Below are 57,743 nucleotides of genomic sequence, written 5' to 3' on the forward strand. Positions count from 1 at the left end.
CTAGTTCTACCTACAATCAGTGAGAGTCGGAGAACTCTCTTGTTATGTCATGGCTCATCAATTTTATGCAACCTCATATAGCTCATGGGTATTTACCGTTGGATAGTGCAACTACCATTTGGAGTGTTGTTTCTCAGACTTATTCTCAAGTTGAGAATGATGCATAAGTTTATGAGCTTAGGAACAAGGTTCATAGAATAAAATAAGGTGAGTTGACTGTTGCTCAGTATTATGCAAAATTGAGTGGTCTATGGCAAGAGTTAGATTTTTATCAGGACTTTCAGGCTTCATGTCAGGCTGATGCAGTTAAGTTTCAAAAATTGATTGAGAAAAGCACATATATGATTTTCTTACTGGGCTCAATATGGAGTATGATCAGATTCAGGTCCAAGTACTTGGTAAGGATCCTTTGCCCACCTTAAGGCAGACATATTCTTATGTTCAGCAAGAGGAGAGCAGAAGGAGTGTCATGATCAATTCTACAGCTATTGATAACGCTAGGCTGACTGCTAACTCCTTACGAGAACAGTCACATGGTCCATTAGATAAGGATCACTTGCATTGTAACTACTGTGGGAAATTCCGGAAAAGCAAAGAAAAATGTTGGAAGCAGCATGGCCGCCCAACTAAAGAGCATGGAGAAAAAATGATGGGCTCTGCTAGACCATAAGCAAATGTATGTGAGGCTGTGAGTGTTTCTGAAGATACTGCTATCACTGGGATGTTTTTCAATGAAGAGGTATAGACTTTAAGGCTATTCCTGTCACAGCTTGAATCACAATCCACTACAGTTATCTCTTCTAACTTAGTCAACGCAGGTAATGCTTTTCTTGCCAATCATAATAATTCATTTTGGGTTATAGATTCTGGAGTAAACAAACATATGACAGGCTCTTCAAATAAATTCATATCCTATTCTTCATGTTCAGGCAAAGAAAAAGTCCGCAATACGGATGGATCCTTATCTAACATTTCTAGAACCGGTTCTATTAAATACACTCTGTTAGAGTCCAAATCCAATTGGAATTAGAAAGTATAATTAATTTAGGATGTATAATTAGTTTAGAAAGTTTAGTAGAATTTAAATTATTAAATTTAATAATTAGAGTCCTAAAAGGACTAGGTTTTAATGGCCTATATATATGAATAGTTGGTTGGCCATTATATAGAATGTATTGCAGAGAGCCCATAAAGTGGAGAAATGTGTTGAATTTTGTAAGTTTTGTTTGGGTGATTTTGAGAGTGAGAAAAATAATTAGTGATTGTAATTATTTTTCCTTAATAGTGAATTTATTTAATAGAGTAGGATTACACTGAACTACATTAAATTTTGTATTCTTTATTTTGTGTGGGTGTGGTTTTCACAACAAGTGGTATCAGAGCTCTGGTACGAGATGTCAAATATAGCAAGCACAAAATTTAAGGTGGAGCCATTCGATGGAAAAAATAATTTCAGTTTATGGCAAAGCACCGTGAAAGATGTCCTTGTACAACAAGGATTAATTAAAGCATTGAACGAGAAAAAACCAGTGACCATTAAAGATGATGATTAGGAGGAGCTTCAATAAAGGGTTGTGAGTACGATTAGATTGACGTTAGCCCTAGATGTGAAGTACAATATCTTAGAGGAGACCTCGCTTTTTATTTTGTAGAAGAAATTGGAGAGCCTGTACATATCAAAATCACTCAAATAATTTGTACTTGAAGAAGGAGTTGTACCAACTCATAATGGATGAAGGTATTGATGTGAGGGATCATCTTAATATTTTTAATAAACTAATTATCCAATTGGCTAGTGTTGGTGTGAAGGTTGATGAAGAAGATAAAACCCTCTTACTTTTAACCTCTCTCTCACACTCTTATAAAAGCTTGGTAACAACTCTAACAGTTGGGAAGGAGACTCTGAAGGTGAAGGAGGTTACCACAATTATCTTGGATGATGAGAAGTTTAAGAAGACAGGTAGTAGCAATGAAGGTGGAGCTTTTGTTGCTGGTTCTAATCGTGGTAGAAGCAATTCATGTGGAAATAATTGGAGAAGGAATAGTAGATCGAGTTCGAGACCACAAGTAGACCATGAAGACAAAGAATGCTACTATTGTCATGAGAAGGGCCATATTCAATACCATTGTATGAAGATGAAGGAAGATCTTATAGACTTTAAACAATTCAAAAGGAGTCACTAAAAAGAAAAAGAAGGAATTACTGCAATTACAATAGATGATGGTATTGATAGTGAATGTTTGAATGTGGATGATGATAAGGAAAAGGCAAAAGATCCATTACAAGATGAGTGGTTAATTGATTCTGCTTGCCCATTCCATATTTGCTGAAAGAAGAAGTGGTTTGATGTGATTGAAGAAAAGAAAGAAGAAAAAGTGAAGCTAGCCAATGGAAACAAGATGGAAGTTGAAGGTATTGGAAAAGTGAAGATCAAGCTGTATGGTGATCAAGTAAAAGTGTTTGATGAGGTAAGATATGTTACTAAATTCGAAAGGAACTTAATTTTCTTGGGTAAATTGGATTCTTTGGGTTATGGGTGTTCGATTCATTGTGGAGTCATGAGAGTTAGCCGAGGTGCGATTGTGATCATGAAGGGTGAAAAGATTGGTACAAAGAATCTCTACAAATTGGAAGGAAGCACATTGATTGGAAGAATGCAAGTGGAAGCAAGAAGCAACATCAACAATCAAGAGTGCAAGAAAGTATCCAAGAGAAAATTGACTTTTGCAGAAATTGTGAAGACTAATTCCATTTGACTTGGAGGTGGAGATTGTTAAAGTCTAAGTCCAATTGGAATTAAGAAGTATAATTAATTTAAAAAGTATAATTAATTTAGGAAGTTTAGTAGAATTTAAATTATTAAGTTTAATAATTAAAGTCCTAAAAGGACTAGGTTTTAGTGGCCTATATATATAAATAGTTGGTTGGCCATTATATAGAATGTATTGCAGAGAGCTCATAAAGTGGAGAGGTGTGTTGAATTCCGTGAGTTTTGTTTGAGTGATTTTGAGGGTGAGAAAAATAATTAGTGATTGTAATTATTTTTCCTTGATAGTGAATTTATTTGGTAGAGTAGGCTTACACCGAACCACGTTAAATTTTGTATTTTTTATTTTATGTAGGTGTGGTTTTCATAACCAATTGTTAGAATTATGACTCAAAATCCTAATGAGATTTGGGGAGACTTTTTTCTAATTTGAGTGGGAGAAATATTCTTTAATATGATAGAGGAATATTTCCTATATAAAGTAGAACTCTTATTGTAGTATTATTCTTAAATTGAGTGAGACTCCTAATCAGATTATGATTGAAGGAATTAACACTACAAATAGGAGAATGGTGAAAAGGGTTATTTGGCTTTCAGCTCATGGAGTGAGGCTATCGCCCATTGTAGAGAGGGGCTTTGCCAATTGCTGCAGATTTGGCTCTGCCCATTGATGAGGGGCTTTTACCCATTGCAGTGGAGAGAGGCTTTAGCCTAAGGTGGAGAAAGGACATGGAATTCAAGAGGAAGGGATTATTGTCCATTGGTGAGAGGACTCTTGTCCATATAGTTGATGGCACCCTTTGTGGTGTAGTATTGTAATAGTAAATATATTGAGTTATGTCTAGAGGAGACTGAGAGGGACTAACTAATATATTTACTATGAGCAGTTTGATGTTGTATGGGCTCTCTTGGATGTAATTGAGTTGATGGGTAGTATAGCTATGAGCTTTTAATGATGATTTATTTATTGTTGATAGTAGAAGATGGCATGCCTGTGGATGTAACCCTATGTTGAGAGGGTGAACCACATAAATATTAGTGTTTTGTGTATTTTCTTTGTTTCTTTGTAGTTTACATGTTTCTGCAGTGCACAACACACTCCTACTATAAGTCTTAGTTCTGTCTTACATGTGCCTAGCTTTCCTATTAATCTTCTATCTGTCAGTTTTATCACAAAAGCTCTCAACTGCAAAATTTAATTTTTTTTCCCACTCACTGTGTATTTCAGGAATTGATAACAGGGAGAATGATTGGTAGTGGTAGACTGCAAGATGATATTTATTGAATGATTGTGTTAATGAGGTCATGTTGGGACAGTCTATGGGTGTTGAGGAAGAAATTATCCAGTGGCATAAGAGACTTGGACATCCTTCATTTACTATTTTAGAGAAACTTTATTCTCTTTTGTTTAAGCAATACAAAACTGAATTGTTAGTATGTGATACTTATAAGTTTGCCAAACATACTAGACAATCTTATCCTGCAATAAATAATAAGGCTTCAGTTCTTTTTATGACTATCCATTTTGATGTGTGAGGGCCTACTCAAACTGTGTCTTTATCGAGTTATAGATGATTTGTGACCTTTATTGATTGTTGCAGTAGGTTAACTTGGGTATATCTGATGAAAGGGAAAAATGAAGTATTTTTATAGTTTCAGCAGTTTCACAAAATGATTAGAACCCAGTTTGATACTCATGTTAAAATACTGAGAACTGATAATGATACAGAGTATATGAATAGAGTTTTTCAGGAATATTTGAAGTCACATGGAATTTTGTATCAGACTAATTGTATTAACACTAATGCTCAAAATGGAGTGTCTGAGAGAAAAAATAGACGTTTACTTGAGGTTGCTAGGTTTCTTATGTTTACAATGAATATTCCTAAACCTTATTGGTGGGATGCTATTCTTTCTGCTACATATCTTATTAACAGGATGCCACTTCGAACTTTAGAGTTTAAGAGTCCTTTAGAGGTTTTGCAAGGTAAAAATTCATATACTGTTCCTCCAAAAGTCTTTGGTTGTGTTTACTTTGTTTATCAGCCTAATAGGGGGAAGTTAGAACCTCGAGCCCTCAAGTGTGTCTTTGTTGGTTATTTCAGTACTCAGAAGGGGTATAGGTGTTACCACTCTCCTACACAGAAATATTTTATGAGCATGGATGTTACCTTTAAGGAATCTAAATCTTATTTCCATCCACCTCTTCAGGAGGAGCATAGGAAGGAAGAAGAGGTGTCTTTCCTGCCAAGACCTAACCTATGGGCCGGACCCGCACTAGGACTTGGGCCATCCTAAAACCCCAGAGGCCCATAGTAATCCTAACTATTCCTCAACCCAACTCTAAGGCCCATTTGGGCCCAATTTCAAGAATTCAATTGAACAGAGTCCAGCCATAAAATGGACCTTTTAATGGGGAGTTTTTGACTAACCCGACCTATAAATACAATATATAATCAATTGGGGAGCTCAGCTCACCCTCTACATACTCATAATAACATAAAGTCAGATAGGAGCTCAGCTCCCTCATCCAGTCCAACATATATGCATATAATAAGTTTACAGGTCCAACATGGCAAATTATATTACAAACCCAAATCAAATAAATATTTCTAACACATGCGAAAATTCTAGGAGTTTACAGAATTACACAAACATTAATAAACGACCTGCGAAGAAGAAAAGCAAGTTAACCACAATAATAATTCTCCTGTAGCTTGGAAAAATAATGAAACAGGAGTGAGCGTTCAGGTTTACCTATGCCGATTCCGATCTCAAAAATGTGCTCAGGACGTCTGACAACAGTGAGGTAGCCGAAATTTCGATCCAATTTCGAGACTTTTTCGGTAGCCTGTCTGTTTGGCCGGAAATTCACAGACCGAGGCAACTATCGAATTTCCGCAAATTGAAGGTACCTACACAAAGCCCACAACACGGGGGTTAGTATATAATTTTTACAGAATTTTCTAAGCTCATTTAATGCTCAGAAAAATACTACGAAGTTTTGTGGGACTCACAGAAAAACGGTGTCAGAAAATTTCAAAATTTATATCGCTGTGAAGCTCTCGACGAGTGGAGCGCTCTGGTGCTCTCAGTTTTCTCGTGGGGTTCATGATTTGCGAGAAATCTGGCCCAAAAGTCGAAATGGGCTAAAACTTCCCGGACAAAAATTGAGCAAACCGCTCGATAAATTTTGGTATTCTTGGTGTCTATGAAAAGCTCTCGAGGTGTAAATGGTGTTTGACACAAGACCCGGCATAATCGGTGGCCGGATCTACCGGATTTCGACCTGGAAGGCGAGGCATCGCGTTGCACGTCGCGTGACTTCGCGCTCCCTTTCTCGGCGTTCCAGCCGGCGATCAGCGAGGAGGGAAGGGCGAGGCGGTGCGTCGGCGAGGTAGGGAGGCTGGGGCGGTGGCTGGCCGATTTGGGAAGAAGGGAGGAGAGAGAAAACGGGAGAGAGAGGAAGAAGGGTCAGGATGGGCGAGGAAGAGAAGAAAAGAAGGAGGGAGGCTGGTCCGATTCGATCAGTCCGATCTGGTCGGGTTCGATTCGGCCAGTTCGATTCATGATACAAAATTTTGAATTTTTTACTTTGCCTTGGGATCAAAAACGAGGCCCAAAAATTTCGAAAAAATTCTAGAAAACTCAGAAAAATTCGTAAGGTCCAAATATATTTTTAGTTTTGTCACGTAGTCTTTAAATTAATTTTTAAAAATCATCAAAGTTTCATAATTTCGGAAAATCAAACCCGATTTCTAAAATCTGAAAAATTTCAAATAATTTTCTAAAATTTAAAATAAAATATTAATATTTACCCACAAAATAATAAATTTAAAAATTTGGGGTGTTACATTCTTCCCCCCTTACAGAAAATTCGTCCTCAAATTTTACACAAGACAGAATAAGATACAAAATTACACATTGAATAGATAAGGGTACTTGCTACATATGTCCCGCTCTGACTCCCAGGTGCATTCTTCCACTGACTGGTTCCTCCATAAAACCTTAACCATAGAGATCTGTTTTGATCTTAACTGCCTCACTTGGTAGTCCACTATGGCTACAGGTTGCTCCTTAAATGTTAAGTTTTCTTTCAGCTCTACTACATCCGGCTGTAACACATGAGAAGGATCAGGAATGTATTTCCTGAGTATGGAGATGTGGAATACAGGATGAACGTGAAAAAGGTTGGGTGGTAGCTCCAACCGGTAGTCAATTGCTTCAACTCTATCAGTAACTTCAAAAGGTCCAATATATCGAGGTGCCAAATTGCCCTTCTTTCCAAATCTCATGACTCCCTTCATCGGAGAAACCTTCAGGAATACGTAATCGCCTACTGCAAACTCTACATCCCTCCGTCTGGGATCTGCATAACTTTTCTGCTTACTGAAAGCTGTTTTCAATCGTTCCCTGATTAAAGGAACCATCTCTGAAGTGTACTGCACTAGGCCTACATCATGCACTTTCGCTTCTCCCATTTCCATCCAAACACAAAGGAGACCTACACTTTCTGCCATATAATGCCTCATAGGGTGCCATCCCTATGCTGGAATGATAACTGTTATTGTAGGCAAACTCCACCAAGGGTAGCTGATCATCCCATTGACCTCCAAAATCCAAAACACACATGCAAAGCATGTCTTCCAGTGTTTGGATTGTCCTTTTGGACTACCCGTCTGTCTGAGGGTGGAAAGTAGTACTAAAGTTCAACTGTGTGCCAAGTGCCTCCTGCAACTTTCTCTAAAACTGAGAAGTGAACTGGGGCCCTCTGTCAGATATTATGGAAGTTGAAACTCCATGCAATCTGATTATTTCTCGAATATAGAGTTGGGCGTATTGTGCCACAGAATATGTAGTCTTCACAGGCAAGAAATGAACTGATTTAGTCAGGCGGTCTATAATTACTCATATCAAATCATATTCCTATGTAGTACAAGGCAACCTAGTCATAAAATCCATAGTAATAATTTCCCACTTCTATTCTAGGATGGGGAGCTCTTGCAGCTTTCCTGACGGCCTCTGATGTTCAAACTTTACCTTCTGACAAGTCAAGCACTTAGACACGAAGTCTGCTATGTTTCTCTTCATGCCATTCTACCAATAGCTATCTTCACATCATGGTACATCTTGGTGGAGCCTGGGTGAATATTGTACAGTGTATAGTGTGCCTCTCGCATGATTCATTTATGAGATTGTTCACGTCGGGCACACATATCCTGGAACTTTGCATAAGAGTGCCATCATTGGCAAATCCAAACTCACCACCTTCACCCTGCTGTACTCTTTCTATGATCTTCATCAATTACTGGTCTCTGTGCTGAGAAACTCTAACTTTGTCTCGCAGGTCTGGTCTCACTGAAAAATGAGCCAACAATACTCCCTCATTTGAAAGATCTAAGATCAGACCTTGATCCATCAACTCATGTACTTCCTGAATCAACGGTCTCTTCTCCGCTGATATGTGCGCCAAGCTGCCAAAAGATTTTCTACTCAAAGCATCTGCTACTACATTGGCCTTCCCAGGGTGGTACTAGATGGTACAATCATAGTCCTTCAGAAGCTCCATCCATCTCTTCTGTCTCAAGTTTAAATCTCTCTATTGGAAGATGTACTTCAAACTCTTGTGGTCGGTGTATACCTAGCACACTTCACCGTACAGGTAGTGTCTCTAGATTTTTAGAGCAAAGACTACAACCGCCATTTCCAAATCATAGGTGGGGTAGTTCTGCTCATGCCTCTTCAGCTGCCTTGAAGCATAAGCCACTACTTTTTCATTATACATCAAAACACACCCTAAGTCAACTCTGGAGGCGTCACAGTACACAATATATCCTTCACCACTCGTCGGTAGTGTCAACACAGGGGCAGTGGTTAGACACTCCTTAAGCTTCTGGAAACTCTCCTCACAATCATCTGTCCAAATAAATGGAACATTCTTCCGAGTTAACTTAGTTAGAAGAGCTACTATCCTGGAAAAATCCTACACAAAACGCCTCTAGTAACCAACTAGGCCCAAAAAACTTCGCACCTCAGTAACTGTTGTAGGCCTAAGCCAATCAGTTACAGCCTCAATTTTCTTGGGATCCACTTGAATGCCTTCACTAGAAACCACGTGTCCCAAGAATGAGATGCTTTCTGCCAAAATTTACATTTTAAAAATTCGGCATATAGCTGGTGCTCCTTCAAAGTCTGCAACACCATCCTCAAAATGCCATACATGTTCTTCCTCAGTCCGAGAGTATACTAAAATGTCATCTATGAATACGATGACAAAACAGTCCAGGAATGGCCTGAACACCCTGTTCATCAAGTCCATGAAGGCTAATGGTGCATTAGTGAGTCCAAAAGACATCACCAAGAACTCATAATGACCATATCTTGTCCTGAATGCTATTTTGGACACATCCTCATTCCTGATTCTCAAATGATGGTAGCCTGATCGCAGGTATATCTTGGAAAAGAATCTAGCTCCTTGGAGCTGATCAAACAGATTACCGATTCGAGAAAGTGGATACTTGTTCTTCACAGTTACCCTGTTCAGCTGTCTATAATTAATACACAACCTCAAGGACCCATCTTTCTTTCTCACAAATCGAACAGAAGCTCCCCAGGGTGAAGTGCTTGGACGTATGAAACCCTTGTCCAAAAGCTCCTGTAGTTGCTCATTTAGCTCTTTCAATTCTGCTGGTGCCATCCTATAAGGCGGCATTGATATGGGGTTTGTACCCGAAACAACATCAATGCAGAACTCTATTTCCCTTCCTGGTGGCAATCCTAGAAGCTCCTTAGGGAAGACATCCATGAATTCTTTGACAACAGGAACATTTTCCATGTTGACACCTTCTACAGATATATCTCTCACCAATGCCAAATACCCTTGACATCCACGCCTCAATATTTTTCTAGCACTAATTGCTAATACCAAATTATATGGAGCCACGCTTTTGTCACCATCAAAGCTAAACTCTTCCACACCAGGTATGTGGAAATACACCTTTTTATTCCTGCAGTCTAATGTGGCATAATGGGTTGCCAACCAATCCATTCTCAAAATTACATCGAAATCCATTACTGGTAGAGGAACCAAGTTTGCTGAGAGGATCTTTCCATCCACTACTACTGGGCTACCTGGAAAAACCATGTCTACATCTATGTTGTCACTAAGCGAGGTAGCTACAGACAAAGGACATTCTAAAGTTGTAGGGTTCTTACCCAATCTCATGGCAAACACTGGGGAGACAAATGAGTGCATAGCACTTGGGTCTATTAAAACACGAGCCTCATAGGAATAGACTAGAAGAATACCTGCCACAACTGCATTGCAAGCCTGAGCATCCTGGTGAGTCAGGGTGAAAACCCGAGCTTGACCTCTACCCTGCGTTGCAGAATCATGATATTGACTTCTACCTCCTGATCTGCCTCCAAATCCACGTCCCCCTTGTCCTTAGCCCTGTTGGCCACTGAACTGACTGCCTGCCATGCTGGAAGCACCAGGATATAGCTGACGAGGAATATTTGCAATAGAATCCTGTGACCCCATCTATGGCTCACTGAACACTGGGCATTCCCTAGCAAAGTGACCTGGTTGGTCACACCTGAAGCATACTCCCGAACTCATCAGATAAGGTCCTGAATGTCCTCTTCCACACTATGCCCAAGGTGCCAAGGAGGATCCTGAACCAGACCCAGAACTGCTGTATCTCGAACTATGACTACTATTGGATCCGTACCCTGGTCTAAATCCTCGAGATTTATGTCTAAAACCACTCCTCTTATTTTTGTTTTTTCCTCTGTAATTACCTTGGCCTCCGTTATCCGGAGCACCCATGTGGGGAACACCTGAAGAACCCTCTGCTCTATTTTTCTTTGCTCTTCCACTGTCATCTCCGGTGTAGCTAATCTCAATCTGTCGAGCTCGATTAACTACCACATCAAAAAACTGATAAGACATCATGGCCAGGTTTGCATACCTCCTGTCCAGCCCCTTTAGGAACCTTTTCACCTTTATACTTTCTGTAGCCACTGCTGTAGGGGCATATCTGCTCAGTTCTAGAAATTCTGTAGCATATTCATCTATAGACCTGCCATTCTGCCTTAAGGCCTCAAAGGTCCACTGCTTTTGGTCTCTGAAACTTTCTAGCACAAACCTGTTGATAAACAGCTCCACAAACTCAGTCCATGACAAACCTTCCATCTGAGGTAATATGTAGTCATTCATCCATTATCTAGGCATAGGCCCCATGACATGCTGCACACACTTTATGAGCCTCCTATCAGTCAACTACAACTCCATCCCTGCCTGTTTGTAGGAATCCAAAAACCGATAAGTATCGTCTGACACATCATAAATACCAGGCATCAATTTTTTGAAATTTTTTATTTGTTTGTAAGATTCCCCTCTTGGTGCGATGGACTATTGCTGTTGGGGAGGGTGGACCATATGTTGTGCCATCATATCGATGGTTCTCTGCAAACCAGTTAAAGTAGCTGCTATTGGGTCCATGGGACCCGGGGCCACAAAAGACTGTTCCTGAACTGGTGGCAGCTACTCTTCTACTTGAGCAGCTCTAGGCCTCCTACCTAGCCTCCTCGGGGCAGGCGCCTCATCCTAGTTCTGGTGCAGTGGCAGCTCTCCTGCTCCTACACATTTTCCTGAAATTCAGCAGCATTAGCCCATAAAATTCAAAACTACATATTACACAGCTCTATAGACTCATATTTACACACAATATATGAAGCAGAAACTAGAAGTAAAGATGACAATGCAAGACGAATGTGGACTCTATTTTCCGCATGTGACTCCTATTAGACTCTTCCCAACACTTTAGATAATTTTTCCCTATGAATCTGGAGCCTAAGCTCTGATACCACATTTGTCAGACCCAACCTATGGGCCGGACCTGCACTAGGACCTGGGCCAGCCTAAAGCCCCCGAGTCCCGTAGTAAGCCTAACTATTCCTCAACCCAACTCTAAGGCCCATTTGGGCCCAATTTCAAGAATTTAACCGGACAGAGTCTGGCCATAAAATAGACCTTTTAACGGGGAGTTTTTGACTCATCCGACCTGTAAATATAATATATAATCAATTGGAAAGCTCAGCTCACCCTCCACATACGCATAATAACATAAAGTCAAATGGGAGCTCAGCTCCCTCATCCAGTCCAACATACATGCATATAGTAAGTTTACAGGTCCAACATGGCAAATTATATTACAAACCTAAATCAAATAAATATTTCTAACACATGCAAAAATTCTAGGAGTTTACAGAATTACACAAACATTAATAAACGACCTGCGAAGAAGAAAAGCAGGTTAACCACAATAATAATCCTCCTGTTGCCTGGAAAAATAATGAATAGGAGTGAGTGTTCGGGTTTACCTATGCCAATTCCGATCTCGGAAACGCGCTCAGGACGTCTGAAAATGATGGGGCAGCCAAAATCTAGATCCAATTCCAAGACTTTTTTGGTAGCCTGTCTGTCTGGCTGAAAATTCACAGACTAGGGCAACTGTCAAATTTCCGTGAATTGAAGGTACCTACACGAAGCCCACAACACGGGGGTTAGTAGATAATTTTTACGGAATTTTCTAAGCTCATTTAATGCTCGGAAAAATACTACCAAGTTTTATAGGACCCACCGAAAAATGGTGTAAAAAAATTTTGAAATTTATATTGCCGTGAAGCTCTCGACGAGTGGAGCGCTTTGGTGCTCTCGGTTTTCTAGTAGGGTTCACGATTTGTGAGAAATTTAGCCCAAAAAGTCAAAATGGGCTAAAACTTCCTGGACAAAAATTGGGCAAACCGCTCAATGGATTTTGGTATTCTTGGTGTCTATGGAAAGCTCTCAAGGTGTGGATGGTGTTTGACACAAGACCCGGCCCAATCGGTGGCCGGCTCGGCCGGATTTTGGCTGGGAAGGCGAGAAATTACGCTGCGCATTGCGTGACTTCGCGCGAGCTTTCCTGGCGCTCCAGGCGGTGGCCAGCGAGGAGGGAAGGGCGAGGCGGCGTGCCGGCGAGGTAGGGAGGCTGGGGTGGTGGCTGGCCGGCGTGGGGAGGAGGGAGGAGAGAGAAAACGGGAGAGAGAGTAAGAAGGGTCGGGACGCGTGGGGAAGAGAAGAAAAGAAAGAGGGAGGCCGGTCCGATTCGATCGGTCCGTTTCGATTCGGTCGGTTCGATTTAGGATATAAAATTTTGAATTTTTACTCTGCTTTGGGATCGAAAACGAGGCCCAAAAATTTCGAAAAAATTCTAAAAAACTCAGAAAAATTCGTAGGGTCCAAATATATTTTTAGTTTTACCACGTGATCTTTAAATTAATTTTTAAAAATCATCAAAGTTTCATAATTTCAGAAAATCAAAACCGATTTCTAAAATCCGAAAAATTTCAAATAATTTCCAAAAATATAAAATAAAATATAAATATTTACCCACAAAATAATAAATTTAAAAATTTGGGGTGTTACATTTCCCTTCTTCTTTGTCTTATCCCAACTTTCAACTTCAAAGGAAAAATCTGGGTTTAAAGACTATACCTAATAATGATACTCAAGGCGAGTCACCTAAATCTCGAGGGAGACTAAATAGATCAGATTTGAGAATCTATACTCTGCGGAATAAGATAGATATAGCCATCGAGTAGGAGACTGTTGATCAATCGGAATCTCTAGATTCAATTTCTGAACATCCTGAGGTATGTGATGAGTCTCCTTTGGTTCTTGAAGAGTCTAATTTTAATTCTCAGTTTACTTTTCCTTCTTCTAATAATGATCTTGATATTCTTATTGCTCTCAGAAAAGGTGTTAGAACTTGTACTAAACATCCCATCTCTAACTTCATTTCCTATGACTCTTTGTCTCCATCCTATAGAGCCTTTCTATTGTTTGTTTCCTCTATTTCTATCCCACAGGATTGGAAGAAAACATTTCTTGATCCAAAATGAAAGGCAGCCATGGTGGAGGTGATGAAAGCTCTGGTAAAGAACGAGATATGGGAACTTGTTACTCTTACACTGGAAAAAAAACTAGTTGGATGTAAGTGGGTGTTCACTGTGAAACATAGAGCAGATGGTTCAATTGAAAGGTATAAGGCTAAGCTGGTAGTGAAAGGCTTCACACAGACGTATGGGGTAGATTACCAGGAAACCTTTGCTCCTGTTGCTAAAATGAATACCATCAGAAATTTACTATCATGTGTAGTAAATCTTCTATGGGATTTGCAATAGTTTGATGTACAAAATGCCTTTCTACATGATGATTTGGAAGAATAAGTGTATATGAAAATTCCTCCAGGATTTGAGAATGAGAAAACTAGAGGAAAAGTTTGTAGATTGAAGAAAGCACTGTATAACTTAAAACAGTCAGCTAAGGCATGGTTTGACAGGTTCAATAAGGCAATGGTTTTCTTTGGATACTGCCAAAGCAATGCTGATCACACCTTGTTTATAAAACACTATAAGGGTAAGATCACTCTGCTTATTGTCTATGTGGATGATATTGTAGTAACTGGTGATGATAGGGAAAATATGGCTCATCTAAAGGAGCAATTAGTACAGGAGTTTAAAATCATAGATTTGGGAAGGCTAAAGTACTTTCTTGGAATAAAAGTTGTATGATTAGATATAGGAATATTTATTTCTCAAAGGAAGTACATATTGAAATTGTTGGAGGAAACAGGAATGCTGGGTTGTAAACCAGCAGAGTCTCCCATTGAGGCAAATCACAAATTGCAACCTGGAGTTGGGGAATTAGTGGATATAGGAAGATATCAGAGGTTGGTTGGCAGATTGATTTATCTTTTACATACCAGACCAGATATAGCAAATACAGTGGGTCTAGTGAGTCAGTATATGCATGATCCTCATAAAGCTCATTTGGAGGCTATTTTCTGCATCTTGCGATACTTAAAATCTGCACCTGGGAAAGGACTTCTTTTCTCAAAGCATGGCCATCTTCAGATTAAGGCCTTTACAAATGCAGATTGGACTGGATCTCTTGATGATAGGAGATCGACATCTGGTTACTGTACTTTTGTTGGTGGTAATCTAGTCACTTAGAGAAGCAAGAAGCAAAATGTGACAGCTAGATCTAGTGCATAGGCTGAGTTTAGAGCAATGGCTCAAGGTATTTGTGAACTATTATGGTTACAAAAGTTGATGGTGGAATTAAAATTGTTGGAAGCTAGTGGTTTGTCCTTGTTCTGCGATAACAAAGCTGCCATTAGTATAGTTCACAATCCAATTCAGCATGATCTGACCAAGCATATAGAGATTGACTGACACTTTATAAAAGAAAAAGTTGTCAATGGTTCCTTAAGTATCTCTTACATGGGGTCGAAAGACCAGTTAGCTGATGTGTTCACTAAGGGATTAAGTTGTAAGGGGTTTCATACCCTAGTTTGCAAGTTAGGCATGTGCAACATACATGAACCAAATTGAGGGGAGTGTTAAAATCCCTTAATTAGTGTAAATTAGCTATAAATTAGAATATAATTATGAATCATTATATTTATTAGTTTTCTATTTAGTTCTAGCCTTTGTGTATAAATTAGAATTCTTATAAATCATTTTTGTATGAAGAAATATAAAAGAAATTCTCTAAATTCTCTGTCTTCTATAGATAGTTTCTTTGGAAGGTTTAAATTCCAAATGCTTTTCTAAAACCTGCAAGTCTCCTTAGTTGCCATTGGACCCTGCCTATGAGCTTTGGTAATTTGCTTGAAGCAAGGCTTTTATAGTGTAATATATTTGACTTAACAACATACTCACCATGTCTAGTATAATGCCAAATCATTCGGTCTAGATGTCTGAAAAGCTAAAGTGAAATAGCTAGAATATTGGCTACCTCTTCCTCATGAAAATTTGCATTTAGCTTGTGCACATCCCAAGCAGGTTTTGAATTGTGCACAAGTTATGCTACCCACACAACACTAGGATCATGGTCCACTTTCACTTTTGGGGGGGTTAGGGAATGATCTTGGAATCCATTGATCTACTTTGCATACATTGGAATTATTGTCCCTAGGTTGCCATCTCACCCTTCTTTAAGCACTAGACAACCCTAAATGATGTTACGACTCCCAGGATGGGTTGCTTCCCAATTACACATCCAAAAAGGAAGTGAAAGGGAAATACTTCCCTTCTAGCAACTGACTCAATAAAGAGTTTGGATTTGACAATAGTCTCCAATCCTACTTCGCTAATAATGCCATTTTAAAAGCCTCTAGATTTTTGAAGCCCAATCCCCCACTGCTTTTGGATCACATGTGTATTGCAAAGAAATCCAATGAATTTTGTGTTCCTCCTTATGTTGACCCACTAGAAATTTGACATGAGGCTATTAATCATCTGACATATTGAGCGAGGGAGGCGGAAGCAAGTCATAACATAGACTAGAATGGCTGTAGCCACTGTTTTTAAGAGAACCTCTTTTCCCCCTACAGACAACAATTGCTCCTTCCACCCTACCATTTTGTGTTGAATTCAGTTCTTTATGTGCATGAACAATTGCTTTTTTCATAAGGGCCATAATCATTGGCAATCCCAAATAACGGTCTTGACCTCCCACATCATTAATCTAAAGAACTCAAGAGATAGTCGAACGAATAGTCTGTGGTGTGTTGCAAGAAATGAAGATAGTGGACTTGCTTAAATTAACTGTTTGCCCATTTGCTCTTATGTACTATTGATGAATTTGCTTTACCATCTCTACTTCATAAGACTAACTTTTTTTAGGATAATTGAATCATCTATAAAAATAAATAAATAAATAAATAAATGTGAGATTGTAGGTCCAAACCTAGAGATAAAAAATACTAGCAAGAGAAATGAACTTTTAAAGCGATAAACTTTATCAATATGAAATTATACAAACACTTGTATCATTAATTAAAAATGATTATTTAGCTACGGCATATTATATATAATTATTTTATTTTATTATAAAGTAAAATTATTTTACTATAAAAAATAAAATAATTTAACAAAATTTTACAATTCATTTTAGGCATTTTTGTAAAATTAAATTTTTTTTCATAAAATTATTCGTTATAAAAAATTTATTAACCTAACCAAAAAAGTAAAATTTTTTTAACATAAAAAAAAATACACATATAACACTTTTTTTAAAATCTAATAGGTAAATTATATGTAAGAAATTTTATAAAATAATATAAAAATATATTTGTCACACCTTACCCTTCCATAAGGTATAACATGATCCCGTAGTATATTTAACGAATTACCGAACTTTGCCTATCAATAACTTATTAAATATACTACAAGGGATTTTAAACTAAATTCAATTCATTTTAAGATATAAAGTGAAGTTGAATCATTATTAAAAGTCGTTAATTGGAGTTTAGGACACCAGTAGAATTTTTAATTAATTTGACAATTTGAAAATTTTATAAAAATTTCGGCAGAATGTTGGCAGTAATTTGAGAAAATAGTTCTTCAAAACCTGTTAAAAACACTCCCAATATTTTTTACAACTACAACTCCAACAATTATCAACACAATTCAACACATTTTCAATAAACATCATTGTCATTTTATTTAATTCAATTTACATATAAAAGTCTCAAATGACAGAAAGGAAAAACAAAGAAAATTATTAATACAAACTTTAAGGTACAACTGCTCATAAAGTTCTACAATACATATGAATAACTATTTTACACTAAAATAAATCTACAATGGTATAAAATTTTATACCTGCACAAGATTCACAGCAAGATCCCTTCATTGCAGCTAAAAGTAACTCACTTTGCTGCTTGATCTTTCCCCTTGTCTGCGAGAGCAAGAAAAGCCATTGCTGAGTACTATACTCAATGGTGCACAATAAAAAATTTAAGTTATTGAACATAAAAGCATACATCGATAAACAAATATTTAAACCCTTTCACAATCACATTTCATGAAATTGATGTCAACATTTATAATACCATTTTATCAAAATAATTTATAAATCATAGTATTGACAATTAATAACACAACTTAGGTCATGACGCAAAATTTTCAATAAATGTCGTGTTGTACACTACGACAAATCAAATCTCAGCCCCACTAATCGAAATCAATGAGGGAGGTGGCTAGCTAGCTATATGAGTACTCATCCAATCTCAACCTCAAACTGGCAAGCCAGAGAGAGAGGAACATAGTCAATCTCAACCCCAAAAATGGAGGAGGAATACAATGATATTGTCATACCAAGTGTGAATCCAAAACCAAATTCAATTCATATTGTTCAAACATTTCATGCAAAGCACTAAGCATTTTTCATTTCAAATTTTCATTTGTAAAATAGGTAACACAACATTTCTCAAAGCTATAATAAGCACAAATTGTTCACCATACATATTCAAATAAAAATTTCAAGTAGCAAATAAGAAGTCAAAAATTATTATGCACAAACCTTGTATATTAGCTTTTCCTTAATTTACTCCCGTCTATTTCCTTCTTCAGAAGGCTCCTTTCCTACTAAAACACAAAATTAAGGTGTTTCAAGATTTATCCAAATTATTTTTAGCAATAAGTCTAACAATTGAATTTTTATATACTAATTTCACTTATAAGGTTTCATAAGTCAAGTTCTTTGTATTTTTTATTATAGTGATTACTATTCATTTGACCAATTAGATAAAATATTGACTTTTTCATACTTAATAGGTATACTAGTTTTAATTACACCCACATACCACATTTTTTGTTACTATTGTGTTGGTATTGATTGTCAATTGAAATTCAAAACTCCCTAAGAGAAATTCCAAATTTTTAGTTTTTTATTCCAAAATTTACTGTTTCATTGGACCTATTTACAGTAGAAATTTGGCTAAATTTTCTTCATCAAAGTTGTTCCTTAATGTCTTAACTTTAATTTCCTTTTTGAATCACTCTATTTAGAGTTTTATAGCTTAAGTTATACTATTTTTGCTAAGACTAGCCGGTTAGTCAAAACTCAGAAATTCTGGGTAAATTTAGGTTTGGCAGATTTGGTGACCTAAGTTTGGTTGGTAATTTGACTAAATTATGGTCAGAATTTGGGCTTGTGTTCTCCATGAAAGTTATTCTACTATGTTTAAACTTTCTATGAGTATAAAAATCAGGTCATTTAGACCTTTCTATACTAAGTTATGACTATTTTAATATGTACTGTTCATATGGTTAGTTTTTTCTAGTGGCAGGATACCTAATCCAGATTTAACCAAATTTTACACAAACTTGTAGTTATTTTTAGGGCAAGGTTTGTACATAAAAATTGTTACTTTGGGTCTTAATTCTCATCTCTAATTGGCCTCACACCAATTGGAGTAACTGAATTTTAGTTATAGCCATTTGAGTAGGTAAGGGTCAAGCTGTCCAAATTTGGACATTACCACATTCACACTTCAATTCAATTCTATGCATTTAATCATACTTATAAGCATACCAATTGACCAATTTAAGCATCAACAACGTCAATTGCGCATCAATTCATTAAAATCCCTAAATTTTTTCAAATTTCCTAATTGCCAAGAACTCTAATTTCCAATTGCTTAATTCATGTAAATTTCACTACACTAATCAAATCCAACACTTCATAACTATCATAAAACATGTTTAATACCATCAATTACCATCAAAGCCTAATCCTTCTCAAGGTAGTGCAATTCCATACAACATTTGTCATGCATGATTTTTCACTTTTCCAATAAATTTTCACTAACATAACACCATTTCCATAAGCATAAACCATTTTAAATAAGAAGAGAGAGAATTACCTCAATTGACCAATTTCAAAGCTTCAATTTCTTCAAGTTTTTCCCTTCCTCTTACTTCCAATCTCACTACCAAGGCTCAAAATAAAATTTTCTCTCAATAAGCTATGGAAATTATAGGGAAATTTTAGTGATTTTAGAGCTTGAAGTGCTCTTTAATGGAGAAAAGAAGAGTGAAAAGAGAGAGAGAGAGAGTGGAATCGGCACCCAAGAGGAAGAAGACCAAAAATATGTTTTTCTTTTTAATTTGTCTCTTTTTAAGTTGTTAATTATTCAATAATTTCATAAATTAAAATTATAATTTATTATTATGTCATCGATAATGTCATAAAGCATTAAATTTTCAAATTTTCTTTTCCCTTTTTCCTTTCTTCCTTACACCTCTTCACTTTTAATCTATTTTTCATAATTTTAATTTCCTATATTTTAATGGACATTTAGGCCAAGAATCACCTCTAAGGATGAATTGATCATATTACCCTTTATCAGTCTGATCCGTTTTTTCAATAGCACTAGATTGCTTCCTAACTCTGATTCAATTATTTGAGCTGGTTCTTGATTACTTTCTGTGATTTTCTCATTTTCACTAACTTCGCAATTATCTCCAGGCCTGGGGTGTCATATGGTCTTATACGAAATTAGGGCAGCAACTGAGCTCGCAGTCACTTCCCATTTCGGTTACTCATTGCCGGAACCTCGGCTCATTTAACTAATTATGTTTTGTTTTTCTTATTTCTATTTTACCTTTATGTAATTGTTATTAATTTTTGTTTATGGCTTTTTTAGGTGACTTAAATATGGTTTAAACCCCTTGATTGTTCGGACCAACATTAGTCACGGGAACAATGAAATATACAGAACTAATGAATATAGGGGTGTTACAATATTATCAAATTGCATAAAATTAAAAAAATTAATTGTGTGATTTATACAATTTTATTAAAATTATTTTATTTTTCATAATAAAATAATTTTAAAATGAAGTAATCATACACCATTTAGTAACTTATCTATATAATATATACATGTATAAGGGGGAAATATTGGAATTGGCTAAGATATTTCTAATAATTTAATATTATCGTAATGAATGATTAAATTTAATTGGTTATTATATTTTTTATTAATATTTTTCAATAATTTTAATTCTAATATAATTATAATTTCAAATCTTAATAAATATATATATATATATATATATATATATATATATATATATATATATATATATATATATATATATAATTATAATTCAAAAAATCATGAATGTTTAAATTCTATTTTCAACAACACACATATAACTAAGCATATAAAATATTAAAGTCTAATTTATTATGTGCCATAGTTTTTTACTAGCAAACTGTTATTTAATAAATTAACATTTTATAAATTTTTGTAAAACTTTAATTAAAATTCTTTATCGTTAATAATTATAAAAGTTATTTGATCATTTATAATTATTATTATTTTTATTTATTTATTATTTAATATTAATTATTTATAATTATTATTATTATATTTATTTGCTCAAATTGATTTATAATTAAAAATTATATTAGAAAATTATTAATAACAAAATACTAATATGTAAAATTATAATTCTATAACTATAATTATAGTCATAATTCTAATATAATTATAATTTTAAATTTTAAAAGTTTAGAATTTAATATCACACATTAATAATAAAAATAATTAAATAAATTATGTATATATTATGAAACTAAATTGGTATAAAATTATAATAATGTTAGATGTTAGAATTTTTATTTCAGTTTAATAATTCAGATTACATTATTAATTTATTTATTTATTTATTACATATTAATAATTAAATTAAAGATATAATAAATTGTAATTTAATAGATATTTTATAATTTTTAATTTAATTAATTTTTTATTTATAAAAATAATTAAATTAACATTAATATTATTATTGAAATTAACATTTAACATTTTTATGTAGTATTATAATAAAATAGAGTTTTTCGGTAAAAATTATTTTTAATTTTTATTATAAAATTTTATAAAATTTCATATTTAAAATACTTTATTTTAAAAATTTTGTATTTAATGAATTATTTATTTTTAATTAAATAATATTAATTAATATAATATAATAAAAATTATTAAAAAATTATTCATAAATAAAATTAAATTATAAATATTAACAACAAATATAAACGCACATTAAGTAACAAAAATTACTATATAAAAAAGCAAGATATTTTTGAAAATATAAATTAAATAATTTTACCATTACATAAATTAAAATGAAGAGAAAATAAAACCGTCACTTGAGAGACTTGGGGTGGCTGCAAGGGAAAACCCTCAAGAAAACACAGTACAACAGTGGGTGGGATGCAAGAAGGTGACCATTCTTGATCCTTCCACCACTTAACAGCCCAATTCTTGTTTCCCTTCTTCAGTTCTTCACGTTGGTCGTGTTTTCTTTTCTTTACTCCGTTCATAAAGAGGGTGTCGTACGGGGAGAGAATCTTGATACAAAGAACGTTTTTTTTTTTCCTCTTTTTTCCTTTTTCGTCCCCCTCATTGTTTTTTATATTTTCATCTTCGACATTCCAATGGCGGACCTTAATCCTCTCAAGAGAAGCTTCAGTGACATGAGCAACTCACTAGAGTCTCTTGATTTTGGTTTGAATGTTCTGGAACATCGAGATTCTGCTATCCAAGAACCAGCTTCTGTAGTCAATCCCAACAACTCATCAGACGATTTGGGTTTGAATTGTCTGGAAGATGCTGCTATCCAAGAACCAGTTTCTTTAATCAATTCTAAGGACTTCAATCCCAGAAGGTTTTAAACTTTTATGGGTTTTTTGATTAATGTGGTTTGATTTTGTTTTTGGTGGATTCATGTCTTATCTTATTTTTGTGGATTTTTCTTTTGTGCAGCTACCAATTGAAGGTTTTCGAGGTGGCTATGAAGAGGAACACTATAGCAGTGTTGGAGACTGGTGCTGGAAAAACAATGATCGCAGTAATGCTGATTAAAGAAATTGGTCAAGCTATCAAGTTTACTGACCATAAAAAATTGATTCTTTTCTTAGCGCCAACAGTTCATCTTGTCAACCAGGCATGCCCTGCCTCTCCCCTTCCCTAAATAAATTCTGTGTGCACAAATGGGTGCTTCTTAAATGGATTTTCTTTCGGTTGCGCAAATTTTTGTTTAAAAGAAAGGATAAAAGAATGTCTTTTTACTGCTTTTCTGTAATTGTTTTCCCTTATCTTCTATGTCCAATGTTGTTGTTAGCTGAGTGGTGCACATGCTGAAAGTAGTGGGTTTTCTGCCAGCAGCAATATGAGGTTATTAAAGCGAATACAAGCTTTGATGCAGGAGCGTATTATGGAGCCAAGGGGGTAGATGGATGGACTTTGAAGTTATGGGAAAAGGAGATTGATGAGCATGACGTAAGTTTGCTTTATAGCATTGTAAATAAAACTACTGCACATGTTATTCTAAAACTGTCCCTGTTTAAATATGCTGTGCAATGAACTTCGCTTTGAACTACCTCCGTTAATTTAATGTGTTTGGTTTGTGTACATCTATGAATTAATGTAACAAGTTTTCTGTCAGATATATAGCTCCTTTGTTTCTTAGTGACTTTTGTGCTTGTGCCTGCTTGTGTGCTGAGGCCAGGGAGATTATTTGATTGAATTGACATTCAGAACACCATTGAGTTACTGCATTCCTATGTGGAGAGAAATATAATTGCTAACTTTTATTTTAAATTAGATACATTTTGATTATTGAATTGTGTTTATGGTCACTGAGAAATGATCAGTGAAAACTAATAGTGTTAGTATGGTTCCTATAGCATGAAAAATCTGTCATTTTCAATCCAGGAAACAGACAATATTGTATGGGTTATCAACTTATGCTCCGTACTTAATGTTCAAAATATTCGATAGCATCCAATAAGACAATGTTAGTTTCATGCTAATGCATGTAGTTCATTCTTATCTTGTAGGTATTGGTTATGACACCTCAAATCCTTTTGGATGCTTTAAGAAAGGCATTCTTGAATCTAGATATGGTATCCTTGATGATAATTGATGAGTGCCATCGTGCTACTGGTAATCATCCCTACACAAAAATAATGAAGGTTAGCGTCCAATCCTCTCGAGTTGTTTAGTATCTAAATTCCTCCTTTTCTCAATACGGATTCCTTTGTTTTTTTTTTTAGTTTTTGATTTTCATGATAAAAAAAATATCATAATGATTGATTGGTTAAGGAATTCTATCACAAGTTGAGTAACAAGCCAAAGATTTTTGGAATGACAGCATCACCTGTTGTTAGAAAAGGTAAGACCTTTTTTAGATAATATGTTTGGTTTGATTCAATGGTGCTAAAAGCATAAAATTTTCTTACTACTTATCATGAAAGCCCTATTGCCTCATTTGTTCAAATCCCCTGCATTTGGCTCTTTATGTCTTCTATAGTATAACTTGGAGCAGTTATAATCAGCTTGCAACTCAACATTTCTCTCTAATGCAGCAGCTTCTTGGTTCTAGTTGATTATGGTTCAGAGATGTTATAGTATTTCCATTGGAAAAGAGAATGTTCTTTATCCGAGAACATATCACATTTGATCATAGACCTACTTGAATTATCATAGCGAGCATGGTTTTAATTTCAAAGTTTCTCTCTTTGATAATTTCTTATTCCTGGTTGTGCTTTGAACAATGGGGTTGGAATTCTATTGATATTCTTGAAGAGCTTATCAGTTAATTCATGATGTGGCATTTGGTTGAATAGGTGTTCTAATTTGGACAACATGACTAGTTATCTGACTTATCAAAAGAGGCAACATCCTAGAGAAGAGAATCCTTTTTATTTATGCTGATTATTGTTTTCAAACATGCTTCATCTTTTTATTATGGACTATAGGCATACATTCATCTATATTTGGGGGCATATACGTTGCACATTCATATCAAGTTTTTTGTTACTGAAGCGTCTCCTATCACATCAATTACTACATGTTAGGTGATGTAATCAAGGAAGATTCAATTTAGGAATTATTTTTATTTAATTTTTAATTGTAAAATTAAGATTTTTAGTTTAGATTTTTTAGTATTAGGAAGTTCAATATTACTTGAGAACTAGTATTTTACTTTATTTAGGAAGTTTGAGTTGCATTGGTATTTATAGTTGGTGTTTGTTTAATATTTTCTTGTTTAGGATTCTTAATCCTAATACTAGTCGGACTAGTTATTATACTATAAATACCTATGTCATCAAGAGAGATGCTACATGAGTGGAGGAAGAGCACTTTGGTTCATATCTTTAAGAACAAAGGAGAAATTCAAAGTTGTACAAACTTTTGTGGTATTAAATTAATGAGTCACGTGATGAATCTATGGGAGAAAGTGATTGAGCATGGACTTAGTCTTAGGGATAGTATTAAGATATCGGAGAACCAGTTTGGCTTTATGCATGGTAGCCGTAGATTACCTTAGAGCTTATCATTTTAGTAAGAAGATTAATGAAAATATATAGGGAGAGAAAAAAGGATCTCCACATGGTATTCATTGACCTAGAAAAGACATATGATAGAGTATCAAGAAAATTTCTTTGCTAGGTGTTGGAGAAGAAAGGAGTCAATATCAAGTATATAAATGTTATTAAAGACATGTATGAGGGGGCGGTCACAAATGTAAGGACAGTGGGATCAAACATAGACGAGTTTTCCATAACAGTTGTCATTGGGTTTGCATTAGGGATTGACTTTGAGTTTGTACTTGTTTATCTTAGTTATTGATGAGTTGAACAATCGTATTGAAGATGATGTCCTATGTTGCATGTTATTAGCAGATAAATATTGTCTTAATGGATGAAATTAGTGAAGGAGCTAATCAAAACTTGAAGTTTTAGAGAAGAACTCTTGAGAGCAAGAGTTTTAAACTAAGTAAAAGTAAGATTGAATATATTCAATGCAAGTGTAGCTCTTGTAGAAGGAATAGAGGTGAGGTTCGATTGTATGGAGTTTTGTTGCCTAAACGCAATCAATTCAAGTATTTAGGTTTGATCATACAGAAGAATAGAGCTTAAAATGAGGATGTAATCAATAGGATTAATACATGATGGATGAAATGGAGGAGTGTGACAGGTGTATTATGTGATCGTAAAATCTCTAACAAAGTGAAAGATAGGTTCTATAGGACTCTTGTTAGACCAGCTACATTGTATGGGGGTGAATGTTAGGGAATGAAAAATAGAAATTCAAGCACACAAAAGATTATAGGAAACATTAATGAAGTAGTTTGTATTACTTAGCAGCAATCCAATACACTTTCCAAAGGATAAAAGAAATGAAAGGAGAAGGAATTCCCCTCTAGCAGTAGAAATTGCCCACCAAGTTGAAGATTCAATTGGCCAAACAACAAAATGCTCAATACAATTTTTGATGATCCCATTACCTCTTTATTCTCTATTTATAACTTTTGTCTTCCTCATCCCATATTACCTGAAATTTTCTCTGATTGACTTGCTGGCTCTAGACCCTTTTGGATGCCAGGCTGGATAACTATCTCTTCTTCTAGAATTATCTTGGACCGCCTGAAATAAACATGCCAAGTGGTGTATTCTCATGATTACCGCCCCTTGCCAAAATAGCCTTGTCCTTAAGGCTAAATTCAGGAAATGTCACTTTTAGGTTGCATCATCAGTGGAATGACGTTGCCACTTAATCAGAATTTGAGGAATCAATATCCCATTCTGTTCAATATTTCTTTTATTGAGAACTTGGTCTGGATAGATAGGCAAAGAGTTGTCTACTGCCATATCCGGAGGTAGGGGTGAGCATTCGGTTCGAATCGAACCGAACCGAACCGAACCGAATTATATCATGAAAATCGAATTACATATTTTAGAAACCAAACTAAACCGAAATAGATGAAAAACCGAATCAAACCAAACTGCTCTATTTCGGTTCGGTTCGGTTCAAACCGATCGGTTTTGATTTGTGATTATTCTTTAATTTAGACTTGATTTTCAAGTTATTTGATCTAATTTTGACTTTGATTTAAACCTAATAATCATTAATCAATGAAATTAAACAATTTATATATATATATATATATATATATATATATATATAAAATTACATATAATTCATAAATTCCCCATAAAAATAAATCAATTCAAAAATCGATTCGGTTTGATTTGAATATAAAAATTACTATTTGGTTCGGTTCAGTTTAACCGATTTTTTTTTCTTCAAGACCAAACCGAATCAAAATAACCGAAATTTTTATAATATAAAACTGAATCAAACCGAATTATTTTAAAAATCGAACCGAATTATCGAATTACGGCAGTTCGGTTCGGTTTATTCGGTTTAAACTGAATAATGCACACCCCTATCCGGTGGTAAAGTAGCAAGCATTGTGTGGTCTTCATAGCTTTCTTCAATTGGAAGACGTGAAAAACAGGGTGAACACGAGCCTTAGGTGGAAGTTGAAGACGATAAACATTATTCCCAATTTTGGCAGTAATTAGAAATGGACCACAAAAGTGAGGAGCTAATTTAGGACTGACTTGAGAGTGAAGAGAGTGCTGACGGTAGGGTCTGAGTTTGAGAAAGACCTTATCTTCCACTTGGAATTGCAGGTCCTGCCTTCTTAAACTAGCATATTGAACTATAGAAGACTGGTCTTTTTGAAGATTGTAATGTAACTGCCAGAGAATTTCATCTTGATAAGATAAGATGTTGGAGACTTCTTCCACCCTTGTTGCTCCTTGCAGATAGTGTAACATAGAAGGGGGCGTCCTACCATAGACCACCGGAAATGGACTTTGCTTGGAAGTGCCATGGAAGTTGGTGTTGTATGAATATTCGGCCCAAGGCGGCTGGTTGACCTATGTATGTTTTATGTTATTGTGAGACGAAACATTGAAGGTACTGCACCAGGCATTGATTTAGGATCTCCGTTTGCCCATCAGATTGTGGGTGGTATGTTGAACTCATTCACAACTGTGTGCCCATCAATCGAAAAATTTCAGCACAAAAATGACTGACGAAAATAGGGTCCTGTAGAAAGAGATGATTCTCACACATATTTCAATTAATCTGTACATGGGTATTTATATACAATTGATTCCTATAATTGTGTTATACTAATTAGGAAGAAATCCTAAATAAGAAATCCTAAATAGGAATACAGAATACAGAATATACACAGAAATAATATAATGATTGACTTTCCATAACACTCCCCCTCAAGTTGGAGCATAGATGTTAATCATGCCCAACTTGTTACAAATGTAGTCAATCCTAGCTACATTTAGAGCTTTTGTGAAATTATCTCCTAATCGCTTCCGCTTTGATATGTCCTATTGAGATGATCTGTTGTTGAATCTTTTCACGAACAAAGTGACAATCAATCTCAATATGTTTGGTCCGCTCATAAAATACCGGATTAGAAGCAATATGGAGAGCAGCTTGATTATCACACCACAATTTCGCAGGCAGGGGGGTCTTAAAACCTGTCTCATCTAGTAATTGAAATATCCACATTACCTCACATACCGATTGTGCCATGGCTCAGATTCGGATTCAAAGACTAGATCGAGAAACTACACTCGCTTCTTGCTTTTCCAAGACACCAAATTTCTCCAACAAAAACGCAATATCCAAAGAGTTGACCTCCTATCAACCTTAGATCCAAATTTCACGGCATCTGAAAAACATTCAACATTTAAATGCCTATGATTACCATATAACAAACCTCTTCCTGGAGCTCCCTTCAAATAGCACAAGATTTGTCCCAAGGCTTCCCAATGAGCAACAGTTGGGGAAGACATAAACTGACTTACCACACTAACGGCATAAGCAATGTCAGGACGAGTGTGATAAGGTAGTTCAATTTTCCTACCAATCTCCTGTATCTCTCTGGATCTTCAAACAACTCACTATCCCTTGCTAACAGTTGTAAATTTGGAGTCATTGGTGCACTACAAGGCTTAGCACCTAATTTTCCTGTCTCTGTCAATAGATCAAGGACATATTTTCTTTGAGACAAGAAAATACCCTTCTTACTTCTCATAACTTCAATACCCAAAAAATACTTTAATAATCCAAGTCTTTGGTCCAAACTGGTTTGGAGGAAGGTTTTAAGAGATGAAATACTGCAGAGTCACTCCTAGTGATGATAATGTCATCCACATAGACTACCGGAGAATTAGAGACCTCAGATTGCTTATAAAATACTGAGTGATCACACTTACTCTTTTGCATACCAAATTCCTGTACTGTTTCACTGAATCTCCCAAACCAGGCCCTAGGACTTTGTTTCAAGCCATAAAGAGACTTCCGAAGCCTACAAACTTTACCCAACTCCCCCTGAGCAACAAACCCAGGTGGTTGCTCCATATACCTCCTCTGAATATCACCATGAAGGAAAGCATTCTTGATATCCAATTGGTGCAGGGGTCAATCATATGTAGCTGCTAAAGAGATAAACAAGCGAACAGAAGTAAGTTTAGCTACAGGAGAAAAAGTGTCAGAGTAATCAACCCCATATGTCTGAGCATATCCTTTTGCTACAAGGCGTGCTTTTAACCTAGCCACAGAACCATCAGGATTTACCTTTACTGTAAATACCCATTTGCAACCAATAGCTTTCTTACCAGTGGGCAAAACAGATTCCCATGTACCATTAGCATCTAAAGCCTCCATTTCCTCTTTCATAGCAAAGACACACGGCCAGGATGAGACAAAGGCCTCACCAATAAGATTAGGGATGGGAATAGAGTCTAAAGAAGTAACAAAACACCGAGAACAAGAAGACAATTGATTATAAGAAACAAAAGAAGAGATAGGGTAAGTACATGAACGTTTACCTTTACGAAGAGCAATTGGTAAGTCTAGATCAGAATTATGATCGATGAGTGCAGGATCTCCCAACGAAGTAGCCGGTGGAGGATCGAGTCGAGAATCTCAATCTCTGGAATAAACATGAACAACGGGAGGCCGAGTAGGTCTAGAGACGGAAGAAATAGGTGTGAGAGAGGACTAGACATTGGTTGACAAGATATATTAAGATATCATCTTCCTCCCCGACTCTCATACGGATGATTGAGAAAAAAATGGAGTGGACTCAAAAAATGTGACATCTGCAGAAACAAGATAACGATTAAGAGTAGGAGAGAAACAACGGTACCCTTTTTGGATCCGGGAGTACCCAAGGAAGACACATTTGAGAGACTTTGGATCCAATTTAGTAACCTGCGGACGAACATCACGTACAAAACAAGTACAACAAAAAATACGGGGTTCAACGGGAAACAAAGATTTTGTAGGGAACAAAGCAGTATAAGGAATATCCCCATTAAGAACAGAAGAAGGCATACGATTGATCAAAAAACATGCCGTAGAAACTGCATTCGCCCAAAAGTGTTTAGGAACTTTCATCTGAAAAAGAAGAGCACGAGTTACCTCAAGAAGATGCCGATTTTTTCTTTCGGCCACGCCATTTTGGGATGGGGTATCCACACAGGAAGACTGATGAAGAATGCCATTTTGTGTCATATAAGACTGAAATTGTGCTGAAAAATATTCTTTAGCATTGTCACTTCTTAATATGCGCACAGAAATATTAAATTGAGTTTTGATTTCATTACAAAAGGCACAAAAGATAGAAAACAACTCAGAACGATTCTTCATTAAATATAACCAGGTAACACGAGAGTAATCATCAACAAAAGTAACAAAATAACGAAATCCAGTTTTAGAAGTAACAGAACAAGGACCCCAAACATCAGAATGAACTAACTCAAAAGGGGATGAAGCCCGTTTATTGACTCTAGACACAGAAGGCAAACGATGATGTTTTGCAAACTGACACGACTCACATTTTAGTACTAATAAAGACTGAAACTGAGGACACAACTTCTTCATGGTAGACAAAGAAGGATGACCCAATCTACAATGAGCTTCAAGAGGTGTTAAGGTACTGGAGCAAACAAGCGACCGCGGTACATGATTTTCCAGAATGTAGAGACCACCTGACTCACGTCCTCTACCAATAATCTGTTTCGTCGTAAGATCCTGAAACAAACACTGATCAGAAAAAAAAGAAATAGAACAATTTAAGGTACGAGTAAGTTTACTAACAGAAAGTAGATTAAAAGAGAAATTTGGTAGACACAAAACAGATGACAAAGAAATTGACGAAGTCAGATTCGCAGTTCCAGAACCCATGACACAAGAAGTAGAACCATCAGCTAAAGTAACAGTAGAGGAAGTGGGATTAGACTGAAAAGTAGATAGAAGACTAGAATTACCTGTCATGTGATCTGTTGCACCAGAATCAATAACCCATTTGGATGAGGAAGACACAAGGCATGTAGTGGATTTACCTGACTCAGCGATCGCAGTGATAGGGGAACTGGTAGGCTTTAGAGATGCCTGATACTGGGAAAACTGTGCAAAATCCTCTGCGGATACCAAAACAGTTTTCTTAGAGGAAGATACTGTAGAATCCTCTGCTGCCATATTTGCCATCTGTGATCGCTGATTTTTCCTCTGAAGTTGCGGACAATTATATTTTGTATGGCCAGGCTCATGACAATAATAACAAATGACTCCTCTTGAGTCTGATTAGAACTAGCCTCTCCATTACGCGATTATACATTTGCTGTAATTCCTCCTCTACTTCCTCTTCTATTAGCCTTTGTTGTCCATTTGGATTACGGCTAATAAGAGCACTCTTGGCAGTGTGAAGATTGGGTACTCTGCACGAAGGACCCGTGTGAATGTTTCATGCAAGAGGAAATCTCGAGCTGGAAAGAATCGAGATTTAGCGATCTCATACTCGAAGGAAGGCACGCAAGAAAACTCATAACGATTGCTCCCGTTGGGCCTGCTGAACTTTCACATCAGAACTAAAAGGCAACAATACATTAAGTTCCTCATATACCCGTTTAAAATCCATAAAATAAGCCGTGAGAGACTTATTCTCTTTCTCAGCACGGTAGAATGCCTTACAAACATCATAAATACGGGAGATATTCCCTTTACCAGAATACAGAAAATCTAAGTAATCCATCAATTCCTTAACAAATTCACAGTGATTAATTAAACTAATTACCTCACTGTGAATCGAGTTCCGAAGCTGCAAAAACAATCGAGCATCCTCCCTTAGCCAAGTTTGTTGTGTATCATCAGTAGGTGGATCTTTAGTAAGGTGATCATCCTTATCAATGCTACGCAAATAGACCCTAACAGTCTTACTCCACTCCAGATAATTCGAACCATTAAGTTTGTGTTCCGTGATCTTAGTCATCATCGGAATCACATCAGAAATAACATTCTTATTGTCTGCCATTTATTGAGACAAAGAAAACTAACCGAAACGCTAATCCAAAGTGCTGACAGCAACAAAATAATCCAAAATCACAAATCAAGCAAATACCGAAATAGGATCTGAGAGCCAAACCTCATAAGTCCTTTAATGGTGTACTAGATCAGGCAACGGCACACAGTGGTGGAATGAGGGGATTGAGGCGACGCTGGCAATGTTGATCGGAGACGAAACGGCCGGTCGGCGGCCAAGGTCTCTCCTGAGCTGGGTGGTGAGAACAAATAATCACCCTAGATAGATGACCTGCTCTGATACCATGTAGAAAGAGATGATTCTCACACATATTTCAATTAATCTGTACATGGGTATTTATATACAATTGATTCCTATAATTGTGTTATACTAATTAGAAAGAAATCCTAAATAAGAAATCCTAAATAGGAATACAGAATACAGAATACAGAATATACACAGAAATAATATAATGATTGACTTTCCATAACAGGTCCCAGTCACCATGGAAAGAGGAATTCCATGCAACCTCACAATCTTCTTAACAAACAAAGCAGCTATACTTTTGGCTATGTATGGATGGCGTATATGAATGATATGACCATACTTAGAAAGAAGATTGACCATCACTAAAACACAGTCCATCCCTTGAGATTTTGGAAGCCCTGTTATGAAGTCTAGTGAAATATCTTCCCAAATTCTCTTAGTAATAAGGGGAGGCTAAAGTAGACCAGCCAGAGAAGGGGCTTCATACTTATTTTTCTGACATAGAAGCAACATATTGCTGGGCTGTTTTCATCATGCCTGGCCAATATAGACCAGCCACCAACCTCCTATAAGTTTGGAAAGCCTCCGAGTGTCCACCAATAGGTGTAGAGTGGAATTCTCCGATAAGCTTTTGCACCCATGGAGAGTGAGCTGGTATGACCAAACTCCTTTTTAGAATAATTAGTTTTGAATAAAAGAGTTGGGAGGCTGACCTTTTGGGTTGGACCATAATACTGCCACGATTTTTTGAAGAGCTGGATCTGCCTAAATGGCAGTAGATAAATCTTCCCATTCCAGCCATTGTGGGTGACTAAAAGCTGAAAGTTCCAGTTGGCAATCATCCTCGCGGCAGGACAAGGCATCAACTGCTTTGTTACTCTGTCCGGGTTTATATTCCACATCAAACTTATGGCCCATCAATTTAGAAACCCAGCATTGTTGTGCTATTGGAATGAATGTAGAAGACTTCATTGATCAGTTTTGACCAGAAATTTCTGTCCCAAGAGATAGGGACACCATTGAATGGCGAGAGCTAGAGCCATTAACTCTTTCTCGTAAGTTGACTGAGAGAGAGTTTGAGTTGAGAGAGCCTTGCTGAAATAGGCTATAGACTTGCCTTCCTGCATTAACACGGCACAAATTTAAGAATTATTTTTGTTTAGTTTTTAATTGTAAAATTAAGATCTTTAATTTAGATTTTTTTAGTATTCGGAAGTTTAAGAATTCTATTACTATTTAGAAAGTAATATTTTATTTTATTTAGGAAATTTGAGATTCCTAATTAGTGTTTGTTTAGTATTTTCTTGTTTAGGATTTATAATCCTAATACAAGTAGGACCATTTATTATATTATATATGTCTATGTTATCATGTATTTTGTTAGAGAATTTTATTTTTGACAGTTGATATTGAGAGTTATAATTTTTTAGAATTGTTTCTCATCCTCTTTGATCGTTCTATTATGTTCTACGTCACTAGGTGTCTCTTCCACTATGGATTGTGAGGATCAAATATCAGAACTTGAGAGCATTTTGGATTCGCAGGTATCTTTTGTGTAGTGCTGTGTGTTGATCATGTGGTGTCAATTATCAAGCAACTATTTTGCACATGCTTGGTGGTAGGTTTATACTATCGAAGACAGGACAGAAATGGACATCCATGTTCCCTCTGCGAGAGAAACATGTAGATTTTATGACAAAGCACAGTGTTATAGTTCAGAATTGAAATCCAAGATTGAAGCATCATGGTCCAAGGTATTTCTTCATTGCATATGCATACATTTATTTGTGGTGGAGGTTGCAATTATACGGAGGTTGCGTTTTAGATATGTGACATGCTTGTTTTATTTCTCGGAATGCTGAGATATTATATTTGTATGGGCAGTTTGATGCTTCAATGCTAAGTTTGCAAGGGTCAATACAAAGCGGTTACAAGGACATTGATGATAAAATTAGGACACTGAGACAGCGGCTGTCCAATGACCATGCAAAGATTTTGAATTGCCTTGAAGATCTAGGCCTCGTATGTGCTTATGAGGTATGATTCTTCTCGCAGAACTTTTGCATTAAAAAGAAGAGCATTGATGGTCAGAAGGAAAATGATCTCCAGCCAATTTCCTTTTATTACAATTACCCTTTACTCCCTTTTTAGAAAATGATAGGAATATTTTTTTTCATGCATGTAGCAATTTACTTTCAAGTAACCTTTCTATAGATACAATAGAAGGTTTTTCTTCTGTTCTTCTTGTAATTTCCTTACTCTGACATTTCTTGTTTCCAGGCTGTCAAAGTTTGCTTGCAGAGTGCTCCCAACTCCACTGAGGATTGTGTGATTTATAGAGAAATTTCTCTGCAACATAGATATTTCCTTGAGGAAGTGTTGAGCCTAATTGGCGAGTCCTTGCCACATTGTATGCTACACAGTAGTTTTTATTTTTGTTGCTTTGTGTTTCCTCTTTATATGGCAGTAATGACTATTTATGCTGACACTTCCTTTGCCATTTTACTTATTTGAATTTTTATACTATAATTGTTTTTGTGATGTCATCATCAACAATTTTCTTTTAGTATATCCCTAATTTTTTAGTAAGCACTGGGTGATTAATGAATTATCAAACCTTTGGAATTCTTCAAAAATGCTTTGTTTCTGTTCTTTTTCTATATTTGATAATTTGTTGATGAGAGAACCTATAAAAAGATACCATCTCTGCCATTTGTTTGTGCATTATTGCGTACTCATGGCTATCTAAATTAACTTTCTATTCTGTAATTTTTGAAGGATATTTTTTAATGAATAAAAATCTTTATTAACATCTGACTTACTTTGGGTCACAACAACAAAATCCACTCAGGAAAGTTAAAAGCAAATAGCCCCTCCCCTCTCCTTCTCGTGTATCATTACCACTACTTCCTGTTTCCATTGTCATATGAAGGAATGTCATATTTTTGTTACCAATGTCATATGGAGGAATATTATATTTATGGATGAGAAAGTAATTCACCATTGTCATATGAATGAATTTCATATTTTTGTTACCAATATCATATGGAGGAATACACTATTTATGGATGAGAAAGTAATTCATAATGCCAATAGAAAGAACAGTTCAAAGATCATTATTTGAACAAAATTCGTTATAAGGTGGAAATAATTCATTTAATAGCAATTTAGATTTTTGCTTCGATCTAAAAAAGATATTTCTTGCATTTTCATTTCCAAAGGAATCCATTAGTCACAGTTTCATGCTGCTTCTACAGCATAAGCAATTGGTTTTCCTTAATGTTCCTGGATTTTAGATGCATATGTGGGAAACTGAGTTATTTTTTCCTCACAAGTTTCAATTTTAAATAATAACATTTGCAATGCCTTTAGTTTATTCTTCACTTTTGTTTTGTTTTTGATTGGCAAGAAATTAAGCAAAATCCAATGCTTTTTTTTTCCCAAACTGCTATTGCCAATGAGAGTATTCTGTATGCCCAGTCACAGTGCCTTGTGATCATGTTGCCTTTTTGGAGTCTGTTAGCTTGGTTTAAACAATCTGCTGGTCTTTAGTTTGTGCTTTGAATATGATATTCTTGTGCTAATTCCTATTCATTTTTTCAGGTGATAATTTTCTTTTGGATCTTGATTTTGATTTCTTAAAGGCAGTAGTTTTCGGCTACATATCTCCAAAATTATATGAACTGCTTCAACTTTTCCTATCATTTGGGTAATGGAAATATTTCAGCTGTCAGTTTCCCTTAGCTTTCATTGTCTGCCAATTTTTTTTTACTTTCATTTTTCTGGTTGCAGAGGAGCTAGGCAAATACTGTGCCTCATTTTTGTTGATAGAATTGTTACAGCTAAAGTAATTGAAAGATTTGTGAAGAAAGTTGCAGTGTTAGCACATTTCACAGTTTCATATGTTACTGGAACTAATACATCAGTAGATGCAGTGACCCCTAAAACGCAGAAGGAAACGCTGGAATCATTTCGTTCTGGAAAGGTATATGGTCTTGTATATCATAAATAATTCCATAAATTTTTGCATTTGAGTACCTAATAACCAATGAATATGGCCGTATTTGCAGGTCAACTTATTATTTTCCACTGATGTGCTGAGGGAGGGAATTCATGTGCCAAACTGCTCCTGCGTAATATGTTTTGATTTGCCCAAGACAGTCTGCTGTTATGTCCAATCTCGAGGACGTGCTAGACAAAATGATTCCGAATATATCATTATGCTTGAGAGGTGCTGGCCTGTCCATCATCATATATTTCATGGGTCTTTATATGGTTTGTGTGTAGTGGATTGTTGATTCTGTAATTATGCTGCAACATTTTTACTGGTTGGCATTGTTAAGTAATTAAAGTTTTCATGTCTTGTGCTTTCTTGATGGATTTTTGCTTGCTTTAATTTATTTATCATTTAATGCTGAGAAAGAACTATATGTGTATGTGTGCAGGGGAAACGTGAAACAAAGGGACCAACTATTTGATTTCATCAGGAGTGAATGGCTAATGACAAATACAACTATAAATAGAGATCCTGATGTACAGTCTCTGAAAACATGTGCTGCTGAGGAAACTAAGGCATATATTGTGAATGCGACTGGGGCATCAGTTACTGCAGACTCCAGTGTTAATCTCATATATCGATATTGTGAAAAGCTTCCTGGTGACAGGTATTGAAATGTTTTTGTAGACAACAACAATGTCAATATGGTTAACAATACTTGTGTTTTCTCAAGTACATATTTATAGAAGCAACGAATTTTGCCTTTAATACTAATTGGCTACATTATAACTTAGGTACTTTACACCAAGGCCAACTTTTGAGTTCGAAGTTTTTGAACAGTCATGCCAGTGTAAAATAAAGTTACCTGCCAGTGCAGCTTTTCAAACACTAGTTGGCCCAATATGTAGGAGTCAACAATTAGCTAAGCAGCTTGTATGCTTGGAAGCTTGTAAGAAGCTGCATCAAATGGGTGCCCTGGATGATCATCTCCGACCGTCATTTGATGACCCTATGGAAGATAATTGTATTATGAGAAGCAAAGAAACATTAGCAGGTGCAGGTATGCATGCATATCAACCTTCTGTTAGTATAAATTTTATAACAAATACTCCACATATGATGCCTTGCTGCTCATTAGTTCGGTTGTTTTTCTGTCCGTGGGTCGACTGTTTTAATTGAACCTATTCACCCTCATAGTTGCTGACCACCATACTATGGTGATACTGGGCGAATAATAATATGGAAACACAGGTCCTGATATCTGACTCTTGAAACCATCTACAATGATCTAAGGCAATAATGAAAATATTTATTAAAAATGCTTCAGTTTGCAAGGTATAATTATTCATTTCGCAGGGAATAATAATGGAAATCATTGCTTTATAGAATGTTTGCTTATTTGTTTAATTTATTGTTGACAAAGAATAGGAGATTGAACTGAGTAGTGTCTTATTGTCTTAATTCTAAGAGTTATAGGGCAACCTATTTGTATAATAGTTCTAAAATAGGAATATTCTACATTTGGAAATTATATGCAAAAATATAAATGTCTATTTTACAACCTTACTTAGGAACCTAATTATAGCCCTAATTAGGAAATATATAATACAACTCAACTCAACTCAACTCAACTAAGCCTTTATCCCAAAAATTTGGGGTCGGCTATATAGATTCTCTTTCTCCACTCTAAACGATTTTGGGTTAAATCCTTGGAAATGTATAATGCTAGGAAATATATAATAAAGGGAGAAAAAAAATCCTAAATAAGAAGAATATTATCAACATTTAGTAACATTGCCATACTTCTTGATTTGGTACTACGAGTTAGTTGCATTTGTGGCTGTTCAATGTCAAGCTTTTGCATGACAATGGTTTGAATTATCTTATTTCGTTTCTAAAAGATTTAATGGTGTTTTACTTTTACATTTATGTTCATTTTTGTGTTTCTATTTACATCTCTCCCTCTACTCACCCAACCTCCAACCTAAACAATAATAAAAAATCAACCGTAGGAACTACAAAAAGGAAGGAATTGCACGGAACCACCGGCATTCATGCATTATCTGGAAGCTGGGGAGAGAACCTTGATGGAACCACCTTCTATGCATATAAGTTTGACTTCTCTTGTAGTATTGCCACAGAGATGTATTCCGGATTTATTCTTCTAATTGAGTCGAAGCTTGATGATGATGTTGGAAATGTTGAGTTGGACCTTTACTTGGTCAGGAAGATTGTTAGGGCTTCTGTTTCTTCATGTGGACAAGTGCATTTAGATGCTGAACAGGTAAAGCTGTATGCTCATAATGTGGAAAGTACCTTCTTTTTTGCAAGCTATTCAAGCTATTTTCATTGTCTCTCTTTTTCTTTGTTTCATATCAGATGATGAAAGCAAAATGCTTTCATGAATTATTTTTCAATGCCTTATTTGGGAAGTTGTTTACCGGGTCCAAATCATCTAAAACAAGAGAGTTTTTGCTTCAGAAAGAAAAAAGTTTGTTTTGGATCCCATCAAACATGTATTTGCTACTACCACTCGAGACTTTCAGTGCTTCAAATGATGAGTCTTGGAAAATAAATTGGACTGGAGTTGATTCTTGCACATATGTGGTAGAATTTTTGAAGAACACTTTCTTGGGTGCTGAGCAATGTAATGGTGAAAGCAGAAGGTCATCATCTTGTAGGGTTGGCTCATCTGTTACTGAATGCAGTGGTGTAAACACAATCCACTTTGCTAATTTTTCAGTTGATGCAGATAAACTGAAAGATGTGGTGGTATTGGCAATTCACACAGGAAAAATATACTCTGTTATTGAAGTGGTGAGTGATATGTCTGCTGAGAGTCCTTTTGAGCAAAATGCTGGTGATGCACCATCAAATTATTCTTCATTCACTGAGTACTTCAACAAAAAGTAGGTCACTCCTGCTCCCAGATGATGTTTTGTCTTCATTAAATATTTCTCCTCCCAGTTAATTCATTTAATTTTGTTGTCATGGCAATTCATGCTATCGCTTGTCAGGTATGGAATTGTGCTGATGCATCCAGGACAACCTTTGTTGCTGTTAAAGCAAAGCCATAAACCACACAACCTGCTTCCAAATCCTAATGATGAAGGTTTGATGACTAACAAGTTTGAGAACCACATTGAGATGGAATTTTCTTGTACTTAGAGCCATTCAGTCCAGTCTCATATAGCCTGATACTTTAATTCCTACATGTCCAAGTAGATTTTTATGCTAAGGTTTTCTGCGGGGTGTTCATGGGGAGTATGTGAAATTTGATAATAAATGTCAGGTTGCCTGATTGGCAAAAGCTGGGGCCTGGGGCAATAAGCATTATTAATAGAGACTGTCATCAAATTGGGTTGAGAAATGTAGTTTGTCATTCTGTTTATCTGATTTCTAATGTGTTCTCTTAACCATGCAGTTACTTCAAAAGATGGCATGGCTGTTGTAAAACAGCGACAATTTGTTCATATGCCACCTGAGCTTTTAGTCAGTATTGATATTCCAGTCCAGACTCTAAAATCATTTTACTTACTTCCATCTTTGATGTATCGTCTGGAGTCTCTGATGTTAGCCAGTCAACTTAGACAGGAGATTGACTGCCGGATTCCTGACTGTTATATCCCAAGTTCACTGGTATGCCTTATAAATCAGTTAATTTACTTGCTTGATTTGGCTGCATTGCCATGAATCATTCACTTTGTGGTTAATCTAATATGGTGCTTTTATTATTAGATGTTGGAAGCAATAACAACACTTAGATGTAGTGAAACTTTTTCCATGGAGCGATTGGAGTTGCTTGGAGATTCAGTTTTGAAGTATGCTATAAGTTCTGACCTCTTTCTAAGATACCCTACAAAACATGAAGGCCAATTATCTGCTCGGCGCATACAGGCTGTTTGTAATTCAGCCCTACATAAATTGGGAATAAGTCTCAAATTACAGGTATATGGCACTTGGATGTTGCTAATGAAATTACATTATTCTCATAAAAAGTTTACAAAATTATGTGTGTTTATTTAGTTGTTTACATGTCTGTTATGTATTTGCTGAATATCCTATTCGTTTTGGAAATTTAAGTGAAGTGATCTCATATTGTTATGATGATAGTCATCTCCATGCAGCTAGCTATTTCATATGATACTTATTTGCAAACGGCCAAGCATTTTCTTTTTTCCTTTATGACAGTTATATATTCATTTGACTTCAGTTGTCTGCAAATTTGTTACAACTTTGTTGAATATGTTGTCCTATTGTTTGAGCGCAGGGATTGATTTCATAGTGATCTGCATAACACTCCTTCCATGCCCATAGAAATTTTTTAATCGTGATGAATTATAGTGTTTTGCAATTTTCATTTTACAGGGATATATACGAGACAGTGCATTCAATCCTCGTTGTTGGGTTGCTCCAGGGCAGCGACCTGCATATTATATTCCTTGTAAATGTGGGGTTGATACTTTAGAAGTGCCTTTAGATGCCAAATTTCAAACTGAAGACCCTAAAATTAAGATTGCAATATGCTGCTCCATGGGCCACCGATGGATCTGTTCCAAAACCATATCTGATTGTGTTGAAGCCATTGTAGGAGCATACTACGTAAGTGGAGGACTGATTGCTGCAGTTCATGTGATGAAGTGGCTTGGTATGGATGTTGAATTTGATCCTTCATTGGTAGATGAAGCCATTTCCAGTGCTTCTTTACGATCTTATATGCCAAAAGAAAATGAGGTAACGAGCCTCGAGTCAAAGCTTGGTTATACATTTTCTGTCAAGTTTCTTATACAAGAGGCTATGACACATGCATCCATGCAAGAGCAGGGAGTTGGCTATTGTTACCAGGTAATGAATTTTAATTGACCTTTTTAATATTTTTCCATATCTAACATTGCCTTATTTTGTACTGGAGAGCCACATAACTTGATGTTACGTTCAGGTGATAGATTTGAAATATTTGACTTTGATTTTTGTTTAAGTTGTTTGAATGAAAGTTGACTCAATTGTTTACTTAGGTAAATTCATAATGTGGTTAAGAGTTTGTTTGAAGTGGTTTGTAATGACACATTTTTATAGAATATTTTAAGTCCACACTCAAATTAAGGTTTTCTTCCCATATTTATGAACCTAAAATTTATTGACTAATCAATTAAACGAAACCTATCACTTATCAAATTCAAATCTCACATAGCAAATTCCCCTATCGAAATGCGAGGTTGAGGGAAAAAAAATTTTGTTTATTTGAACTATAAAATTGGATATAAACAATTTTAAAACAAATTCCTTGTATACAGCAATATCTTGAGGAGTTTTCTCACTGACTTTACAAATGACAAAAATAGAGCTTAATCTGTCTTTCTATATATCAATGTTTAGATGCATAAAATAAGACTTTCTGATTAGTATTTCTCTAACCTTATAAATTTTTGACAGAGACTTGAATTTCTTGGTGACTCTTTATTGGACTTGCTCATCACATGGCATCTCTATCAAAGCCACACAAACATTGATCCTGGTGAGTTGACAGACTTGCGCTCAGCTTGTGTTAGTAATGAAAATTTTGCTCAAATTGTTGTGAGAAGGGAGCTATACAAGCATCTTCAACATTGTTCTACATTACTTCTAAGCCAGATAACAGAATATCTGGAGTCTTTTTGTGAATCTGATGAAGCCACCAAATTGTCCACAGTTCCAAAGGGTCCTAAGGTAAGCGCTTAACTGCTCTTTCCTTGTTGACTGCACTTGCTATGATGCTGAAAAAAATTTGGGGCAAAATGTCAGTTATAGAATTTCCTAGTAGCTAAGTTGAAGGGCATAATAGTTTTTCTTTCAAGCATGTTTAGCTGTGTATGTGAATGATGGGTATGATAGCTGTTTTTTTGGGTACAAGGTAATGTAAAACAAGGTAACATTGGAGGAGCTCCATTGGCGGCAATGGCAGTGCAGTAATGTTACTTGGTACTTGCCATGGTAATGGTGGTAGAAGGGTCATTGGCGGTATGGTGGCATGAAAAGTTATTCGTCCCCCTAGACCTGGCCAAGGGCCTGTTCTGGGTCAGAACCGCTGCTTCCTCTGCTTCCTGACCCTTGGTGGGCTTGAACCGGAACCAGTCCTTGAGTAGCCGGTTCTGGTTCTGATTGGGCCCCGGGTTGAGACAATTCTGGTTCGGTATGCATTAAGAATCAACATTCTTGAAAATATTTAAATTTAATAAAATTATAAATAAAAGATGAATATTAATTTTTATTTATATATAAATTTAATACAGCAAAGTATACAAATAAAAATGGAAAAAATTGCTAAAACATATATTTTACATATAATTTAGCTATATAATTTCTTAATTAACACGAAAGTAATGAGTTATTCTCCCTAATTTCATTTCCAATATCACAACCAATTTTAGTTGGCAATAATAAAATATACATTTAACATTAATGAATCACCAAACTGAGCAATTGATTTAAATAAATAATGTGATTCTAATATTCTTCTATCTCATTACCCAATTGCTTCAACTAAATATATATATTCTCATTCTAACTTCTCAATTCCCATAATATCAATGAACTTTTCATATATTTATCCATTGTTTCATAATTTGTGGATTTCTCCATAAATAATTAATGGCCTTTTTAATGGGCTCAAGATGAGTTGTAAGATATTGTAATGCATCTTGTACACATAAATTGGAAACATGACAATCACATCCACTATGAAGAAATCTATCACCAAGAGCAGATCTACACTCGTTTTCTAAATCAAAGACTTGTGCAATATTTGCTAATGCATTATCAAAAGAAATTGATGAAATTTTAAAAATTAAATTATATTCTTTCAAAATAGATTTTTATTAATTTGTATTTGTTATTAGCTTTATCTGTTTTCATAAATATTCTAAATGCAAGCACTCTTTTTTGCACATTCCAATCTTCATCAATCCAGTGACACTTAATTCTCATGTATGAATTTATATTCCAATAATCACTCTAAACATCACAACAAATGACTACGCGCCCATTGAAATTGTGAAATAAAATTTGTAATTCCTTTTTTCCTTTTTTAAAAAGTTCGTGAACTGTTTGTTTGATGGTATTCTTAGAAATAGGTTTAACATCAGGATTTAAAGCTTTTTGACAAAAATTAATGAAACTTAATTTCTCACCAAAATCAAAAGACAGGTTTTCAGTGCAAACCAGCCTGGCTAACTCCTGTGTATCTTTATGGATAATATTCACAAAGATGTTCATCCAGATAATCTAGGGAAAATGTTAAAAAAATATATAATTTTAAAAATTTCAAATTGAACCTAAAAATCTTAACTTCAAAAATTCATAGAAATTGTTATGTACCTTATTTGAGAATGTTCCAAGAATTAAAGATGTTCAAAATTATCTACATAATCTAGGAAAAATGTTTAAAAATAGAACTTTAATTGAACCTAAAAATCTAAATATGCTAATTAACTTAAAAAAATTCACAGAAATTATTTTGTACCTTATTTGAGAATGGTCCAAGAATTAAAGATGCTGAATGTTAAAAAATTAAAATTTGAAAGTTTTTAAATCAGGCTAGTTCTGGTTCGAACCTGTCGCTTCACGTTCAGGTTCAAGGAAGGGGGAACTGTAACTGGCCTTCCTTAGACCAATTCTAGTCTAGTTCAAGGACCAGAACCATTGACCCAGTCCGAACTATGGCTAGGTCTACATCCCCTCACCTTTCAACTAGTAGTGTGGAATCGGTCGGTTTGGTTCAACTTTAAAAACTGAACTACCAAATTTTCATAAGATGGAAACTGAACTGAACCGAAATTATAGAAGAACCAAATTGAACCGAACCAATTCAGTTCGGTTCGGTCCAATCAGTTTTGGATCATCGATTTTAGTGAGAAACAGGGGAGACAGTATGAGGTGAAGAAGAAGAACAAGAAGATGGGGACGAGAGGAAGGCCTTCTGGCGTGATGAGGATCTGTTGAGAATGAAGGAGGGAGGATCTGGGTCTCATGGCCGTGGGTTGAAGATGAATTGTTGGAGCTGTTGAAAGAAAGAAAGGTTTTGTTTTATACATGGCTAACAAATACAATGCAGTATAGACTAAATATCAGTTTGGTTTGGTTATTTTAGTTTTTTGACATTTATTAGTGAACTGAATAGGTGAAATTTTTTAAAAAATATATCTGAAACCTAATTGAAATACCAAAAAACTGAGTTAAATTATTCAGTTCAATTCGATTTTTCGGTTAAAACCGTATAATGCTCACCCCTACTTTCAACGTTGTTAAGCGACCACTCCGACTTAATATTGAACCACATTTTTTTTGGAAGTTAAATGTTGATATCCATGAGGGTTTAACCCAATGTACTAAACACAATTGGGGTGAAATATCAGTTTAGAAATGTTCACCCTATCAAACCCCAGATCATTTCATTCCTTCTAACCCTTCAGATGCTGCCCTAACATAAACTTTTTGTTGATTATATTATGGTCATGCATGTCACATGATTAGGTGCCACTTGCCAGCAATCATTGCTCAGATTTTTAGTGCTTTTACTGATGCTAGACTTTGTTGTTCTTAGCAACTTTGGAGACTAACCACATTTGGTCTGACCATCACTATATTTACTACAGGCTCTTGGAGACCTACTTGAAAGTATAGCAGGGGCAATGTTAGTTGATACAAAGTTTGACCTTGATGAAGTGTGGAGAATATTTAAGCCACTGTTGTCTCCAATTGCAACACCTGAGAGTCTGGAGCTGCCTCCATTGCGTGAACTGATTGAATTATGCGACTCTCGTGGATATTTTATAAAAGAAAGATGTACAATTAAGAATGACATTGTGCATGCCCATCTTAGACTACAGCTGAATGATGTTCTTTTGGTTGGAGACGGATATGATCGGAACAGAAAAACTGCAAAAGGAAAAGCGGCTTCTCATTTGTTGAAGGAACTTGAGGTTTGTTCTACTTACGCAGTTATGTTGATTGTTTCATAGTTTCTACCATATCACTAAATAATTCAAATTTTTTTTAGATAAAAAGCCTTAAAGATCTTTTGTTTCTTAAGATCTTGTCTTTCTAAGAATTATCACTATTCTTGTAAGATTAAAATCCTTTTGAATGATTGCATTCTGTATTTGAAAATTTGTACTTAAAATGCTTTTAGAAGGAAGCAAAGGAGTTGTGCAAAATTGTTATGATATCCTCTCCTTTTATTATGGTTATTTTCTTGACAAGATCCCTGGTTGACAAGCAAAAGCAAAAATATTATATATCCGTTATCCAGGAAAATTATGTAAATTATAATGCATTTATGAAACCAAAGTTATAACTGTTTTCAGGGTTCAAAACCACAGAACAAATGTCATTCTTCTGGACGGCTTGCTAATTGGCATTGATATATCCTATATTTGTCTTGTACCAATATTGTCTGATTTTTAATGAAACAGAATAGAGGAATAAGGTACTCCCGAGGTGATTCAAAGAGGAAACAAGATCCTGATCACGTTGTTGATTCATCTTCCCTAGACCTAACAAACGCTCACACCTGTGAGCCAAAAAACCATAAGAAGCAGAAGAAAGTAGAAAATGAATCTCCTACAGGGTCAAGTGGCGTTCCTTCCCTTGTTGGCAGTCCCAAAGAGGGCCTCCCAGGTATTACCATCCAAATGGTTTGGGTTTACTTTTTGATGTGAAATTTGATTCACTCAATGCAAGGGTATATGTTGTGTTTGTAGTATAGAGATCCATATTTTTTCAGCTTCTCAGTTCTGTCTCACAGGATCCTTCTACTGTTTAACTCTTGCGCTTGTCCTTCAATTTTATCGATGAAGTAGCTACCTGGTGATTTCCAAATTATTCAAGCTTGCCTCCAAGCTTGAAGCAGCAAATATCTTATTAAAATTCTCCATTGTGCAGTTATCGAGTCAATTAACATGAAGAAAGGAGGACCTCGAACCACTCTTTTCGAACTCTGCAAGAAAGGGGAATGGACAAGGCCTACATTTCAAACAACAGAAACTAAGTCGAGGTTCGCTTGTTCAACCAAGTTCTATTCCTATGATAAATGTTCATCCGGTACTTTTCATCTAATTTGGTTCCTCCTCTTGCAGAACTCCTATAATATTTGGTGAAGGCAGTGAAAGAAGAGAATCATTTATCAGTTTTATATCAAAAATAACCCTGAACATGCCCTTATATGGCATCATTGAATGCACAGGAGATCCTAGACCTGATAAGAAGAGTTCATTAGATTCAGCTGCACTTGCTATGCTTTATGAGCTTAAAGAGCGGGGACGACTCATCATTGTCGATGCGCAATGAATTTGTTAATTTAGAACAATTAGGAAACTAACCCAGCTGGCTACTGCCCAGCAACAATGGCTTCTCAGGCTTTTCTAGCCATGCTTTATGTATATATATCTGTATATATTCGTACATGCCATTTTCTTGGCAAAGCTACTTAATTTATGTTATTATTAAGATTCTTTTATCCTTAAATATAATTTAAAAAAATGTTTTAAAATAATTTAAATATAAATTAATTAAAAATTTGATGATTCTCTTCAAATATGCAATTGATTGAAATTCAGTAGAAATAAATTCAAAAACTTCATTGTAACGTTGGTATTTGGATAATTAAATTAAATTTTAAATTAAAAAAAAATAAAATTAATACTAAAATTCACAATCTTTTGGTTTCTTCTTTTAATTCGTCAAGCCACAACCTTTGATGTACAGAACAAACAATCAGTATTTTTTTTTTAAAAAAAAGCTCATGGATCCAACGTGTCCCACTAAACCATGCAAACATTCAATTTACATGTAATGACAAAGAATTCCTGTGTAAAAAAGAGTAAGTATAAATCTGTTGGTATTTCACTCTTTACTGTTCCTCATGCACACTTGATGAAAGGATATGATATTTGCATATTTATGGAAACGAGACCATTATGTCGTACAGGCTAGAAAACTGCATTTCATTCGATGGAAAATTGTGGACACAGCATGTTAAAGAGGTGTAGTTCTTGCCTTCAAGCTAGTTTTTTGTTATAACGCTACCTGATAGATGATATTATGCTCTAATCAAGAGTTCATATACGTTACTATTGTTGTCCCCAGCAACACGCTTTAACATCTCAAAACTCTTGCGGCTACCTAAGAAGTCGATCCGTTTGAAAATCACATAACCAAGCTCAGCTGTTTCTTTACTGGAGTACACAGATCGGAGCCGATCAGCGTGCCTTGAGTCGGTGTGAATTGCAGCTTCTATTTCTGAAGCCGACATATTCTCCTGTGTGAATATGAAGTAAGACACATCAAGGAATTTGGTAAAATTACCCCAACAATCTAATTGCCAGGAGACAACCCTCTTGAAAAAAGCAAGCAGCTGCTCATGAGTTCATATATTTGAGTCAAATGCCACTAACGATGTTATATTAAAAGGCCATAGTCTCACTCGTAACTCAAGAAAAAAGTCAGAATAAAGACCAGATACATTTGCAGGGAAGGGCATATGTTCAATCATACCTGATAAAATGCATATATATGATCTAACACCTGCAAACATGTGAAACCATTTTTGCTGAAAAAGGATCTTGAGTAAGGTCCCATCTCAGAAAACCGGTCAGTGGGAAACAGTATGGTCAGAAAGTGGTTCTTAAATACCAACTCTGTTTTCTCACTGCAAGGAACACAGAAAAGAATGCAGTAAGACGACAACATACTGAAAGAATCCCAATAGTAATGTGAGAGACAGATGAGAGCAAGAACCTTTCTGTAAGTGGTCGTGTTAGGTTTGCAAAGGAAGCTTCTGAATCCTTGTCCCCCTTTGCATCAAAGAACACAGATGTATGATGTTCACTAACATCATCGCAACTTAAAGAGTCTGTGTAAATAGAAGCAGTTGAGGTTGGCTCAGATATTGACCAGCAGATTGAATCCAGAAGGCTGCTTGGGGTAATTGGACGAATTGGGGTTTGACAAGTCTGTAAGAACTCACAGAATTCACAAGTGCCATATTTCATATAAACACAAGTAATGCACTGTTCAATATTAAGCCAGATGAACTTTCCCAAACACTAAAAGGAGTGACAAATTTGTAAGATCTCGCCACCCGCACTGCTGTCAATCACTAAGCAGGAATACAAAAAGCAAGGACCCTAATGCTTGACATGCCTCGGGATTTTCAGTTAAAAATTTATTATTTGATTACCATATCCATAGGCTTCACCTGGTCATGGTCTCATCCTTCAGTATTTTGAGTGAAAAGATCACTCCAAAAGCTTGAATACAGACTCTAGTGCTTGGTAGCCCAAAAATTTTACTATTGGACTGAAAATTGTCCCTTTGAAGGGTCCAATTCTTTTGAGCAGTCACTTCGTGCAAAATTACTGAAGGGCATACTCTCTTTAGCCTTTCCCCTCCAAGACCTTCACTTAGCAGGACCATAGCCAAGATAACAATTTACCACAAAATGCCTATCTTAAGTAATTGTCAATCAGAAACATTTATATCATGAAATGCACTGTCCTAATCATTAAAATTAAAACACATTCAAATACAATTAGATATGTTCTATGGTGTGACTAAATAAACATAAAGCAAATTTGGGTTCTTAACCACTAAAGTCAAATATGGGCAGGAAACAAATTAAAATGAATGAGAGAAAGAAAGACAACCTCATAAAGCCAGAATAGTCAACCATGAGAAGAAAAGGCTCACAGCACAAGGAATAATCACTAACCTGCATTCGACGACCACGACGACTTCTAACCAAGTTTTTAGCAAAATTCACAACCTGTTGCCTTTCTCCATAGCTTGCTTTACTCCTCAAACTCTGAGCATCTTGAGGGTCATTTCCCCCATTTATTTCCTTTAGAAATCAATTTCACAGATGGTAAACATGCAATTCATCAATTCTGATTAAACCTATCAGGATAATAGCATTAAATGTTGAATGTGCTGAAAAGCACCTGCCCTGCATTGCCATTTTGAAAATTTTCAAGCATCATCCCAACATGCCTGGCCAAATCAGCAGACATCTGAACAAGCCTCTGGACATGTTTCTCCTTTGCTGTTTTTAGAACCCAAAGTGGCTGAGACACATCATATGCTAAAAGAATAAGCAATTTTCGAAGAAAAAAAATGCAGAACGCCCGTTCATATTATATTACATAGTAGAAAGAGATGAAGAAGCACTCACAGTCACAAGGTTGTTAGAGTGGCCAAGATATCTTTTGACAGAAGCCCCTTCGCATACTACGTGACTTGCACTGCAGCCAACAAACCATCGATCCAAAAACGTGGCACCTTCTCTGGTAGCCGCCTCATAAACCTATCAAGGATATTAAATTTCCCAGGAGTTGCTCAAACCAAACTACTACAAACACAAATCATATCAATAGAAAAGAAATTCAACGTACCTTATTCCGCAGTTCATCTGAAATGTCTGAATCAACATACAAGGAGTTACCGGACAAAGTTGCTTCAATACTTCTATCAGAACTTCTTACAGACGATTTTTTACGCAGTCCTTCAGTCAATTCAAATTTCTTAGGATCATTAAAACCAACAGGAAGACAGGAATTTTCAGTGCCACTGAGACCAACAAGTCGATTTAAGTCATCCAAGCGCACATCATTTTCCCCAACACTCTTGACACTGTAAAGTGATTCACTCAACCTCACTGCAAATGATGAAAACTGGATTTAGATGTGTAGCCAAAGGCAAAAATCTCTTTTGCTCTTGTTATTTCCTTATTCATTTTTGTACCCCACAAAAAAAATCAGCATGCATATGTGTAGGGAATGCACTAATCCATTCAAGGGAAACTTAGGGGGGTATCAGCAGCCAAGCCAGTTCAGATTGCACAAACTATGCCATTATTGGGAAAAGCATTGATCATGGTGAAGCAAAAGAGCACTTAACACATACCATTCCTCCTGACACTGTCCACAAACCATCCAAGTGCAACAACAAAGAGACCATTTTTTGATCCATGCTTCAAAGCATGCTCAAACTTGCGCCCGCCAAAGCTGTATTTAGTGTTAAGGTATCATAAGAGCATTGCATTGGTGAGAATAAGAATCTTACTGAATATATGTTCTAGGATTAAAAGACAAATTCTTCCTTGTCATTTATCAATAAGCATCAAACAGATTCAACAAGGAAAGAGGAAAAACATGAAATCAGATAATATGGTCTCCTTTGCCATTGTTTTAAGTTTCTGATTTCCCTTCTATCCAACTGAAGATGGTTCAAAATTTTCTCCTCATACACAGCCAATGTACTAATCCATTCACAGGAAGCACATAGCAAGAGGGCATATTTTTTCCTAAATTCTCCATTTTTCATATTAAATCATAAAATTATAAAACCTATGTTCCCCCAATAAACCAATTAAAGGATATCTGGACCACCAAATGAGTACACTGAGGATGCAAATTAGGGCTGTATTGACCGCCTAATCTCTCTGTTGCTTCCATTACTTGCTTCCTTGCTTCTGCATAAGACGCACAAACATGAATATTTACAAATTCAGCTAATTTAAAAAGACCAATAAGATTTGTTAATAAAGAACCAAAAAAAAAAAAAAAGAAAAGAAAAGAAAAGAAAAGACAAAAAACCAAATCCCAGCAATCTGCCTACTTCGAGTTCTATCGACTACTTAAAATAAAATTTCAACTTTAATTAGCGTCAAGTGGACAAAGTATTGGAAAGCGATGCAGCAACAAACACCTCTCCCCCAACCCCCTAAATAATAATAATAAGGGGAGAGGGAGGGACAGAAAGAGAATCCTAACTGTAGCGTTCGCATCCATGACTCTATACAATAAAATATTATTTCGTCTGATAAGCAGAGATAGTAACAAGAAGGAAAGGACATGCACAAATTGCCAAGAACTAAAACAGATAATAATAATAACAACAACAACTACTACACAATAAAGCCGATTTCTAGCACAGAATCAAACAATTTTCTTCCTTGTTCTTCCCCAACTTGCAGGATAGAATTAACATCTTCAAAACATCTAAATCAATACAAAACAAAAATGTTTGGTGCCGTAAAGCACATACCTTTAGATAGACCTGTAACACATATAACAAGACCAGCAAAGGGACCGCTTGATCGAACCAACACCGGTTCAGACCCAACTGAGGATGTGAAAGGAGACAATGGCTCGAAGGATTGCAATCCTCTAAAAGATGGGATTGAAGCTGAAAATCCCATAAACATTCTTGAGCACCCCTTGCTGGTGATCACTTCCACTTTACCACTTCCACCCATAATCACCTCCTTAAATCTCTCCCTAAATCTGCGATTAACGATTTCTGCAAGTGAATATGACTATACGCATCATTTATGGCACAAAAGTTAGAACCAACAAAGCACTGGCCTTTCAAAGCAAACAATGAAAATTTCATGACTTCAACATTAGAAAAAGGGAAAAAGAAGAAAAGATTAATGGGCGGGAAAGAAAAGGAAAATTAAAAAAAAAAGGAATTCAACGAAAAACAAATTGAAATATTGTTAAATGAAAAGTTGGTTGAAACACAGTGAAGAAAGAGAACACTACGAAGAAAGCCTACGAGTACGAAGCAAGAACCAGAGCGTACGCGTATAGTCTTTGAAGAAAAACAAAAGGTTCAGAGATTATAGACTTAAAAACAGGAAAAGATTTAAAGGAATGTGAATTTTTTATGCTAAAGAGAAAAGGAATCAAAGATAGTGCGATTCTGATTTTCAGAGACTCAGACAAATTCAGAATTTTGAAGAGATCCCCTCTGTTGGGTTACACAAAAAGGCTAAAAAAAAGTTTTTTTCAAAAATTTTTTGAAGCTAGTTCTGTGCTGCTCTGTGGCTGTGGAGAGTGTAAAAACGACTACTTTGGAACATTGGCTCTGCTTTTCTTTGCTTTATTGGGTTCAAATAGAATGGGGATCACACCATTTCAAGTTGATGACTGAGTAGGAAAAGCCAAAGCAAGCACAGGGTTTATACTTTTCTCTGATTTCTTCAAAAGCTACTCTACTAAAATGGCCATGTGGGTCTCGTAGAATTACGATGGTGCCATCTCAACAATCAGTGGCGTTTTAAATTTGGAAAATGGTAATATTGGCCGGTGGAAAATGGTGTTACTTTATTTTTGTAAATCTCATTAAATTTTAACTTAATTTTTAGATTAGATATTAAAAGTTTTTAAATTAATTATTTATAAATTATTTTATAAATAAAATTAATTAAAAAAAATGATATGATGCATAAAATATATTTAATTACTCTTTCATCGTTAAATCTATTCTCTTTTTTCATTTATTTTCTACCGTAAGTTAATAATTTTATTTATGAAATATTTAGTATATTAATAAGTTAACTTAAAAATTTTTAATTTTCAATTATAATGATTCTTATAAAATTAAATTAGAGTTAAAAATTTTATTAAATTATCTTATTTTTATGATAAAATAATTGTATTTATAATAAAATAAAATCACAATAGAATACAGTCATAAGAAATATCTATATTTTTGTGAGATAAATTACTATTTTGATCTACAACTATAATTTTTCCTTGCAAAATCATCATTTTTCAGCTTAAATTCATAATTTTAATATATAAATTTATCTTAAACTCGATTAAATTTATTTTAAATTACTCATATCTATTTTAAATTCACATTTTTTATAGAAAATTAATTTCAATTAGATCGAATTAATCACTAGTCAACTTTTTAAAATAGTATGAAAACTTTAAAGCACATTTTCATGCTCGAATATAAATCTTTTTATTTTCAGAATTTGAATGCTAACTGCTAAATTAATACATCATTAACCAATGAAATTGTTTTTAAAATTAAGATTTTAAGATATTCACAAAATCTAATATTTATTTGACTTAATTTTGATTTTTTTTGTGAACCCAAAGTGTGATTTAGCTTAAAAGATTTTGCGTTTGCAATTCAAATATAAATATTTTGTGAGATATGTAACGATAGTAAATGGAATGGACCAATATTACTATAATATTGTGAGATTAAAAAAATTGTACCATGGTTAAGATTTAAAAGTTGTGAATAGTAACACATTTCATAATGGAACATTTTTTTTCCTTGAATCACATAAATTTTATGTCTTTTTTTTATATTTTGATTATGTAATTGTATGTGTGACTTAGATTTGTGTAGTTATTATAATAATTTATTTATTTGATAATATTAAAATTATAAATATTTAAATTTTAATACTTTCATACCTTTTTATAAAATTTTAAATATAAAAAAAAACTTATATATATATATATATATATATATATATACACACTTCATTTGTTCCATTGTAATAGATGGTTAAAAAAAATTTTTTTTTGTTTCATTTTATTTGTTATTTTAAAAAATTAAGAAAATATTAATTAACTTTTTTCAACTTTATCCTTATATATTATTATTCTCAATACATTTACCTCTTTTTAACACCATTCTACATCCGAATAATAGTATAAAGGTATTTTAGTAAATTATTTTTTTTTATTAAAATGATGCTATTTAATTATTTTCTTAATTTTTATATAAAAAATTTAAATAATTATTGAAATGGAACCGAGTGAGTATATTTATACACATAAACATCCTCAATTATTTAATAGGATTTTGTTTTGAAGGTATAACATAATAGAAAGATTTTCATATGTAGAACAAAATTATGAACACTTTTAATATCATGTACGAATAAATGTGAAAGGAGACATATTACATCATATAATTAATGGCCTATTTAAATTTGATATGTATATTGATAGTGAAAACGAAAGTGAACCACCTATTGAATTTCATAATGAAACATATATAATGTTCACATAAAAATAAGTGTAAATTATTTAAATTACATGTTATTTATTATTGATAATATAAAACACTTTTGATACATGGTAGTTGTTCATTGGGTGCAATATTGCATCCAAGTATTAAAAAAAGGGGTGAATTATTACTTAATCCCTAAATTTCATTCTTAGCAATTGGGTCTTTATATTTTAAAAATTAAATTATTTAGTCTAATTTTGCATTCTCACACATGTGTATCCTTATGTCCATTTTGACATTAGTATTTGAAGATAAATTACAATTTAGTCCTTGGATATTACAATTATTTACAATTTTTCTCTCAATTTTGCAATTATTAATTTATAATTTCATCCCCCAGCTTCATTCCTCCCCTCTTTATGTCTCTCTCCCTTAGGAATGGTGACTGGTTAGAATTTAGTGAGTATCTGACCCAATTGAACCCCAATAAGATGAATTTGGGTAGTATATAATCAGATTTAGGTTTGAAGAAAAATACCCATGACGGGTTTTGAGTTTGTAACATCTCAAATCTTTAGATAATTATTTTATGTGAGAATTGATTGGTTTGACAGGCCCAGGAGAAGCATTGTGTTATTGTTATGTTGTGGGCCTAAAACCTTTTAGATTGAGAAGTGTTAGTTGAGTTATTTTGCAGGTTGGGTAGGTTCTAGGTACAGAAAAAACTCTATGGGATTTTCGGCATAAATTTAGGATGTCTTTGACTCTTTAGTTCTTTGTTTTGATTTATTTTTAATAAATTTCTTGAATGTAATTGTTTAAGTAATCCGAATTAACCTTCATTTTCTTCTCAGCTGCCCCAGTAACACTTGGATAATCTGTAAGTTTGATATTGATTTTATTTATAATTTCAGTATTATTAATTTATATTTAAGGCATGCTCATGCATTCACTTATATGTATTTATATAATTGGTTAAATGCTAGGCATACCCCTTTGCTGCATATGTTATTGGATTTATTTGTGGATGTCGCCTTAAGATAACTTGGAGCTCTGTGTGTGTGTGTGTGTGTGTTGGCATGAGTATGATGTGAATATGAATATGGGTAGGACGGGTAATCGTGGTCGGAGCTTGACTCACTGAGACTCAATCCTTATATATGGATAAGTTGGGGTGAGCACAGCTTTGAGTTGATCTCACTGGCCCCCACACTTAGATTATTTAGTGAAAGTCCAGCTTGAGTTGACCTCACTAGCAGGCATTTGATTAAGAGAGCTGTATAGGGGATCAGCTCTCATATATGTATTGATATGACGCATAGGTGCGTGAATGCTCTAAATTATTTTTTGTGCGAATATTAGTTGAATTGTTCTGAACTATGTGAACGTGTTGTATTTCATACATAGGAATATATTAGTTTTAGATAGTTATAGAAATTATATTTAAAATCAGTATCTTACTCTCTGAGTCGAATGCTCATCCCTGTTCAACTATTTTTTCTTAGGTGACAGGTGACTTTATTCGAGATGAACAACTAGTGTCCATAGTGGATTATCAAATGAGACAGCTTCAGTCAAAATAGATCCCTATGGTTAAAGTCCTGTGGAGAAGTCAATCTGTAGAGAAATGCACATGGGAGTCACAGTGGGATACGTGTAACAAGTACCTATACTTGTTTAGTATGTAACTCAGTGAATTTGTTTTGCCTTGCATAAAAATTCGAGGATGAATTTTCTGTAAGTAGAAAAAAATGTAATATCATGAATTTTTAAATAATTATTTTATATGAGAATTGACTGGTTTGGCAGGTCCAGGAGGAACATTTTGTTGTTATTGTGTTGTGGGTCTGAGACCTTTTAGATTAAGAAGTGTTAGTTGAGTTATTTTGCAGGTTGGGTAGGTCCTAGGTACAGAGGAAATTCTGTCAAATTTTCGACATAAAATTTATGGTGTCTTTGACTCTTTAGTTCTTTATTTTGATTTATTTTTAATAAATTTCTTGAATATAATTGTTTAGGTAATTCGTGTAATACCCTCACTGTAGCAATTCCGCACATTCTACTGTTTTGGTGATCGGTGTTTGTCTGAACAGCTAGAACGTCTGGAAAAATATTTAAATTTAAGTGAGGAACCATAATTAACTCAAATATTAATAAAAAAAATTTAGAAAAAATTTTTGAAATAAAATACAACCAAGTTAAATGAGCCAGTGCCCTATCGATGGGTAACCCAGTGGAAAGTTGTGGTCTTCACAACTAGGAGCCCTAGACCTGGGAGAAAATTCATAAAATAATTTTGGAGACTCCAGAGAAAAGTCATTGAGATTTCTATAGCATTAGAATGCCAAGAAAAAGTTTAGAAAAAATTTTCGATCAGTACAGACAATTTTAGTCTGTTAAGCCAAACGGAGGACATTTTGGACATTTCGTCTTCAGAGATGATTTTTGACCGACTTGTCCAGTTAAGTAAATAATTATTATGATATAAAATATAAATAAATATTACTAAAAATTAAATTGAAAATGAGTAGAAAAGAAAAGAAAATGAAAATGAATTAAATGGGAAATATGATATCACATGATGTCATTAGTTAGGTCTCACCCAATCACCTTGCAACAAGCCACTAAAAACCAATTAAAAAGGAGATAAAGGAGACAAATTAACAAACCAATCTGCATCTTCACCATGGGCAGCCATAACAAGAGAAAAAGAGAAAGATAAAGAGAGAAGAGAAAAACCTCCATTGGAGCACACTTTAAGCTTGAATTCCCACCCTTCCTCACCCTAAAAGCCCTAACCACCTTCACTAAAAATTATGCCCACACCAAAGAGAAGTGTTTGGCTGTCGAGAAATTTGAAGAAAGTGAAAAATATTCTAAGGTTTCAACAAGCCAAGAGAGTGGTTAAAGAGGTTAGTGCACTAACCATACCCTTTATCTTTCCTAAGCATGAAAAGCATTCTTGATTAAGTTGAAATGGCATAAAAAGAAAAGAAAACTTGAAATATGTTGAAGTTTCAATTTGTGGCAGCCCTAGGAAGTAAATAAATTTGATGGTTTTGATGATTTTGTTTTAGTTAGTAAAGATGATTAATGAAGGTTAAGGTATTAGAAATCAAATAGGGTTTTGACCTAACTTAGTTTTTGTATTATTGCTTGAAATTTGATGATGTTGAGATGATTTAATGACTATTAGAAGTGCCAAATATGTCAAATGAAGTTTGTAGAGTTGGGAGAATTGAATTTGGGAGTGTTGATTCTTATGCAAGAAATTCGGACCTTTGAGTCCAATGTATTGTTTGAGCCATAAATGGAGTTGTAGAGGTTCAATTGGTGTAAGGCTAATTGGACATGAAACTAGATACATAATTACACAACTTTAGTGAAGAAACCCTATCCAGAAAACTAAACCAAGTTGACCTAAAAATTATCCTAATCCAGGTGACTTGGATTCTGCCTAGGCAAAATGACCAAATAAATAGTGTTTATTCATTTGGTCATAACTCAGTGTACAAGGGTCCAATTGATTTGAAATTTTACTAGCAGATAGCTGAGACATAGACCTACAACTTTCATAAGGAACACAAATTCAAATTCTGACCATAACCTAGTCAAATTGCCAACCAAACTTAGGTCACCAAATCTGGCAAAACCAAATTGCCCAGAAAATTTGGGTACAGATCAATCCAGCCAGTTATGGTGTTTAGGCCATAACTTGAGCTACAAAACTCCAAATGGAGTAATTCAAAAAAAGAAATGTAACTAGACACAATAAGGAACAACTTTCATGAAGACAATGTTGCTAAATT

The 57,743-nt window shown here is 35.0% G+C and overlaps 2 protein-coding genes across 5 annotated transcripts; one reads left to right on the forward strand and one right to left on the reverse strand.

Moving 5' to 3' along the window:
- The first annotated feature begins 21,825 nt into the window (after positions 1–21,825).
- On the forward strand, positions 21,826–46,617 carry LOC110654729 (endoribonuclease Dicer homolog 3). Of its 3 annotated transcripts, none has more exons than XM_058145867.1 (25): positions 21,826–22,346; positions 22,445–22,625; positions 22,844–22,960; positions 23,521–23,655; positions 23,786–23,855; positions 33,618–33,682; positions 33,761–33,892; positions 34,023–34,175; positions 34,419–34,548; positions 35,742–35,847; positions 35,931–36,123; positions 36,209–36,369; positions 36,584–36,802; positions 36,930–37,195; positions 38,148–38,419; positions 38,515–39,044; positions 39,153–39,247; positions 39,560–39,774; positions 39,874–40,083; positions 40,504–40,980; positions 41,569–41,841; positions 44,766–45,092; positions 45,585–45,789; positions 46,054–46,165; positions 46,248–46,617. In XM_058145867.1, exons 1-25 carry the CDS (start codon positions 22,117–22,119, stop codon positions 46,456–46,458), a joined length of 5,085 nt encoding a protein of 1,694 aa, XP_058001850.1. In that variant the 5' UTR covers positions 21,826–22,116; the 3' UTR covers positions 46,459–46,617. The 3 variants fall into 3 exon arrangements, with proteins under 3 accessions (XP_058001850.1, XP_021666513.2, XP_021666514.2); XM_021810821.2 differs by having other exon boundaries at positions 22,847–22,960; XM_021810822.2 differs by lacking the exons at positions 21,826–22,346; positions 22,445–22,625; positions 22,844–22,960; positions 23,786–23,855 and having other exon boundaries at positions 23,530–23,655.
- Positions 46,618–46,973: 356 nt separating this feature from the next.
- Positions 46,974–52,105, reverse strand: LOC110654728 (uncharacterized). 2 transcript variants are annotated; one of them, XM_058145869.1, is made up of 10 exons: positions 51,214–52,105; positions 50,578–50,638; positions 50,071–50,171; positions 49,560–49,822; positions 49,340–49,471; positions 49,110–49,232; positions 48,881–49,009; positions 47,908–48,122; positions 47,665–47,818; positions 46,974–47,428 (listed from the first exon to the last, which is right to left on the reverse strand). In XM_058145869.1, the coding sequence occupies exons 1-10, from the start codon at positions 51,422–51,424 to the stop codon at positions 47,210–47,212; spliced, it is 1,608 nt and encodes a 535-aa protein (XP_058001852.1). In that variant the 5' UTR covers positions 51,425–52,105; the 3' UTR covers positions 46,974–47,209. The 2 variants fall into 2 exon arrangements, with proteins under 2 accessions (XP_058001852.1, XP_058001851.1); XM_058145868.1 differs by having other exon boundaries at positions 50,071–50,172; positions 50,546–50,638.
- Between the last annotated feature and the right edge of the window lie 5,638 nt (positions 52,106–57,743).

This window comes from Hevea brasiliensis, chromosome 4 (genome assembly GCF_030052815.1).
Source record: "Hevea brasiliensis isolate MT/VB/25A 57/8 chromosome 4, ASM3005281v1, whole genome shotgun sequence".
Lineage (NCBI taxonomy): Eukaryota > Viridiplantae > Streptophyta > Magnoliopsida > Malpighiales > Euphorbiaceae > Hevea > Hevea brasiliensis.

Excerpts from the sequence above, each read along its gene's own strand:
- LOC110654729 (XM_058145867.1), top strand. The coding sequence starts at position 22,117 with ATGGCGGACCTTAATCCTCTCAAGAGAAGCTTCAGTGACATGAGCAAC. Across the intron at positions 39,775-39,873 it reads GTTATATCCCAAGTTCACTG|ATGTTGGAAGCAATAACAAC; the intron begins GTATGCCTTATA and ends TTTTATTATTAG. Across the intron at positions 45,093-45,584 it reads ATTTGTTGAAGGAACTTGAG|AATAGAGGAATAAGGTACTC; the intron begins GTTTGTTCTACT and ends TTAATGAAACAG.
- LOC110654728 (XM_058145868.1), bottom strand. The coding sequence starts at position 51,424 with ATGGGTGGAAGTGGTAAAGTGGAAGTGATCACCAGCAAGGGGTGCTCA. Across the intron at positions 49,823-50,070 it reads GGACAGTGTCAGGAGGAATG|TGAGGTTGAGTGAATCACTT; the intron begins GTATGTGTTAAG and ends CATCATTTGCAG. Across the intron at positions 48,123-48,880 it reads GTCGTGGTCGTCGAATGCAG|ACTTGTCAAACCCCAATTCG; the intron begins GTTAGTGATTAT and ends GAGTTCTTACAG.